Genomic DNA, 72,089 nt, shown 5'->3' on the forward strand with positions numbered 1-72,089 from the left:
TACTTTTGCACTGAATAGTTTGAAGTTGTGTCTAAAGACCCTGAATACATCAGTGAAGGTTTCGTGTCTCTGCGGTTTACGGTTTCAGAGGAGTAGCGATAACAAGGTTTTTCACACAAGGGGCAATAACTTTTAAAAGGGTTAAGCTTAGGGGACAAGATTGAAATCTTTGAAATAGTTTTAAAAGTACATATTAAAGATGTTAAGATATACTGTATATGTTGAAAGACAAAAGAGCTATAAAAAGAGCTTTATTTCTCATATTTGGAATGACCTTGACCTTTGACCTTGACATAAATTTCAAGGTCCAAGGTCAAAGATTCTAATGCAGTTAGTTTCATGTCTCTACGGCTTATCGTTTTGAAAATTTTTCATTTTTTGTAAACTTCAAAAACTTTCAGGGGCAATAACTCAGTAATGGGGTTGACGAATACTTTTTCAGTGAATAGATTGGAGAGAGTACTCAGTTAGTTGAAGACATTGGTGAAGGTTTCCTACCTCTACGGTTTAAGGTTTCGGAGGAGTAGCGATAACAAGGTTTCTAGCGAAAGGGGCAATAACTGTGAAAGGGGTCATAGGTTATATGCGTTGGGTCAAATTTGTTCATAACTTTTTATGACTTTTACGACGAACAAAAAATCTTTTCGATAAACCTTGAAACAAAAAATCAGCGGAAGAAAAATAATAATAATAATAATAATAAACAGAACAATTTCAATAGGTCTTTCCACAGAAAGGTGGAAAGACCTAATAATAATAATAAACAGAAGAATATCAATAGGTCTTTCCACAGAAAGGTGGAAAGACCTAATAATAATAATAATAATAAACATAAGCATTTCAAGAGGTCTTTCCACAGAAAGGTGGAAAGACCTAATAAGAATAATAATAATAAACAGAAGAAAATCAATAGGTCTTTCCACAGAAAGGTGGAAAGACCTAACTAGGAGACTAATTGTTCTCGAACAATTAGAGGTCTTTCCACCTTCTTTAGATTTCATATATTCTTCATATTTAACTCTCTACTGTTTATTTTTTTACAAGAGAAACCAGAAATTGCTTGAAAAATGGAAAAAATGAAAATTTTAAAAATTTCAAAATGACCTTGACCTTTGACCTTAAACAAATATTAAAGGTCAAAGGTCAAGGGTCACATTGCACTTGACCCCATGCTTCTACAACTTTTGGTTTTAAAGTTATAAGGTTTAATAGTAAGCGCAAGACATTAAAGGGCAATAACTCATATAAGGGGTCATCGGACTCTTTCGCACTGATAGATTGAAGTTGTGTCTAAAGACCCTGAAGACATTAGTGAAGGTTTGATGTCTTTACGGTCTACGGTTTCGGAGGAGTAGCGATAACAAGGTTTTTAATGAAAAGGGCAATAACTTTTAAAGGGGTCAAACTTTGGGGACAAGTATGAAATATTTGAAATAGTTTTAAGAGGACATATTAAAGATGCAAAGATATATACAGGTAACTCTTGATGGCTCGAACTTCAATCTCTCGAAGTTCTTGATCGCTCGAAGTCAGTCTCCGGTCCCGAATTTTTCCACTATATAACTAAGCAAATTTACTCCTGATTTCTCGAACTCTTGATCTCTCAAAACCCTTGATCCCTCGAAGTCAAAATGCAGTCCCGCTATGCATATTCTATTAGAATTCACCCTCGATACCTCGAAGTGGCTATCTGTATACAAGATTTTATAATTAGCACATTTACCTGGACATTTAAATGGCCCCAGGTAGAAGAAGCGGGTCTCGGGGAACGAGATGTTTATTTAGGTGACACTTATGCTGCAAGGTGATAATTAATCATATTTTGCCTATATGCTATTAAAATAATTATCATCGACTGTCTTACGATAATTAATTTAGAGACGCAGTGTCATTGAAAAGTAGTAATTGATTAAAAGACAAAACACTAATTTAATTTTTATTTCGAGTGCAGTGTCAAAGTTAAACGAAATATGAAAAAAACAGAAACAGCCTCAATGTCAATATGAAGACTATTTTTGGACAAATACTTACAGAACTGCGTTCAATGATCATTTTTGGAATAGTATGTACGACGCTGTAAAATGTTGTTTTCATGTAACGAATGCATAGTATGATGTCCGTATTACGAAGAATAAATAAATATACATGAAATGACGATATACATTTTTTGCTTTACTCAGTTTGATGAAATATTCATCTGGATTACGAGAAAATATCGTTGTTTTATAAAAACCACGTGTAAAAGGTTAGCACTGCATGAAAATCATTACATCCGGTATGACTAATTTTAAAACCTGTCAACAAACCCGGAAAATTCCGGACTCTTGGAAACCCGAATTCTTGATCTCTCGAAGTTTCTCCTTGGTCCCGCAGACTTCGAGGTATCGAGAGTTACCTGTAGTATATGTTGAAAGACTAAAAAGATATAAAAAGAGCTTAATTTCTAATTTTTGGAATGACCTTGACCTTTGACCTTTGATATATTTTAAGGTCAAAGGTCAATGAATCTTATGCAGTTGGTCCCATGTCTCTACGACTTATCGTTTTGAAAATTTTTAATTATTTGTAAACATCAAAAACTTTCAGGGGCAATAACTCATAAAAGGGGTCCACGAACACTTTCGCAATGAAAAGATTGAAAAGTCCCCTCAATTAGTCGAAGACATTGGTGAAGGTTTCGTACCTCTACGGTTTACGGTTTCGAAGGAGTAGCGATAACAAGGTTTTTCGTACAAGGGGCAAGAACTCCGAAAGGGGTCAAAGGTCATACTCGTTGGGTAGTTTTTCGAAATAACTTTTGATGTCAAGTATCATGAACTATAAAGTTTTTCGATAAGTCTTTTGGTTCAAAAGGCCGTAGCGGAAAAATAATAATAATAATAATAATAAACAGAAGCATTTCAAGAGGTCTTTCCACAGAAAGGTGGAAAGACCTAATAATAAACAGAAGCATTTCAAGAGGTCTTTCCACAGAAAGGTGGAAAGACCTAATAATAATAATAATAATAATAATAAACAGAAGAAAATCAATAGGTCTTTCCACAGAAAGGTGGAAAGACCTAATAAACAGAAGAAAATCAATAGGTCTTTCCACAGAAAGGTGGAAAGACCTAATAAACAGAAGAAAATCAATAGGTCTTTCCACAGAAAGGTGGAAAGACCTAATAATAATAATAAACAGAAGAAAATCAATAGGTCTTTCCACAGAAAGGTGGAAAGACCTAATAAGCATTTCAATAGGTCTTTCCACAGAAAGGTGGAAAGACCTAACTAGGAGACTAATTGTTCAGAGAACAATTAGAGGCCTTTCCACCTTTTTAAGTGTTTCCGTGTCATTTGGGTTGAGGAAAAGTAGAAAAATACAAAAAATGGGGGGGGGGGGGGGAAAATTTGCTCCTCCAGCAGGGATCGAACCCAAAACCCTTGGATTGAAAGGCAGGTGCGCTAACCATTCGGCCACGCATTCTGATATCATTCGTAAGTTAAAAAAGAAGTTCCGTAAAAGGAAATAGTTCCTGAATTTGCAAGCAGTATATTAAATAATAAGGGACGGGCTGCGTAAGAAAACATTAACACTGTTCCCTAATGAAAATGTATTAATGGACTGTAGCCCGATTCATAGATATTGTGAGCATGCTGAATTTTTTGTAAATAGCTTTGTTGTAAGCTTAAAAGATCGGGTTCGGATTTTAACATTTCTGACTGAATATCCTGAAATAACTATGAAACATTTAAATAAACATTTCTTTGGGTTAAATTAAATATGTGTATCACAAATTAAACTCCCAACATGCATTTTTAGAAGGGAAAGACGACAATGAAAGCGAGAATTGTTTTTAATCTACCGAAAATCGCTATTTCTTGAAACTGATTAATTCTAAATAAAAATCAAATAAATTCCAAATGTAAAAGAAAGAGAGAATGCTTGGTATTAAAATGTCGTATCATATCAGGAGAATCGAATGCTGCTAACGACATCTGAAGAAATAGCTGATAAAAGGTTTAGATCATTTCTCCGTTCACCTGCACTTTAATTACAAACACAACAGAACTTGTAGTTTTTGCCGTGAAACTTCAAGACTTCTATAAACTTATAGGACTCACCGTAAAACTCTCCAGAAACTTTCTCTGAGGTCTATACTACTATTGTACCAAATATGGTGTCAATCCGAGGTCTGGTTTGAATTTGACAGAAATATTCTACGTTGCTGTTGATGTGATTTTTTTTTTTTTTAAGAAGGGGGGGAGGTTAATTATTTATTTTATGCCTCTTTTAAACTAATAATTGTAACTACTTCCACATCCTTAAGCCTGATTGTGACCTTGGGTCAAGGTCAAAGGTCAAGGTCATTACAAAAAAAAGAGAGAGAGAGAGAAATCTTTACTTTTCTATGTTTTTACCTGATACTGGAGCTGAATGCATGTCCTTACTTTTCCATTTGACCCAAGGTCAAGGTGAAGGGTCAAGGTCAAAGTTCAAGGTCATTTGGTAAATTGCCATATTTTACACATATATAAGGAATTTCTAATGTTTTTAAATGACCTTAACCTTTGACCTTGACCTATATTTCAAGGTCAAAGGTCGAACATGCTCATGCAGTTGATCCCATGTCTCTAGGATACACCGTTTTTAAAAAAAAGTTCATTAAATGTAAGCAGCGTAAACTTTCAGGGGCAGTAACTCATACAAGGGACCAAAGAATGCTTTCGCAATGATAGAATGAAGAGAGTACTAAATGAGTCGAAGACACTGGTGAAGGTTTGGAATCTCTACGGTTTACGGTTTCAGAGGAGTAGCGATAACAAGGTTTTGTTGCACAAGGGGTGACAACTTTTGAATGGGTCAAGCTCGGGGGACAAGAATGAAATCTTTGAAATAGTTTTAGAAGGACATATTATAGATGCAAAGATATTCAGTATATGTTGAAAGACAAAAGAGATATTAAAAAAGCTAATTTTCTCATATTTTGAATGACCTTGACCTTTGACCTTGACCTTAAGTTCAAGGTCTAAGGTCAAAGAATCTTATGCAGTTGGTCCCATGTCTTTACGACTTGTCGTTTAGAAAAGTTTTTCATTATTCGTAAACATGAAAAACGTCCAGGGGCAATAACTCATAAAAGGGGTCGACGAATTCTTTCGCAGTGAAACCTTGAAGCGAGTACTCAGTTAGTCGAAGACATCAGTTAATGTTTCGTACTTCTGCGCTTTATGATTTCGAAGGAGTAGCGATAACAAGGTTTTTCGTTTAAAGGGCAAGAACTCCGAAAGGGGTCATAGGTCCTACTCGTTGGGTAGTTTTTCGAAATAACTTTTGATGTCGAGTATCATGAACTATAAAGTTCTTCGAAAAGTCTTTCGGTTCAAAAGGCGGTAACGGAAAAATAATAATAATAAACATAAGCATTTCAATAGGTCTTTCCACAGAAAGGTGGAAAGACCTAATAAACAGAAGAAAATCAATAGGACTTTCCATAGAAAGGTGGAAAGCCCTAATTAATTCAATACATTCTCTCGATATTTTTTATATAATGGCACTAAACAAACGTTTCAGATTTGTATTAATGGTCTACCTAAGATTTGCAAATAATATTCTGTTTAATAATAAAATGCATTTTTCACTGTGAAAAAATTACATGATCTGCCTCTCACTGCACATAAAATGCGTCAATCTTTACCATGATGACGTCAAGTCGACAAGTGCATTGCGATCAGTGACTTGTTTATATCTTGCTGTGTGGGATTTATTTAGTGACAAAAATGAATGCAGTGGTAAGTTTTGATGTAGTTCATTACTCTTATGCAGTTTAGATTCGCAAATTATTTCATTTTCTGTTATTGTGAGGAATTGCTATATTTGTGTGATGTCACAGTAAACTTTTCCCGTATAAATTAGGCCCCGCCCCCTTTATGCAGCCTTAACAGAGCTGCGTTTTTGAAAGTGTCAATAAATTGCAATCAGGTCTAATAGGAGTTGCAAATGAAAGATTGCAGCCTACCCCCAAGTGTAACGAATGGATGGACATGTGGATAGACCAGGGTTCTCCATGGGCCGTTTAACGTGGCGCCCCCGCCACAGTTAAATTCCTTAGCGCCACAGTTCAAAAATCAGCGCCATAGTTCCGCCACAGTTAAAATATTAGCGCCACAGTAAGATCGTCGTCGTCAATAAGATAAATATATAAATTTATAAACCAAATGAACCTCCAAATTAAGTACACTTTTACAGTTTCTTATGCTAAACCGTTAATTTACTCTACGGTAATTAGGGCCCATTGTTTGGCTTGCACAAGCAATTATCTTCTAGACCTCGCTGGACACTTAAATGAAAAGAAACAAGCCATTTTTTCCACACTTCACGATAATTGCAAATGAAATTTTTTAAAATATCAATTAATTCATGCTTTAATAGTTCTACAGATAACCATGTCTCTAAAATTGCATTGGCACTGCGAGTCAAACGTCGTAAGCGTGTACTGTTGTAATCATGTATTTTTGTAATGTTGAAAATTAACGATAGATCCACCAAAATATTATTTTATGACTCTAAACTGCTTATATATTTTTTTAATTCACGTTTTAAGCTATTTCAGTCTTCAGACCGATAATTGCAAATATATATACAGTGGCGCCTCATTAATCCAGACACCTTCGTTCCCAGCAAAATCGTCCGGATAAATGAAGCGTCCGGATAAGTGAATCGACTATAAAATTACCTTCCAAAATGTACACATTAAGCTATCAAATAGAAAAACAAATAGCTGTGATACCTTCTATGCCTTTATTTTAATGTTCTAAAACAGAAATCAGTATACATGCATAAAAAGATGGACAAAAAGATGTACATATGAAGTTTACATGATAAAACAAAATAAAATGTAGCACAGTACACAAACATGTACTTAACAACTGCACTAAATATTTTATGAATACATGTATACATATTCACAACGAGAAAGCACTAAATTTTCACTAGCACACATCACTAAGCACAGTTAGAAATCCACATTTATCACATACTTATCACAAATCACATAGTACTTTCAAGAAATCTGTCATCTTCATCTGACGTGAGTCCCGGCCGAGTCTTTCACAAATTATTTTCTTCATTATCCAGAGTTGCTCAAGGGATCTAGTGTTGAGTTCTGCATCCTATGTTGTTGTTGTTTTCTGCTCAAAGTAGCTGATCAGTGTCTGGATGCACTGCTTGGCTTCAGCAATGGTGATGTCCCTGGCCTCTTCTTCCTCTTTATCTTCGTCACTGTTGCAGTCCGGAACTTCCTCTTCCCTGGACACTAACATTAGGATGTCGTCATCTGTTAGGTGATGCCCTGTTTCTTCTTCCGCATCAATGTTCACATATTTCTCAGCTGTCATATCTGTGGCTGATGGAAGTTGGCGCATCTGTTGCATAAGCTGAAGTAGGGGAACATCATCGTCATCCTCTTCATCTTCATTCTGGCGGCGTAGGTGGGAAAGTGGCAGGTCATCTTCGTCGAATTGAGCATCCTCTGCTTCTGGTAGAATTTGCACATGTCTGTAACAGTTAGTGATGGTTTTTGTCGAAACACAATCCCAGGCCATCTTCACCATATGTAGGGCTTGTCGTAGGTCCACAGTTTGTTCCTTGTTCTTCTCAGCACAGTCGATGTAATGGGCCACAAGCTGTCGTCTGTAGTGGGCTTTGAACGCTTTGATGATTCCTGCATCCATGGGTTGTATGTGCGCTGTCGTATTCGGGGGAAGGAAGTGCAGCTTCACATTCCTCAATATGAGGTCACCTTGATTATGGCTGGCGGCATTGTCCACTAAAAGAATCACCTTCCTGTTGCTGAGTCTCATTTGTCTGTCAAAGTCTTTAATCCAGTCTTGGAACAGCTCCGATGTCATCCAGGCTTTGGCGTTGTGTCGATATCGCACCTAGGTCTCTGGGTTGTAGGTCTTGCCGAAACACCTGGGACGATTCACTTTGGTAATCACAAATGGTTTTAGCTTCGTTGTTCCAGTGGCGTTGGCTGCTAAGGCGACTGTTATCCTGTTTTTGGACTTCTTGGTTCCGCTCACTTTTTGCGTTGCCAGTGTGTAATTTGGTCCCAGTCTGTAAAACAATCCCGTCTCATCTAAGTTGAAGATGTCATCTGGTTCGTAGTCCTTGAGTACACGTTGTAGATCTCCTCGTCCCGTCTGAACCGCATTCATGTCAGCACTGTCCGCTTCTCCCTCGTATAATTTTCTTTTGATGCCACGTCGAGTCTTGAAGCGATGAAGATACCCTCTTGAGTAGTTGAAATCAGTAATGTTGAGTTGTTCCCCAAGTTGTTTGGCTTTAGTCAGTAGCATGTCGTCGTTAATGGCAGCGTGACGGGCAGACATGTCTGTAAACCAAAGGTAGAGAGCGTCGTCCAGGCTTTGGTGTTTTGGATGTTTTGCACGAGTCTGATCTCCAGAGTCTGTAGGGACGTCTAACCACTTGTCCTTGTTTTTCAAGATGTCGCCGATCGTTGATTTACCTAAAATATGAAAGAAATAAATGAATACAAATGTATATTTATTTATTTATCAGTTGGTGAAATTAAGATTTCTTATAAATTTACCATTCTGAATTTTTTTTTTTATATTAAAAGTAAGATATTAAATTTAACCTTAATTTATATAATCATAATTTAAAGAACCCACTAAAGTAAAAAGCTTTGTCAGAGGAGGGGGGTGACACAACAAAATACTTCTGTGGTCTTACCTATTGTAAGTGATGTTTCATCTATGATGAACTGCCGTATGTCTTGGAGAGATGCATTTGGATGATCAATCTTACGCTGACATATTTTTTTCTTTACACTGACAGGAACCTCGACTCCCCTCCTCTTTGCTTGAGGTGTAGACATCTTGGTAGATGACAGAATGCATTGACCAAAGATCAATCTGACACTCTTTTTATGCCATATTTTTAATTATCCAAGCTTTATTGACAATACATTCAGTCTCATCATTAAATTTTTTCAGTTTATTATCTGTCCTTGCGTTTTCATTACCTAAATGCGCTAATAGCTGAACACTAATCCAAGCGAACTCAGACACGCGTAATCAGTGCAAAAGTCATCCACATTCAGATCAAACACAAGCCATCTCCATAATTATCAATAAAACGTTTAACTAATTAAAGCTGGATTTTTTTATTTCATTATTTGTCATTTCCTACAAAATAAAACGTAATGTGCCTTGATATCCATTTCCCGTAGTGTAAAATAAAAAAAAAAAAGCAAAGAACGCTCATAGTTCATAACACAATTAATATGACATATTTTCTTCAATTTCATATTATTTAAACGGCACTCAGATATTAAACCTTTTTGTAAATATTTACGTTAAATAACTTGAAATTATACCATGTTGAACAGAATCTTGTTAAAGATAATAGACACACTTTTCAACACTACGAAACCAATCGCAAGTCAACAGGCATGTTAAATTGTTCATTTAATTTCCAGATCACCATAATTTATTAATATCAGAAATGTTTCTGAATGAATTCAAATTAAACATTTTACAAATTGTATTAGCTAAAATTCTTCAACATTCCAAATACGCGTGTCAATTACATGCAAATCATTCCCAAGGTAAACACACGCTAATTATAGATACCATTGTTTGGAGGTCACAGGTAACCGCCTTCATACGGTCTGCATGGCTAATGTTTTTACAACAATTAAAACCATGTAAAAAAGGTGTGAAATTGTCTCTCATCGAAAAATACCGTCCGGATTAATGAGTCATTTTACAATGAAATATTACGGTTTGTAGTAGAAATTGACCGTCCGGATACGGAACGCGAATTTCCGGATTAATGAGACAAAATAACGTGTAAAAAATCCGTTCCCAATAAATATCGTCTGGAAGGTGAAGCGTCCGAATTATTGGCGTCCGGATTACCGCGGCGCCACTGCAGATGTAAGCTTGATCGTGTGACTTACCAGAATTTCCTCTGTCCTTTAATGTACAACAGTTACTGTATAATTGACCTTTTGTTAACTTTTTTTTTAAAATAGGGATTAATGCTTAAAACTTGTTGTTACTCGTACTTTTATTTTCAGATTCTATAGGCTAATATTTGTTTATTTAAAAGTACGTATGTGTTGGGGGGTCTTTAAATTTTCACAGTATGCATATATTTTGGAAACATCCTAATTTGTGTTTACACTATATGTAACCGATATCTATTAATTGCTTTAATTATTAGATTTATTAATCAATTGACCAAATCATAAATGTCATTTGTATAATTAAACTATTCATTCATTGGGGTTGTGTGTTTTTCATTTTTTTAGTGGTTCCTTCGCGAATTCAGTCGCCATATGACTGCGAATATTAGCGCTTCGCGTAAGTCTTGCGCCACAGTTAAATTTGAAATGATGGAGAACCCTGTAGACATCACACCATTATAGACCCCCTGCTTTCCAAGTGAGCTAGGGTATAAAAAAAATGAAACCACACAACATAGGAATGTTTTGTTTATTAACATGATTTAGTTTGGCCTGGCCACTCTTGAAAAGATTTCTTCCTACATACTCATTTGTAAAACTCTGATCTCCTGTTATAGCCTGAACATTGTTCCAGGGACCCTGATCTGGAAAAATTTTAATCTAAACTGAGGATGCCAGCATATCAATTATGAGTAATAATTGTTTTTTTTTTCTTGCTTATTAGAGGAAGATTTTTCTTGTACATATTCCCCATGTAAAACTTCAATCTTCTATCATGGCCCTACACTATACCTTCAGGAGTCATGCTTCAAATAAACTTCTACACTGCCTAAAGATGCCTTCAAATTAATATGTAGCTTTGCCATTCTTGAGAAAAAAGATTTTTAAAGATTATTTTTCTGTATATTATCATGCACAACTTTGATCATCAATTGTGGCCAAATCCTTCAACTTAAATCTACATTATCTAAGGATGACTCTGTAAATAATATAATTATCGGTAGGCTTTGAGAAGAATTTTCACAATTTTTTACCCCCATATATTCCTATGTTAAGTTTGATTGGTGAATGTGACCTCACCCTCATGTTGGGGGATCATGATTTAAAAATCTTGAATGAATACTACCTAAGGAGATACTTTTATTTTAAAATGACTAATCATGGCTTTGCTGTTCTTGAGAAGATGATTTTTTCCTATATTCCTCTGTGAAACTTTGATCCCCTTTTGTAGTCCCAATGTGCCCTACCTCCTAAGGTCATGATCTGACCAAACTTGAATCTACACTTAGTAATGAAGCTTTAACTTGAGTGTTTCTTGGTAAGAAAAAGATTTCTAAAAGATGAAATTAATTCTAATGTGACTGTTTTGTAAAATGTATTTTGATTGGATAATTCACTGTTGTTTGATGCAGTTAAATGAGCATCAATGAGTGTGAAAGCTTTTGATTGTGACATCGTAATAGAATGATGCAAAAACACAATTACCCTTCATGAGGTATATCATATAAAAAAATCAACAAAATAAGACATAAAAATCAAATAAAGTGCATTAATTGCATTAGAATGGAAATAACCATCTTCTCATTTGTTATTTGCGACCATTAATGCTGACTTAACAGTCGCAAACATCAGTTTTATTGGCTCTGCTTACTTGTTGCCAGTAAAACTTAGTTGCCCCCATTAAATCAGCATTAACAGTTGCAAATAACAAGTGAGAAGACAGTTATTCCCTAATTTTCACTAAATTTTAATTATCTCCCCTTGGAAGAGAGCATGGCCTTTCCTTTGAACAAACTTCAGTCATCTCCTAGTCAGGGGCAAATATAATACTAAGTTTGATCTCTATCAGACCTCAATATCATAAGGGGTAATTTACCTCTTAGAGAGACTACCAGTGATGTCAGGCACAGGGTTCTCAAGATACTGAGTGGTCAATATATTCCTATGTCCAGTGTGACTCTTGATCTCGTGATCTAAAAATCAATGGGGGCCATCCACTCATTAAGGGAATAAATATTATTATCTCCTTATTGCATATACCAAGCCGTACGAAACATGATCCCCCAACATGAGGGTTAGACATGGCATGGATTCTGCTTCAGAAACCTGTGCTTATAGCATTCCTGCTCCTTTGTAAAATATGTATGGAAAGCCATGCCAAAAAGTGGTCGAGGCACAGACAAGGCAGAAGATATTGGCCAAATTATTTAAACTAGATCACACGGTTTTACAAAATCCATGCCAAAAAGCTGTGCTAGTTTCCTTATATGGACTCATGGATTCTGTAAACCTGTGTCAGAAACCCATGTCATTTTCCAGATATGGAGACACAGATTTTTGGAAACTTGTGTCAGAAAAACAGTGTGACATACCAAATATGGAGTCACAGGATCTGTGCATTTGTCTAGATCTAGGTCAGGACCTTTAGAGATCGAACCTCCTCATGTAACTGTGAATGCCAAAATGGTGATTGAAACCAAACTTCATAATGCTTTACATTATTATTATGCTTTATTATGTTTTAGAATTTTGAAAAGTTAAGAACCATACATACATACATGCCAACTTTCCCAATTTAGGCGGGATCCTCCCGATTTTACCCTTTTGATCCCGCTTTCCCGATCAGGAAAGCAAAACTGCCCTAAAATCACGATTTGGAAAAAATTCTAAAATTTATGATTTTCAGAGTTTCCCTATTGCAATATTTTGTCAATTGGGATTAGAATATCAGACATGTTTATTCAATTCACACAGATTCTTTAGGCAGGATCCTCCCGATTTTACCCTTTGATCCCGCTTTCCCCATCAGGAAAGCAAAATTGCCCTAAAATCCCGATTTGAAAAAAATTCTATAATTTCCAATTTTCAGAGTTTCCCTATCGCAATATTTTGTCAATCGAGATTAGAATATCAGACTTGTTTATTCTCATGCAGAGGTGTTAATTAGCCACTTGAAATCACTTTGCTTGAATGCACACAGCTGTCCAGGTACAGGTAACATGTAGCCTGGAGCAGTTTTCAGTTAGAAGGCCGGGGTATTGCAAAGTGAAACACATAAATTTAGGGGTTAATGAAAGAAGATGTGAGCAAGCTCACATACCCCATGCTCCCCCAAAACTCAACAATGCAACACGTTTTAAACACACAGTATAATAATTCAAAAAGGGGCATTACTTGCAAAAAATCATCACATCAAAACTTCTTGCATATAAGGACATTCAAATCTTTGTATGTTACAAATTTTATTGGGCTGAAGTGTCTAGATAAATAATGGAATCAAAATTTCTTGGTAATATACAAATCTATACATTATGTCTGAAATACCTACAAAGTTTCAGGAAATTCAGTGCAGGAGTTATGCTGACATACTGTTATTTAAATTCCTCAGTGATTTTGATTTGTTATGAGTGTAACCAAACTTCACAATGCTTTACATTATTATTATGCTACGTACATTATGTTTTAGAATTTTGAAAAGTTAAGAACCAGTCCATATGTGAATGTGCCCATTCTCTGTTTGTTAAAGATCTACTTTATCATTAGATTACAATTCATACTTAGTTTTTAATTAAGAATTAAATGAAAATGTACAATTCAATTGTAATTTTACCTTTGTTTGCAGAATCTGAGAAAGAATTTAATTTAGATATAGCAGACTATTTCATTGTCAACACTGCAATACAGAAATGATCATGAAGATTGAAAATGACTTATTAATTCTATATTGGATCAACTTATTGCATTTAGTTCAAAAGTGATGAAATCATCTTAAACTGACAAAAATACAATTCAAACTGACATCTATGAATTTAATATCCTTTAACTGGAGTAAAAGAAACATTCTTAACTGATGATCATGAATCTCTTCAATTTGATATTCAAACAAAGGAAGTTATGATTGAAGATGCTCAGTAAAAAGCCATGAGATATAAATAAATAGTTTGAATTGAAACCCGCTTGTGTTAAAAACCGTCCCCCTGGGAGACAGATTCCGTGCCTCCTCACAGGTTTCTGTGAGCGAGGATTCCTCATTTTCAGACTCAGATTCCATGTCCGTGTCTTGGGCATGCAGAACATCTTTTTAAAAACCTGTGCAGGTTCCATGTCTTAGCCATGCCCTATCCGTGCCTATTCCACCTCAAAATTTTGTACGGGAAGTTTCATGTCAAGCAAAGGGTTCTCAAGATATGGAATGGACAATATCTTCCTATGTCTAAAATAGGTTTTTGATCTTTGACCTTTTGACCTCAAAATCTAATGGTCATCTAGTCCCCTGGGGAATCCAGCTAGTGTATCAAGTTTGATGTCCATCAAGCCCAGGGTTCTCAAGATACAGAGTGGTAAATATCTGGCTATGTCCAGTTTGATCATTGACCTAAGAATGGCAATGAACTGAATGGCAATGACTCAAGAATTGACTGTATAACCAAAGACAAATTTCTGAAAACTACATAAACTATAAGGTCATGAGGTAAAGAATCATAGTATATTCTGAAAGATATTCTGCACCCCTATTTTCTCTCAGTCAAAAGTTACTACCAATTAAGGTTATAGTCAGAAAGACATACATAAATATAGACAAATGAATTTAAATGTCCCCATATGGGGGTCAATTATGATCACTAACATTTTCTGGTATGGAGCCTGTGTAGTGTGGAGGGTCAAACCTTGGGTTTTTGTCATCGACATCTGTCACGTTGATTGTGACCTGCATTGTCTGATGGGAGTCTGGATGGCCTTCAACCTTTAAAATAAAATCAATTTTCAAATTAATGGCTTAAAGAAACTGAAATTGAAAGCTTATAAGATTAAAATCATATGTTAAAAAAATTCCTATGTGACTATATGACTAAAATTATTTAAACAGATAATGACAACTATTATAATTGCACATCCTTCATAAACTATTCTGGACTTTCGAAACCTTCACATTGGGGAATCACAAAATTCATGATCACTCAATGTGCTTTGGTAATATATCATTTTTATTTTGTTTTTCAAGAATGGTTTTATTATTATGCCCCCTTAATCGAAGATTTGGGGGTATATAGATTTTGCCCTGTCTGTCTGTATGTCTGTCTGTTTGTCCACAAAAACTTTAACCTTCCCCATAACTTTTCATTGATTAGAGCTACTGCTTTCATATTTCACATGCCTATTCCTTGTGACAAGACCTTCATTTGGGAACTAACAAATCTGACTCTTGACATTGGGGTTTGACCCATTATATCAAAAATTTACCAAATTTTAACCTTGGCTATAACTTTGAACAGTTGGTGCTAGGGCATTCATATTTCACATGTGTATTCATCATGAGAAGACCTTTCCATTGATTAAATATTTTTGACCTTTTGACCTTGACCTTAGTTTGACCCACTTTTTAAAAAACTTTAACCTTGGTCATAACTTTTGAACAGTTAGTACTAGGGCTTTCAAATTTCACAGGTATATTTCTTGTGAAAAGACCTTCCTTTGAATGTTGACAATTTTTACCTTTGACTTTGACCTTGGAATTTGACCTTCTTTTGAAAAACTTTAACCTTTGCCATTACTTTTGAACAGCTGATGGTAGGGCTTTTACTGCATGTTTATTTCTTATGACAAGGTTTTTCCCTGCATACATTAATTGTGACCCTTTGACTTTGTAGAACCTTGACCATAACTTTTGAATGGTTGGTGCTCGGGCTTTCATACTTACCAGGTATATCCATTGCCACAAGTCCTTTCTTTGGGTAACAACATTTTTTGACTTTCATTTGAGAACTTTAACCTTTGCCATAAGCTGCCATGCTGGGGCATCAGTGTTTCACAAACACATCTCGTTTATTATTAAACATTTTATTTATTTAATATTTATTTTTAGCTATTATAAGGGGTTTCTGCATGGCAGGTGACTCTTTTATTCATTAGAGTGACAGTGGCATACTTGACATGTAACATCTTTATTGCTTTTTATTGTTTTTTTTTCCTTTCTCTTCTTTTTCCTGTGTTAAACTAGAGAGGAAAAAAGTTGTACCGATTATTATACCTTAAGGACATATGCAACTTACCTTACCTACTGATAATTTTTTAAGATATTCTTATTTAAGATTATAGTGTCATCAGATGTTCACAGATAAAAAATCAGCATGCATTACCAGGGGTTTTGAAAAAAATATCAGTTGATGAAAATTCTTGTATAATTCAAAGAAAAATATACAAAAATTACAAAACATATATATTCTAGATGTTTTGTTTATCCAAACTTGTTTTAGAAGATGTGTACAATAGCATATATAAACATTACAAGAGGCCCAAGGGCCTTGAATCACTCTTCTGATAAATTGTACAACCTTAATCACTTCTATTTGAAGCCTCTAAGTATCCTGTAGATTTAGATAAAGCCTTGAAATTCCAAAGGTAGGTCATCATGAGCTACATTTTAGATAAAACACTCTGAGAACCCAAGATCATTCCAAACCAATTAGTACCTGAGAGCACATCGTGGTGACTTACTTATCACTTGTCTTCTCTGAGGATCCAAGATGCATCAACTAACTAAATTTGATGATTCTAAGCTAAATAATACCTGAAATATTTATATAAAGCCGTAAAATTTCAAAGGTAGGTCATCTGACCTACTTTTCAGTTGAGGTACTCCGAGGACCCAAGATGCAACGACTGACAAAGTTTGATGATTCTAAGCCAATTAATACCTAAAATATTTAATTATAACCATAAAATTTCAAAAGTGGGTCACAGTGACCTACTTTTCAGTTGACATACTTTGAGGACCCAAGATGCATCAACTGACAAAGTTTGATGATTCTAAGCCAATTAGTACCTGAAAAAATATCCAATCAGGTCACATGACCTACTATTCAGATGACATACTTTGAGGACCCAAGATGCATCATCCAGCAAAGTTTGATGACTCTAAGCAAATTAGTACCTGTAAATATTTAAATATAGCCATGAAATTCCAAAAGTAGGTCAGACTGACCCACATTAAAGGTGACATACTCCGAGGACCAAAGGTGCATCAACTGACAAAGTTTGATGATTCTAAGCCAACTAGTACCTGATATATTTAAATAAAGTCATAAAATTTCAAAAACATTTCACAGTGACCTACTTTTCAGTCGACTAACTCTACAGACCTAAAATGCATCAACTGACAAAGATTGGTGATTCTAAGCCAATTAGTACCTAAAAATATTTAAATAAAGCAATAAAATTTCAAAAGTAGGTCACGGTGACTTACTTTTATGTCAACTTACTCAGAGGACCAAGATGCATCAACTGACAAAGGTTGATGATTCCAAGCCAAATAGTACCCGAAAATATTTAAATACAGCCATAAAATTTCAAAAGTAAGTCAAGGTGACCTACTTTTCAGTTGTAGTACTCCAAAGACCCAAGATGCATCAAATGACAAAGGATGATTCTGAGCCAATTAGTACCTGAAATATTTCAAGATGCATCAACTAACAAAATTTGATGATCGTAGGCCTTAAATTGTTCAGAATATGCCTCTAAATCATTTTGAAAAAGAATGGCCACAAAATTTAAAAAGTAGATCACTGTGACCTACTTTTGAGTCTACATGATATGAGGTCCTTAGATGCATCAACTGACAAGATTTGACGATCCTAGTCCTTATAGTAAGCAAAATATCAACATTTTAATAAAATGTAATTTTTGGTCAAATTTGAAGTGACCTTGAAACCAGGCCCTTTGCCCCAGGCCAATCCCCCATGCAAATTTTAATCTACAACATATCCTCATCCTTTTGTGTAAGTTTGGTGATATGATCTGCCCAGTGGTTCTTGAGAAAAAATATTTAGCAACCAGTACTTTTAGTTTTATTCATCTAATTATCTCCCCTTGTTTAAGGGTCACAACCCTAGTTTTAGTATAAATGGGAGCCCTTTGGCCAAGGATACCCCGAGACAAATTTGACAATAATTGGCCAAGGGGTTCTTGAGTTATGGCCCATATTCTAACATGAGGCCCAAGGGCCTTAACGGTCACCTGAGTACAATACAACAATTTAGAGGATCCATATATAAACCAATAAATGAAGCTTTGTTGCCCAAAACCAAGAAAAAAAGTATCATTAGCATCAACAAAATAATTGGTCTAGTATCTATCTGTCCCCTATTTATCACTATTACCATGCAGACTATTAACAAAATGTCTATTTTTTTACCCCATATTATTACTTCTCACATTGGCCTCTCTTGACCTTTGAAGAACATTTAAAAAGATAAGTTATTTTTATCTCATTTTTATTCATCTATTATTTCCAAATCTATCTGATTATTAAAACTATGAAAGTACTTTTTGTATTATACAATATATAATTGCATAATTCTTGTATTCTATTAACCTTTCAAATACCATAAAGTCACTTGTATTGGCCCCACTTTTTCCCCTCAGAAAATTGTTTAAAATTAGGGATGCGCTTAATACATCGGAACAAAATACAGCCCCTTTTTTCCAGGTCACGACGACCATTTTCCCGATCCGTTTTAATTGATTACGCCTACTCTTTGTAACCAATTATGTCAAAGTTTATTACATGTAATATTACTCTAATTTCAGAGTCATCTATGTCAGCCCTACCTGTTGTAGTCATTTACATCTACCCTACCTGTTGAAAAAAAGATAATCGTTTCATAAATAAAATCATAATGAAAAACGATCTTTGTTTTTGTTTTATTTCCATTGCGTATTCCGCCATTTTGAACTACTGTCGCTTATATTATATACAAGAACTGCATGTTGCTTAAGACATAGATATATTAATACCTATAAATGAGTCAACAACTATATCTTTGTGATATATTCTGAATTATCCACAATTCAATATCTTATTTTTATTGTTTTTATATTTCAGATATGCAGTTAGAGGTACAAATCATTATGGATTCTATTGTTACGTCATTGCTAAATATAATTCAGTCTATGTTTCACGTAGGACATGACCATTGTTTATTTAACAATTATCACCTCAACACCTGCAATGAAAGCGACGCATTTTTTAAAAGAACTTTATTAAAACATATTTCAGTTGGAAGCACATATAAAAACGTATTTTGTAACATTCAAGAAAACATTCATAAGACATAAATATTAAAATGTTCATTTAGCACGTCATCATGGTCACAGCACTGATTGTTCATTGCACTAGCTAACTAAAATAATTATCGATGGATACCAAGAACTGTTTAACTACCCAAAGCCAAACCTTTGACACTAATATCGCTTGGGTATGATTTTTGTTTACATAAATACGGACACATGCTTGTTATTCATTGTACCGGTAAGCATAACTTCATAACACACTTGGAATTAATTTGAAAAGAAAATAATCAGGTATTTCTTTTATCATCTCTAGTCAGATAATTATTAAAAAGGTTAAATTTAAATGTTCACACATGCATACTTATAATACGTAGAGTAAAAAAGCTGACTTGCTACTTTCGTTTGAGATTCGTAAATTTTCCTACTTTCATCTTAAGTTACTGTACTAGAAAAATTAAAGTCACATCCAATTTATGTGCTTTTTGGATGCGCATTTTACATAGGACCTGCGGTTTTTTTTCAGGATTTTCACCCCAACTTTGGAGGTGTGTCTTTTACACCATTGCGACCAATACACGCGACTTTAGGGTACATTGTTTACAGTGATTAATTATCAAAGGTCAATGGTAAAGGGGAATAACTTTGCTCAGCAGAATACAAGTTAATAGAGCCCTGGCCAGGACCAGAACACTTGACTAAATGGTCCAGGTGTTCAAAATTCTGGTAAAAATACCTTTGCATATTAAAACTTTTACTCTGTTTGCCTCGAATATGCCCAGAAGCATAGAAGATTTCCAAAGAAATGCATTTTCACTATATTATTAAATAAATAAAGCCCCACCCTTACACCAGAACATCTGACCCCGGGGCTATGAACTCACAATTCTGGAAGAGGCAACCTTGCTCATCATATCTTTGCTTTTTAACCAGTAGTAGAAAAAAATATTTTGAAAGAAATTATGCATTTTCACTAAATAATCAATAGAGCCCCCCCTCCCTTTACAGAACCCCTGACCCAGGGGCTATGAATTTCACAATTTTAGAAGAGGCATTCTTCCTTATCATAGCCATGAACTTCCTTTGTTTAAATAATACCACGGAGCAGTGAAGAAAATTTTGAAAGAATTTATGCATTTTCCCTATATAATCAATAGAGTCCCGCCCTAAGACCAGAACCCTTGACCCAAGGGCCATGAAATTCGCAATTTCTGAGGAGACAGCCATGCTCATCACAACTATGTACTTAATTTTTTTAATTTAATATCCAGGAGAGAGAAGAAGATTTTCAAAGAATGAATGCATTTATATATATATATATATATATATATATATATATATATATATATATATATATATATATATATATATATATATAAATAGAGCCCCACCCTAACACCAGAGCCCCTGACCCTGGGGCCATGAAATTCACAATTTTGGAAGAGGCAACAATGCTCGTCATAACTATGCACTTAGTTTATTTAAGGAGGAACAGGAGCTTGAGCTGAAAAAAATCTAGTCCATGAATTTTTTTCATATTTTGTATATTTTTTATTTAACATGTCATACAAATCTTAAAGCAATTCTGTCATCACTTTTCTTGACTTGTTTAAGAGCTCAGATATTGCCATACAAATATCGCTCCATACAGTGTATGTATTAAGTTTTGGTTCTTCGTGTTTACGGGTCCATTATCGAGTCTATAATGGGAATTTTTAAACACAAATAAAAAATATGTATTATTAGTTACATAGTTTTTTAGTGACAGGGTACGGGATGATACCTGGTTAGTAAATTTCATACCTGGCGAGGCGAAGCCGAGCCAGGTATGGAATTTACTAACCAGGTATCATCCCGTACCCTGTCACTACAAAACTATGTAACGAATTTACCCCACCGATAAAATATTTATGCATTGTTTGTGGTTTGTAAAATTGTTTTTCTCACTATATATATGTTTCATCACTCATACAATGCCTATTATGACGTCACGTTGTGTGACGTAATGTTGTTTTGCAAGTGTTTCGTGCTGTAATAACGTACTGACAGTTTTGAAGACTTTCAGTAAAAGGAGAAAAAGATTCCATCTTCGTTACTTACATTAGTTAACTGTAACATTGTCAACAGACACTCGGCAAATCGCGTGAACTCGAGTTGTTCGAACGTTACAAAAGAACGATAACTCCGTATCGACCATGTATTGATTCTCAAGCGACTAGGTATAAGTAATACACCCCCTTCACGTGACAGACTTCAACCAATCGTAAGCCAGGATTTCATCGAAAAATCAACAGAGGTGGGGTAAAAGGATGTCCAGCTCTTCAAATATTCAGAATATAAATAGTGTTTAGAATTCTTACAGCATTTTTTCATATTTCACAATGTATAAGAACTGGATAAATTACACACTTTTCAAGATGGCTTCAATGACAAAAAACACACTTGGGAAAAAATTCTGTCAATAAATATTTTAAAATTTACGATTGAACTGAGGTTCTTTTTCATAGTAATTAATTGTAGCAATATCTTAAGGTGAAGCTTACCTCATTATCACACAGGACATAGCTGAACAAGACATAAGCGTGGTAAAAACACTTCATGTTTAAATTTTCCGAGTACCGAAAAACAACTGTGACGTCACACGAAAAGTTACACAAGCAAAATGGAATATTAATTCACATATCTCTGCTTAACCAAACATGTAAAAATTATTCTTGTAATTCCTGCTTCAAAAAATTTATCACGATGCATTGACTGTAATCTGTTTTAAAACTGACTAGGTAATCAACGTGTACTTGATCTCACTGCACTGAGATATCATATATGACATCATGGACATGTTAGACTGCAGCGTAAAGAATCAGAGGGGTGGATCAATCAATTTCACAATTTTTTAATATTTACACGATCGTTTAAAATTCTTAAATATTTTATATAAAATGTTTAAGCTCAACAAGTTCACTCACTCACTCACTCATTCAGAAGAAAAATTATACAAATACAGGTGATTATAACAACGTTTAACACCAACATTAACAGTGACTATAATGCAATTTTACTATGTAATCAATACATCCCCGCCATAACACCTGAACCCCTGACCCAGGAGCCATTTCTGAAAAGGCAACCATGCTCACCATAACTATGTTTTTAGTTAGTTTATTTTATACCCAAGAGCAGAGAAGATTTTCAAAGAATTAAAGCATTTTCACTATATAATCAATAGAGCCCTGTCCTAACACCAGAACCCCTGACCCTGGGGCCATGAAATTCACAATTTTGGTAGAGGCACTCTTGCTCATCATAACTATGTACTTAGTTACTTTGTTTAATACCCAGGAACAGAGAAGAAGATTTTCAAAGAATTAATGCATTTTCACTATATAATCAATACAGCCCTGCCCTAACACCAGAACCCCTGACCCTGGGGCCATGAAATTCACAATTTTGGTAGAGGCACTCTTGCTCATCATAACTATGTACTTAGTTACTTTATTTAATACCCAGGAGCAGAGTAGAAGATTTTCAAAGATTTAATGCATTTGCACTATATAATCCATAAAGCCCCACCCTAACACCAGAAACCCTGACCCTGGGGCCATGAAATTCACAATTTCAGTAGAGGCAGTCTCTTGCTCATCATAACTATGTACTTAGTTTGTTTATTTCATGCCCAGGAGCAGAGAAGACGATTTTCAAAGATTTAATGCATTTTCACTATACGAGGGTTGTCCAAAAACTTCGTGGACAAATGCTTAATTTTCTTAATAAAGTCCGCAATGGCAAATGTGTACGATAATATCTTAATATAGACCATGATTTAATAAATATATGAAACATAGGTAATCAAAGATTACGAAGCTCACCTCGACGAATGTTATCTACATGTAAGGCAAATTTCACATATTTTTTTTCTAGTTAGGGTACATCCCAAGATCAATGGCCATGCAAGTTTGATTTAATTATAGACCTGCTCAAAAAACTTTTGACCTGTTTAGTAATCAAGAAAATTTTGGTCACTTCCAACATCCAAAGCAAGTCTGGAAGTTTTCATCCTTAGATGCACCATCTATGCAAGTTTAATCATAACAGGCCATAATATTATATAGCTACTCCAAAAAAATTACCCTGGTCACTCATCTGGAAAATGTACGTCAGATTCAGAATCCAAGGCAAGTCTGGAAGTGTCCATCCCTAGATATATCATCCATGCTAATTTGGTTAAAATATGGCTAAAATTCACTCATGTGGAAAATCTAGGTCAGATCCAGCATTCGAAGCAGGTTGGTTAGTGTACACCCCTAGATGCATCATCCATGAAAGTTTGGTCCAGGTAGGGCTTATAGTTACTTGGGAATGAGACTACTCCTAAATCTAAACCTGGTCTCACATGTGGAAAATCTGGGTCAGATCCAGCATCCGAAGCAAGTGTGGTAGTGTCCATCCCTGGATGCATCATCCATGCAAGTTTGGTCCAGGTAGGGCTTATAGTTACTTGGGAATGGACCTGCTCCTCAAACTTTAACCTGGTCACTCATCTGGAAAATCTAGGTCAGATCCAGCATCTGAAGCAAGCGTGGTAGTGTCCATCCCTAGATGCATCATCCATGCAAGTTTGATCCAGGTAGGGCTTATAGTTACTTGGGAATGGACCTGCTCCTCAAACTTAAACCTGGTCACTCATCCGGAAAATCTAGGTCAGATCCAGCATCTGAAGCAAGTGTGGTAGTGTCCATCCTTAGATGCATCATCCATGCAAGTTTGGTCAAGATAGGGCTTATAGTTTCTTGGGAATGGATCTGCTCCTAAAACTTTAACCTGGCCACTCATCTGGAAAATCTAGGTCAGATCCAGCATCCGAAGCAAGTGTGGTAGTGTCCATCCTTAGATGCATCATCCACGCAAGTTTGATCCAGGTAGGGCTTATAGTTACTTAGGAATGGACCTGCTCCTCAAACTTTAACCTGGTCACTCATCTGGAAAATCTAGGTCAGATCCAGCATCCGAAGCAAGTTTGGTTGTGTCCATCCCTAGATGCATCATCCATGCAAGTTTGGTCCAGGTAGGGCTTATAGTTACTTGGGAATGGGACTTGCTCCTAAAACTTTAACCTGGGACGCCGACGCCGACGCCGGGGGTATAGCATAAGCTCATCTCGACTTCGTCGAGGTGAGCTAAAAATTAAAACAATGAACACTATTTTACGAATGTTATATAGGTGTAAATACTTTGTATATGCAAGCCGCACGGCCCAGTCTGACGTAACGTTAATTTCATGAAAACGTCAAAAATATGGATTTTGAATTTTTATCACATGTTCATGGACACACGCTAATTTTCTTAATTATGTCACACTGCCAAGTGTACGAAATAATATTTATGTATAGCCCAAAATTGATTTCATTTTTAAAATTCAAAACAATACGTCATAATTTACGAGCGTCATAAATATTAACACTTCGTATACGCAGCCCAGTCCAACGACAACGTCATGAATAAGGATATCCTATTTTCATCAAATAACAGTGGTTTTCCACTTCTTCTAGTGTCTCCGAAATTTTACACACCATTGAAAAAGCTTATACATCAATTACAAATCAATGAACTAAATATATTCCAATAATTTTAAGTTGTTTGAATAAATATTTTGTGTCTGACGTCGTTTCAACCATATTAAAGCATGACTGTATGATTGGACACTGTTTCGTTCGGATGGCCGACGTCGCTTTTTCTGTCAATTTTTGAAACATACTTTTTGCGGTTTTCGCTTAATATTCTCACTGTCTATTTAGTAAGTGATACTAAAGATATCAGAAAATAACGACAACCGCTTTATTTCTGACACATTTAATTTTTATAAAGCTTTGAATCATTTTATAAAGAAAATAATCATTTTAATCAGAAAACTTTATTTAAAAGTTTATGGCATTTTAACCCTGGTCCATGCGCACTATCGGCAACCTCTAATGACCGCTATTTTTACAAAAATATTTAAATTTAAACAATAAAAACCCAACTATTCTGACTTCGATTTTCATAACTAATATTTTGGTATACAGTAAGTATATTTTGAACTATTCATTTTGACACAAATGCCATTGTCCACGAACTTTTTGGACAACCCTCGTATAATCAATAGAGCACCGCCCTAACACCAGAACCCCTGACCCAGGGGCCATGAAATTCATAATTTTGGAAGAGGCAGCCTTGCTCAACATAACTATGTACTTAGCTAGTTTATTTAATACCCAGGAGCAGAGATGAAGACTTTCAAAGAAATAATGCACTTTCACTCTGTGATGTATATAGCCCCACCCTAGCACCACAACCCCTGACCCTGGGGCCATGAATTTCACAATTTTAGTAAAGGGCTCAATCCTTATTTCAATCATGCTAACAGTTTGACTGCTTGATGTCCAGGAGTAAAGAAGGTTTTTAAAGATTGCATTGATTTTGGTGATTTTAGCCCCACCCCTGGGGGGGGGGGGGGGGGGGGGGGGGGAGAGGGGGCATGAAATTCAAAAAAATTGTTCCCCTTCATCCATAGATGCTATATGCCAAAATTGGTTGAATGGTTTCAGAGAAGAAGCTGAAAATGTTTAAATGGACGACGGACAACGGCAGACAAAAACGGATAGCAATAGGTCACCTGAGTGACTCAGGTGGCCTATGATATTTTATGCACTGTCATATTAACAAACTCTACATTTTTATGCATTGCTATAGAGTATATATCAATATATGATATTTTATCCTGCAAGTCATACTGAGTTATTTTTAAAACCAAATATAATTTGATTTATGTAAATTTTTATTCTTTTACCTGACATAAGTGTGACATGTGATCTGTGTAACATATTTATGAAATCATTATATGGGGTTTATTTTTTGCTAAATTGAAAAAAAAAAATTTCCAGATTCGTAACTTTTTTTTTTAAGGAAAACTAAGAACAATTTGTAGAAATGTGGTACAGTGGAATATAGACATGACTAAATGTGATCCTGCTATAATTGAGAGGATTTTTCCTATTATTCTGTTGATTGGAAGATTCACAAGATGGTTTTATTTGCACTGTGTATATAATTTACAATTTTCTGCAAAATGAAACCCATAGTGAATACAGTAAAACTTGTTTAATACAAACACCGATATATCGAATTTATGGATATAGAGCAGTTTTTTGCAATCCCCAAAATACTTAAGAATTCCTTGTAAAATTTTATAGATATAATGAACTCGGATATAGCGAATTTACGACTACAGCAAATTGAATTTGTCCCCTAGAAGTTAAATATAACAAAATTTACATCATTTATAGCGAATTTTCAAAGATCTTAACTTAAATATTGAACTGATAATAATTTTGTAAGTTTTAATATTTGAAACTCAATTCAGTCTCAAACTTTTGAACTCCAAGATAAACTTTATATTTTAAACTTCCCTAAATACATTTGTTAGTTATACTTGAAGGAAAAAATGATATAATGAATTGGCTTTGCATACTTTAACAAATTCATTATATGGATATAACGAATTACGGATACAGCAAAGTAATTTTGCCAGTCCCCAGAACTTTGCTATTAACTGCGATTTACTGTATAAAGCTTTCAGATTACCTTATGAAGTATCGGTCAAAAAGCACAAATCTACAGCATGAAATTAAAACCTTAATGAGATTGAAACTCTTATGACAAATCCAGAAATTTTAGCACTTTTTAAATAAAACAACTAACAATTTTCTGAAACAAGACTGATTTTGGTTATGTTCATATGCATATATTATGGAGATTTTTTTTAATAGCCCTCTTTTTCACTGATAACTTATTTCATGAAAACTTAAATAATCATTAAATAATGATTATTACTTAGAATTAAAAAAGTCTTTTACATTGTGGTTTTTCATTCAGACAAATGCTAATTGGCAAGTTTGATTAAAAATAGCTGATTGGTTCAATGAAAACATAAAAAGTTTATATGAAAACTTTACAGATGACACTCATCAGACAGACAGACAAATGTCAGGCCACTTTTTTTATTATCTGAAAGTTTATATTTAGCTCAGGTGAGTTTGAAACAGACATGCAGTAATAGATCATCTGAAACAAGTAACCTTAATACATGTATGACTTTGTAAATGATAAACAATTTTCAGTGAAGTTTTAAAATCAAACACTTTGTTTTTAAATAAATTATTGATAATTACCTCTGTTCTAACAGTGATCTGGAATAAATGGTTGCCTTTTTCATATTCAAGCCTTTTCTTTAAGTTCAAGAAAATCTGGCTTGCACCTATTGATCCGGCTACAAATTTCACTTCCACTATACTCTCATTCTGAAAAAGATTAAATTGGTCCAACAAATAATATATCAGAGTAATTTTTCCCCACATTTGGTAGATTTTTGTTTTAAAATAAGGGATCTATTTAAAACTATGTTCAACTTAGTATGATTACTATAATATGAATTAAAACCAAACTGAGGCCCATCATACTAAGCTCAGAGACCATATGATATCAACAATTTAAAAAAAAAAAATGGACAAAAAGAATGGCAATCATACATGTGATATGTACCAGCTGTACACAAAATGTCAAGTATTTTTGACCCCATTCATGGGCTCGAAAATTCAAGGGAAATGAAAAATTATGCTGTATTTTTTAATTGTTTACCGGAAACCGCCATTTTTTCTTAATTCTCGCTCTCACAACACCAGAAATCTCGTTTGATGCATGACTTACTGCGCTTGGTTAATGTAAACAAAACATCATGATCAAAGGTGTGAAATATTCCCGCGATAATTACATTGTTATTAAAATGTATCAAAGCTTTTTTGTTAGATAGAATACCCTTATTATTATAAGGGGTTTTTCATCTGTACGAGGGTTGTCCCAAAAAGTCGTAGACGATGTTAATAACTTTTTAAACATTCAACCAATACTAACCAATTTTTGCATAGTTCTAATATATTCAATGTTCCATAAAATAGTGCATTTTTAAATATATATTTTTAAAAGTAATAATATTATGACGATTTATAGGTAGGCCTATATGGTCTGTCGGCGCACGAACAAAATCCAAAATAATTTACGCATGTAACAATTCCAATTGCATTTGTTTCTCTGGTAATATGCAAAATATCAAACTCAAATTTATATCAGTGAGATTAGAAACAAAACTTTAGTATTATGTCAAATTTTCAAGCCAATAGCATCAGAGATAAGAGATTGTTGTCGTTATTTTCAAAATGACGGCTTCAAACGCCTTAGTGGCGCATGGGGATGTAATAGAATTGCTTCAAATGTGGTTTGTCCACTTCAGAGACGGAAAAATGATACAGAAGTGACATAACACACAAGAACGCTAGTAGAGAAGTTTTTTTAATGGTACAAGAGATTCTACGACAGTTTTTACCTCCGTAGCTAAAATAGTTATGCCTATAAGAAGTAGAGTACTGTTTGTTAAATTCAGATGGTGAGAAACATTATGGGTCGACTACATGCTCTACGTCAAATTTGTGTATTCTCTGCTACCTACAGGTACATAATCTAAGGCGACCTTTCAAGGACTGAAATTTGAATCTGATAAAAAACAAGAAGCCCAGATGGCACATCGCTAACCTGAGCACTGTGGATAGAAAAAAAGCAAAAATCAGTTTAGTATTGAAAATCTTAAATGCATAAGTGGTCCCGACCTACACCTAAAAGGGAGTGTGTGTGTGGGGGGGGGTATGAATTGAACAAAATTGAATCTACACTAACTAAGAATGCTTACATTTTTTTTTTGACTATCTGTGACTTTTTTCCCTACAAGTTTGAACTTTCATTGTGGCCCCACCTACCCCTGGGGGTTATTGATTTGAACAAACTTGAATCTACACTATCTGAGGATGCTTCCATATAAATATGACCAACCATGGCTTTGCTGTTCTTGAGAAGAAGATTTTTTAAAGATTTTTCCTATATATTCCTATGTAAAACTTTGATCGTCCGTTGTGGCCCCACACTACCCCTGGGGGTCATGATTTGAACAAACTTGAATCTACAAATATATATAACCAATCATAGCTTTGCTGTTCTTGAGAAGAAGATTTTGAGAGACTTTTCCTATATATTCCTATGTAAAACTTTGATCGTCCATTGTGGCCCCACCCTAACCCTGGGGGTCATGATTTGAACAAACTTGAATCTACACCACCTGAGGATACTTTAACATAAATATAACCAATCATAGATTTGCTGTTCTTAAGAAGAAAATTTTTAAAGATTTTTCCTACATATTCCTATGTAAAACTTTGACCGTCCATTGTGGCCCCACCCTACCCCCAGGGTCATGATTTGAACGAATTTGAATCTACACCACCTGAGGATGCTTCCATATAAATATGACCAATCATAGCTTTGCTATTCTTGAGAAGAAGATTTTTGAAGATTTGTCCTATATATTCCTAAGTAAAAATTTGATCCTCCATTGTGGCCCCACCCTACTCCCAGGGGTCATGATTTGAAAAAAATTGAATTTACACTATCTGACAATAATTCCACATGAGTTTCATCTTTCCTGGCCCATTGGTTCTTGAGAAGAAGATTTTTCAATAATGCCATTTATTTTTTGCTATTTCGTAATTATCTCCCCTTGGAGGGAGGCAAGGCCCTTCATTTGAACAAATTTGAATCCCCTTTACCCAAGAATACTCTGTGCCAAGTTTGAATGAAATTGGCCTAGTAGTTCTGGAGAAGAAGATGAAAATGTGAAAAGTTTACGTCAACGATGACAATGACAACAACAATGCCAACGACGACAGACAACGGACAAGTTTCGATCAGAAAAGCTCACTTGAGCCTTCGGCTCAGGTGAGCTAAAAAACAAATATAGACATTGGTGAGATTTACCGAGTCACTCAGTCAATAGTGGTTTTCCTCTTGAAAAAATAAGGAGAAGCTTAAGAGACACATGTTAAACAAATGGGACGGTATACTCAGGGGTTGAAATTTTCCTGGAAAAACCACTAGCCTAGGGGCTTTTGATCAGCAAAAAATTAATAGCCCGAACCTCAAACTACCTAGCCCAACATTTTTTTTAATGCAAAATGAAAACATAACAGATGTTTCAAATGCATTGGTGACAGAAACATTAAACTAGTTCTCAGTCAAGGAAACCCAGTCAACATAGAAAAGCGAAAGTAAACTGACAATCAAGACATTTTTTTCTATTCTGCTAGTCCGATGGACTATCATTACATTTAAATTAGCTAGCCCTAGTCTTAAAATGACTAGCCCCAGGCGTCGGGCTACGGTATATTTCAACCCCTGTATACTTAAAATGATCATGACGTTATAAGAGACATAAATTAAGTTTGCTTTCGTGTGCTGATGTACACTAATATGTTTTCTACATTTTTGTATTATTTTCTTATTTAATGTGTTATTATCATGAAACTTGAAATTCATTATCAAAAAATGTTGCTTTTTACTATGAAAAAAATTTAATTTAGCAAAGAAAAACAAAATTATTTTCCCTGTCTATGACTTTTTGGGACAACCCTCGTACATGTAATTAGTTAAAATTTTGTCAGTAGAAATTAAAGACGTTTCAAAGAGAAACAACAATGTGTGACAGCAACACGAAATTTAATTAATCCATGACTTTTTTTGCTCTGCTTGGGCATAAGTATTGTCCATTCTAACACAGAGTAAGAAAAATGCTTTTAGTATCATTAAAAAAAATGCAGATGACTGGAGACGACCAAACTCTGGCATTAAACACTGTACTATGGAAGTCTTTTTACCAAATTCAGCATTGACCATGGTATTGTTAAAATTCTAAAAGCTGCAAAGTTTCTTGAAATGAGATTACATATAACACTGTACACAGTGGTACACTTGTTTACTGATTTGAAATTTATTAATCAAAAATGAACCTCTTACATAGATTTTTGGTCAATGTATTGTACAGTTTTTTGTACCGTTTTTTGATGAACAATGTACAGTATTTTCACCCAAATTCCAGTATTTTGAAGACTCCTGTACAGTATTTGGGCCTAAAAATTATCACATGTATGGGCAATTCAAATTTATTAAGGTCTTCCGTCTTCACGGAAGACCTTATAGTGATTCTACTGTTTCTTATTATTATTATGTCGCCCTGAACGAAGTCAGGCGACATATTGCTATTGTACGCCTAAAAACCTTGTCCGGGAATTTTCTTGCAGACAGCTGGGACAATCTTCCTGAAACTTTCCACAAAAGATGATCACTAGTTGTACTTGTGCAGTGCAGACTTTCAGTTTCAAAATGGCTACTGTTGCCATGGAAACGTGTGAAAAGTGACAAATTTTGTCCGGGAGTGTTCTCTCTGGTCCCTTGAACATTCATCATAAACTTTATAGAAATGATGATCAGTAATTGAAGTTGTGCGATTCGCATTTAAAATTTTCAAATTGTCAATTGTTGCCATGGAAACAGAGGAAAAGTGGAAATTCTTTAACTTTGATTTTCTCAGTAACTGCTCAAGCAATCATTTTGCAACTTTAATGGATGATTCCTTGCACTGTGTCAAATTGATTTCTATTTTTAAAAAAACCTGGAATTGGCCGCACACAGTTACCATAGAAACAAAACAGAAAAAAGGTATTATGCTCACATATGTTCTCAGAGGTGGCTTGGACAATCTTCATGAAACTTTACAGAAAATATAATTTGAAACTCTAGGTGTGCAGTCAACGTTCAATTTTTTCTAAATTCCTACCGTTGCCATGGAAACAGACGAAAAGTGAAAATTCTTTAATTTCTATTTTTCTCAGTAAATACACAAGCAATATTTTGGAAACTTTGAAGGTTTATTCCTTCTACTTATTTTGACAAGAAATGAACAGGTACTTGTTTTTTTAGTTTGAAGTAGTTCTGATTATTGTAATAAACCTGAAAATCATCATTGATGAAAATATTTTTCCCCTTCATTCAGTTTAACATTGCGTCATTTGCCCCATTATGACGTTGATGTTGACGTAATCTACAGGTTATGTCTGAAGAAAACATACCACATGTAAAGAACTTGTCCGAAGTATCTGATGTTTTCCAGGGTTTTTAAACTGACTAATGAAGGAAAATACATGTATTCTTTTTTTTCATTTCGGCATAAAAAGATTTTTAAAAAGAACCTGCACTAGACAAGAAAGGTAAAATAGCTACGTCGCAAAAGTTAAACTTTTTCCGTTGACCAGCAGTTGACGAAACAATATTATTGAAAACATTTGAAATATCGCCTTTTTATTTTCACAAATTACTGTAAGTGAAATATTTACAGCCCATTGATTACTATGTGTATATTTTAAATGCGTGACTGGGTACACTGTAAATCAAATTCACCAGACGCTCAAATTAATCAAATTTTTAATAAAAGTAACTTTTGGTAGGTAAGTAAAGAATGTTACCTTCCTAAAAAATGATAATAATAAAATAAATAAAAATTAGACTTAAAAACTTCCCTGATGATAAGTAAACTAATCATTAATATTTTTAAAGAATTCAATGTTGAATCTTTGTTTGTTTGTTTGTTTGTTTATTTTTGTTTGTTTTTTTTTTGGGGGGGGGGGGTGTGCAAGTTTAATTTATTCACTCAAACCAAAGTATTGGTACATGAGTTACAAAATTAATAACATACAAACATATATACAGTAGTTAGAGGTACATGTACAATGCTACATCACGTCGAGGTGAAAGGAAATTAGGGAGATAATTCAAGGAGAAAAGACAGCAATGTAATTTCTCCTAATTAACATAAATAGTTTTTTCAGTCTTTTTTTTTTCGTTAGTAATTCCGTATATAAGGAGAGTAGGGGCGTTTACAGAGGCTCTTACTTGTAGGAGTAAAAATTAAAAACCTGACCTAGTTAACCACTTCATTTAGTACTTTTATGTGAGTTCTAGAAAATTAAAATCTACCATTTTAAATAATTCTACACGTTTACATATATATACATGAAATGAGTTGAATCTCTTGACGAACGCTTATAATTACAATCCGTGCAAATCCTTAAAAGAAACTACTTGTTCATATTATTGATAGGATTGGGGTGTTTACGCGGCATCAAGTCAAAAGTATCTCGCCGTGAACCCCTAGCATACTGAAGTGCTGATATGGTGTGTACCGCGATCTTAATTTACAGCAACATAAGCACTTGAAAGATCTAATTTTAATTAGATTTATATACATCCGTGCTGGTTTTAAAAGTATTATATATAAAACTTCTTTTTTTAAAGATAAATGCGATGATTTGAATCAAGCTAAATCTATGATATGGAAAAAAAAAAAACAAGAGGCCCATGGGCCACATCGCTCACCTGAGTAACTTTGGCCATGCTGTTCTTTACCAGATTTCCCCCCTTGTAATACCTATTGTGGCCCCGCACTGCCCCCGGGGGTCATGTTTTGAACAATTTAGAATCTACACTACCCCAGAATGCTTCCATATAAGTTTCAGTTTTTCTGGCCCAGTGGTTCTTGAGAAGAAGATTTTTTAAGATTTTTCCTATATATTTCAATGTAAAACTTGGATTCCCTATTGTGGCTCCTCCCTACTCCGGGGGGTCATGATTTGAACAATTTAGAATCTACACTACCCCAGGATGCTTCCATATAAGTTTCAGCTTTTCTGGCCCAGTGGTTCTTGAGAAGAAGATTTTTAAAGATTTTTCTTATATATTTCAATGAAATTTTGGATTCCCTATTGTGGCCCCACCCTACCCCTTGGGGTCATGATTTGAACAATTTAGAATCTACACTACCCCAGGATGCTTCCATATAAATATGACCCATCATGGCTTTGCTGTTCTTGAGAAGAAGATTTTTAAAGGTTTTTCCTATATATTTCTATGTAAAACTTTGATCCTCCACTGTGGCCCCACCCTACCCCCGGGGGTCATGATTTGAACAAACTTGAATCTACACTACCTGAGGATGCTTCCACATGAGTTTCATCTTCCCTGGCTTTGTGGTTCTTGAGAAGAAGATTTTTAAAAGATGCTGTTAATTTTTCACTAATTCTTTATTATCTCCCCTTGAAAGAGGGCGTGGCCATTTATTTGAACAAACTTGAATCCCCTTCACCCAAGGATACTTTGTGGCAAGTTTGGTTGAAATTGGCCCAGTGGTTCTTGAGAAGAAGTCGAAATTGTGAAAAGTTTACAGACGGACGGACGGACAGACAGACAGACAGACGGACAGACGGACTACAGACAAAATGTGATCAGAAAAGCTCACTTGAGCCTTCGGCTCAGGTGAGCTAAAAAGGAAATTTGATTCTAAATTGAAACTAAAATCATTTTTAAATTTTCTTTACTGATTAGAACAAATTGACTTTGACTCGTCTCTGAGGATTCCTGACTCTGTATAAATTAAAGACCAAGTATTCTGTATAAAACACAGGTAATTCCTTTATTTTTTTCTGGCCTCCAGTTGCAGCATCACCACAATTCCCATATTATTTAAAAGTATCCTGTTCCCTGTAATATTTATTTCTATTTGGCATATCATTTATATACATGTATATGTAATTTCAGGGAGAGTGAAATGAAAAACAAGGCTTATTGTAAAAGAGCTAGAAAAAAAAACCACGTCATGATTTAAAGGATGGATTTCAATTTTGGATGAATTAGTGAGTGATCCAGCAGACACCCATAGAGAAAAATTCATTTTTGGAATGTCAAGAAGCAAAGTTGACAGGGATAACAAATGCACCACAGGCATCTGACTTACTCAAACGTGCCATAAGAAGAACACAAGCGTTGTTTAAGATTCTGAAACTGATCCAGGCTGTACATGTAATTGTTTAAGAGTGTGTTGGCTAAAAGCTGTATACATTTATAAATTCAATGAATTAATTTAATACATAGCATTTAGTTTAGAATATTGTAGTCATTATTTATATATTATCAAATTTTTAAATAGAATGTTTATGTACATGTATTTTGAGGGTACTCACAGTGGTTTTGCCAATTTTGCCTTCTGTCAAATTATGTAATTCAAGAATAATATTCTTAAAAAGTTCCTGAAATGTTCATGAAAGATCTAATGAAGCTAAAATTCACAGGACACTATGATTTCATGAATTCTATAAGGAAGTTCATGAATTTTCAAGAGTAGTAAGTAATTCATGAACAACCCACTATTCTTGAATATTCTTGAACTTGGTTTTCATGAATAAAATTCATGAAATCATGAGTGTCCAATTTTAACTTCATAGGATCTTCATGAATATTTCATGAGCAGATTCAAGAATATATTTCATGAACTTTTCTTAAAAGTTCAAGAATTATTCTTGATACTCTCGCAGGGGTAGCATCAACTACCTCGTTAGCCTCTTTTCTTCTTTTCCCTGTCTTTTTTAAGATCTTTATAAATTTATCACCAAACAGTTTACTCCCGCTAGTTTCTAAAGCTTCAGCATTTTCATCCAAAATGGCCTTAGCCTTCTTGTAATCTCCTGTAATTTTCACCGTCGCATTGACTCTGCGATGGTGATCAACTGCTACACTTGCTTGGCCAATCAAACAAACAGACTGTTCTAGCAAAGAACACATGTGGGTCACGTCAACGTTATCAACTTCATGAGACTCCCCAAAGGCAGCACGCAGATCTTCTAGAATGCCCCACAACTTAGAAAGAGGCCCCAAGGTTTTGTAAATTCTCGACTGAATATTTTGTGCCCCTTTGTCAGCTCCTTTATCAAACTGTTTGTTTTTCTTTTCCAGTAAAGGACTGATAAAAGAATCTAATTTTTTCACTTTGAAAAGATCACCTGCATCGGGTATTGGATACTTGTCCAAGATCTTAGTTTTCAGGGTTTCGTCACTGAAATATTTAGTAAAGAATGGCTGACAAAACTGTTTCAACTCATTGTCAAATTTTTCTCCCTTTACATCGTTATTAATGTCAAATCTTTCGTAAACTTCAATCGTTTCTGACGTTACACTTCTTTTTGGTTTTGAGGTGCTACTTTCTTTTTCTCTACTTCCGGTGTTGGAATTAAAGGATTCCGAACCCGACTTCTGTGACTTACGAGAAGAAGCTCTAGAATCACTGCTACTCCTAGAACCGTCAGAACTTGAAGAATCTGAACTGGAGCCAGAACTCGAACTAGAGTGTCTCCTTTTCTTCGCTCTACTCTTACTGTGAGTTTGAGCTTTGGTGTGCCCACTACTAGGGGTTTCACCTTTATCAAAATGGCGACCATGTCGAGAAACGTGTTCTCTTGAATTCGCCAACGAACTCAACCTAGAACGCCTAGTCTGCTCTCTCGACCAGTTTGAGAAGGACATGGAACTGTCTGGTATGCTCAATACATCCGAATGTTTCCTCATAAAACCAAGGTCGAGGGAAAAAACGTAAAAAAACAAAAGAACACGGACACCACGAAGTGTAGTGGACCGTAACAATTCCAGGTAAGTGTCACTCACGAGCCAAATCGAAGAATGAGTAAATTTCTATAGGGAGACTTTTTATATGGCTATTTATAGCGTCACCTAGCGGCGAGTCAAGCGGAGAGAACACTAAGTATCTTATCGAAGGTTATGAAATGAAATTGGCATTCTATAAACACATGAATCTTGGTCCTCGCAAACTACTGTAATAAAATAATAGTTTATGACTTGTATGCTTTATATAATTAGCCATTTGTACCCAATAATTGCCGTTTACTGGGTATCCTTATATTTTGTCAATTAATAATTCATACATTCATTATAGATGACAAAAATAACGACTATTCATTTCGCGTCGCGGGAAATGTCATTGTGACATCACGATTTTCACCAGAAAGTCGATTGAAAATCTGACGCCATCCGATTTCCAATCCACTTTCAGATTTTGCTTTCGACTTTCAACTTGGATGGTCACACAGACTAACTACCCCAGGATGCTTCCACATTAGTTTCAGCTTTTCTGGCCCTGTGGTTCTTGAGAAGAAGATTTTTAAAGATTTTTCCTATATATTTCTATGTAAAACATTGATTCCACATTGTGGCCCCGCCCTACCCCCGGGGGTCATGATTTGAACAATTTAGAATCTACACTACCCCAGGATGCTTCCATATAAGTTTCAGTTTTACTGGCTCTGTGGTTCTTGAGAAGAAGATTTTTTAATGACCCCACCCTATTTTTGTCTTCTCTTGATTATCTCCCCTTGTGAGGGGACTTGGCCCTTCATTTTAACAATTTAAATTCCCCTTCACCCAAGGATGCTTTGTACCAAGTTTGGTCAAAATTGGCCCAGTGGTTCTTGAGAAGAAGTCAAAAATGTGAAAAGTTTACAGACGGACGGACAGACAGACAGACGGACAGCTAGACAGACGGACGGACGGACGACGGACAAAATGTGATCAGAAAAGCTCACGTGAGCCTTCGACTCAGGTGAGCTAAAAAGCTCTTGGTGAAAATATGCATACACTCTCTCTTTATTAAAATATGAAATAAAATTAATCAATTACCGCAGATATTTTTACGAAATTAATTTTTTTTCTTTGCATCAAGGGCAGATAACTCTTCAAAACTTTTAAAGTGCAAAATGACCAGTTTCTTTTATGTTATCAGTCATGTGAATTTGGTTTATTTCACTTTCATTGTTATCTAGCAATGCATTTTTAACTAGTTTAAAATGATTCAAAATTGTTCAAAATCCCTAAGCTTCATTATACATTGAATACCTTAATAGAGACTCTTTACAGAATGATAAATATATAATTTGTTTTAAAAATGATAAATCCAAACTGTAGAGAATTTTTATTATTCTCTTTTTTTAAGACAAAATCTTTTGCACACGAATTCTCGAAAACTATTCAATGAATTTTTTGAAATTTTCAGGGATAGAAGATCTTTATATGATTTTTATATAAAATTCCGTTTTTTGTTAAATTCGGTTCCAGTGCTGAATTATGAGCATTCAATGTCTGATTTTAAAATAAAAATTTTGTTCGCGAGTGTTCTCAAGAATGGCTAAAGATATGAACTAGAGACTTGTTAGAGATGATAGAACATGATTTCTAGATTGGAGAGGGGACCTTTTCATACGCCGTCATTACTTCCGCCCTGCTTTTCTTTTTTCCCTAAGCAGGGGACACAAATTCTCTGAAAAAGCTTGTCTTAAATTAGTGTTTAGCTCAGTTTTAAAGAAAACATTCAAGATATTTTTATCAAACTTCATATGCTGATACATACTGATGAGAGCTATTCAACTGCATCAACATTTTTTGACCTTGACCTTTCCTCTGACCTTGACCTCACTTTTCTTAAATTAGTATTTAGCTGAGTTTTAAAGAAACCATTCAGGATAGTGTTATCAAACTTCATATGCTAATACATACTGATGAGAGCTATTCAACTACATCAACATTTTGACTTTGACCTTTCCTTTGACCTTGACCTCACTTTTCTTAAATTAGTGTTTAGCTCAGTTTTAAAGAAATCATTCAGGATAGTGTTATCAAACTTCAAATGCTGATACATACTGATGAGAGCTATTCAACTGCATCAACATTTTTTACCTTGACCTCACTTTTCTTAAATTACTGTCAAACTTCATATGCTGAAACATACTGATGTAAGCTATTCAACTGCATCAACATTTTTGACCTTGACCTTTCATTTGACCTTGGCCTTACTTTTCTCAATTTGTGTTTAACTCAGTTTTAAAGAAACCATTCATAATATTTTTATCAAACTTCATATGTTAATATATACTGATGTAAGCTTTTCACATGGATCAACATTTTTTTACCTTGACCTTTCCTTTGATCTTAACTTCATTTATTTTGAGCTAATGTTTAGCTCTGTTTTAAATAAACCATTCAAAACATTTTTATCAAACTTAATATGCTGATACGTATTTGTGAGAACTATTCAACGGCATCAAAAATGTTTGACCTTGAACTTTCCTGTGACCTTGACCTCACTTTTCTTAAATTTGCATTTTGCTAAGTTTTTTAAGAAATCATTCAAGATATATTTATGTAAGCTTATGCACTTATACATAATTTGGTGAGAATTTATCATCTATACCCAACTTTTTAGATTTCAACTTTAAAGAAACTATTCAAGATATTTTCATCAAATTTCATACACTAATACAAATTTTCATGTTGCATTACTAATATACAGTCCCTGAAACGTTCTACTTTCCCATTTTTCCGTTCGCTCACCGTTCGTTCACCGTTCGTTCAGCGTGTGTTCACCGTTCGTTCAGCGTGCGTTCACCGTTCGCTCTCCGTTCACAGTTTTGCGTTCACCGTTCACCGTGCGCTCGCGTTCACCGTTCACAAAGCGTTCAGCGTTCGCTCTTCGTTCCGTTCACTTTGCGTTCACCTTGCGTTCAGCGTTCACCTATCGTTCAGTGGTCATTGCCATTCGGAACTCCCAAGTGAAAGGACTTATCTTTTTGTAGGTAAGGAGTTACAGATTTTTTAATTTAATACTAACATATCGTGTTTGAAGAATCATTATTTCATGGGGGAAAAATCTAATATATATATTTTTATTATTCTAACTTAGCTATTAGGTTATTTATTAAATTACTCTGGAAAAAAAATGTTGTTATAAGCACATCCTGTACCTATGTAGAACGATGCTGAAATATTAAATTTAACTAAGGCCAATGTGCAAATACTTCAAGCACTGCAACATTTTGATGTTTTGTTAAAGACGACAAATCGTTAATGGAAATATAATTATCCAAGTCAAATAATTACGCAGCAAAATTACGAAAATATTTATTTCTAACGCGTTTTTTTTATTCAATTACTACAGAAAATATGATAGAACTAGTTCTGAGAGTTATACATAGTACTGCGGATATCCTGTTAATTTATTATCTTTGGAGCGAATTAAATTGATAGTGTGTTTAAAGGAAATATTTATTTAAAATGTAATGCACTACAGAATATTCGCTACTATAATACATGTATGTAAAGTCTATAGTTATAGAGAAAAAATCTTTCTTCACCGTAACTTTATATGTTTGCTATTCGATATAATTAATACCCCCCCCCCCCCTTTTCCGCTAAATCGGTTACTTAGTCAGTACTGTATTTCCAGAAAATTTTAATTAACCTGTTAAAAAAAAGTTAAGGTCTTTTTTAGAACAAAAATTTCAGTCTCAAAACAAACATGCATCTAAAAAAGTCACAAAACAATAGTAGTTCAAAATGTACACGTGTCGGCGGTGGTATTTGAAATTGACAGAGAGTATGTTTCAAATTCAAGTGTTAATGCCCAATATATTTTATTCACTAATTATTCAAATGTTGGTATCAAATCTAGAAATGATAAAAATAAATGTTATAACTTGTTGGAAATACTCGCACTTCGTCTTCGATGTGACGAAACTTTCACACCTGCACAGTGTCGAATGATTTTGATTGACAGGACAAGCACGTGGACTTCGTGTGAACTTGAAGCAGGAAAATAAAAACGAGTATGACTGTCAAACAGATGGAAATGATTTGTTGATAAAAAAAAAAAAGAGTTACTTTCACTGTCTAATATATTTAGAAAAAAATATCAGAGTTATTGTTTGATATAGGTGCAAACATTTAGTGAAGCCTGAAAGGAAGGAAGGGGGGGGCTGAAACGGAATCTCTCTCTCTCTCTCTCTCTCTCTCTCTCTCTCTCTCTCTCTCATTTGTCTGTTTGATAATACTACTTAAATATCAAGTTCTGAAAATTGAATTTATAACAAATAATATGAATATGTGTCTTTGTATTATCTTGTCTGAGTATAATCACGGCCATCTACAGATACATGTAGAAGTCTGCTCAATAAATCATCATGAAAAATAGAAATGACACATAATATATTATTGTATTAAACATTTAAAATACGAGGGTATAAATGCAAAACGTCCACTGACCTTTGTAATTATTTTTTTTTATTACTTTACATGAAATCGTCTTGACACGGAGATACATATATGAATGGATGTTACAATCGCTTTAATTCATTCTATAAGTCAGAAGTTTTCTCTGATTTGTTATCAAATAAGAATAAACATTTTTATTTTCCAACTAAAAAAATATCTTTTATACTTCAGCGTTCGGCAACAATTGCAATGTTTTAATGCGTTAAAAATCGTGTGATTAAAAACTTAATGTGCATGAATCGTCTTTCTTAGGACAATTTTGGAGAATTTATTTTATTTACTTATTTATTATTCATTTTTTGGTTTACTTATTTATTTATTTATTTATTTATTTTTTGGCACCTGACATTATAATACAATAAAATAGTTTCAATGCAAGGAAAAGATCAGAGGCATTCCGAATATATCGTTCATCTTGCGTTCACCGTTCGTTCACCGTTCACTTTGCGTTCGCGTTTGCGCTCCGTTCGCGTTCTGCGTTCGCTCACCGTTCACCGTTCACACATCGTTCACCAAGTTGCGTTCAGCGTTCACACATCGTTCACTCACCGTTCGCTCTGCGTTCGTTCAGCGTTCGCTCACCGTTCGTTCAGCGTTCGCTCACCGTTCAAGTGGGAAAGTAGAACGTTTCAGGGACTGTACCCTCGGCGGGGCATTCATGTCCTATGGACATATTTCTAATTTTTTTAATAAATCTGAGGAACACATAGGCAACCACATGTTGTCCATAATAATTTATATAAATGCATAAATAGGACGACTATCAGATGTTACTGAAGATGCATGGCCGTATAAAAGGTATAAGCCCATGATACTTTGCTAACATAATTATAATTGACAAAATGTTGGCATTTGTAAGTATTAATCTGTTATACAATTTTTTGAGAAGCTTTTTTGTTAGTTTATTAGTATGTTTCTTTGCACATTTTTAATGAAAACTGAACCCATACTATGGTCTCAGATTCCAGAACTTGCACAGCCCTGTTAATTGCTGTCTTACTAATTTGATATAGCAACAACACTTTTATTAATTACGTTTTAAATAAGCTTTCCTTCCACAATTTACATTTTATTTTCCCCCAGATTGAAATGCCACACATTCATTGGTTTAAGCTAAATCAGAGGTGACTGCCAGCTATATTTTTACATCATGAAAGTGAGAAGTAATATATGGCAACATGGCTGAGGCTTTGTGTTTATAGTTTGATATTAAAACATAGGTAATCAGAGATTACAGAGCTCACCTCAACAAATATTGTCTTTAAGTAAGGCAAAGTCCCACATTAAACTAATAATCTAGTACTATACATCCCAAGCTGCATAATTTATGGAATTTTGACCTAATAGGGCTTGCAGTTACTCAGAATGAATTAACTTATGCAAATCTTTAAACTAGTCTCTCATCAAGACAAGAGGCCCATGGGCCACATCACTCACCAGAGCACATTAGCTAGGAAAAAGCACATGTCTGAGTTCAGTATTGAAAAGTTTACATGGGGGAGGGGAGGGGGGACTTGAATTTTAAACTATCTGAGGATGCTTCCACATCAATTTAACAAATGGCTTTGCTGTTCTTGAGTAAAAAAAAATTTTAAAAGATTTTTTCCAATATATTCCTTTGTAAAAAATTGATCCCCCATTGTGGCCCCTCCCTACCCCCCAGGGAGGGTTTATCATTTGAACAAATTTGAATCTACACTACCTGAGGATGCTTCCATATCAATATAACTAATCATGAGATAATCACTAAGATTTTTCAAGTTTTTTCCCTATATATTCCTATGCAAAACTTTGATCCGCCACTGTGGCCCCACCCTACCCCCAGGGGTCATCATTTGAACAAACTTGAATCTACACTACCTGGGGATGTTTCCATATCAATATGACTTAACAAGCCTTTGCTGTTTTTGAGAAGAAGATTTTTAAAGACTTTTTCCTATACATTCATATGTAAAACTTTGATCCCCCATTGTGGCCTCACCCTACCCCCGATGGTCATCATTTGAACAAACTTGAATCTACACTACCTGAGAATTCTTCCATATCAATACAATAAATCATGGCTTTCCTGTTCTTGAGAAGATTTTTAAAGATTTTTTTTCCTATATATTCATATGTAAAACTTTGATCCCCCAATGTGACCCCTGCCAACCCCGGGGGTCATTATTTGAACAAACTTGAATCTACACTACCTGAGGATGCTTCTATATCAATATGACTAATCATGGCTTTGCTGTTCTTGAGAAGAAGAATTTTAAAGATTTTTTCTGATATATTCATATGTAAAACTTTGATCCCCCACTGTGACCCCACCCTACCCCCGGGGGTCATTATTTGAACAAACTTGAATCTACACTACTTGAGAATGCTTCCATATCAATATAACTAATCATTGCTTTGCTGTTCTTGAGAAGAAGATTTTTAAAGATTTTTCCCAATATATTCCTATGAAAAATTTTTATCCCCCATTGTGGCCCCACCCTACACCCAAGGGTCATCATTTTAAATAAACTTGATCTACATTATGTAGAGATGGTTTCCTAAAAGTTTCAACTTTTTTTGCCCAGTGGTTCTTGAGATGAAGATCTTTAAAACATGCCACCAAATTTTCACTATCTCTGAATTATCTCCCCTTGATAGTGGACGAGGCCCCTTATTTGGACAAACTTGAATCCCCTTCACCCAAGGATACTTTATGGCAAGTTTGGTTGAAATTGGCCCAGTGGTTCTGGAGAAGAAGTTGAAAATGTGAAAAGTTTACAGTCAGAGAGACAGACAGACTACGGACAAACTGTGATCAGAAAAGCTCTCTTGAGCTTTCAGCTCAGGTGAGCTAAAAATGTTATTCAAATCCAGCATCTGAAGCAAGTTTAAGAGTGTTCATACCTTGATGTCCAACATCCGAAGCAAGTCAAGTAGAGTGCATCCTTAGATGTATCATCCATGCAAGTTTGGACAAGGAATGGCAAATAGTTACTTAAGAACCTGCTCCAATAAATTTTAACCTGGTCCCTCATCTGGAAAATGTAGGTCAGATCCAGCATCCAAAGCAAGTTCCAGTAGTGTGGATCTTAAGATGTATCACCTATGCAAGTTTGGTCAACATAGGGCTTATAGTTACCTTAGAAATGAACCAGCTCCAAAAACTTTAACCTGGTCACTCATCTGGAAAATGAAGGTCATATCCAACATCCGAAACAAGTCTGGTAGTGTGCATCCTAAGATGTATCAACAATGCAACTTTGGTCAACAAAGGGCTTATAGTTACTTAGAAATGATCCAGCTCCAAAAACTTTAAACTGGTCACTCATCCAAAAAATATAGGTCATATCCAGCATCTGATGCAAGCCTGGTAGTGTGCATCCTTAGATGTATCATCCATGCAAGTTTGGTCAACATAGGGCTTATAGTAACCTTAGAAATGTCGAACCAGCCCAAAAACCTTTAACCTGGTCACTCATCAGGAAAATTTAGGTCAGATCCAGCATCCGAAGCAAGCCTGGTAATGTGCATCCTTAGATATATGAAAGTTTGGTCAACTTAGGGCTTATAGTTACTTGGAAATGAGACCTGCTCCAAAAACTTCAACTTGCTTCCGAAACCTTGATCTGCTCTAAAAACATTAACCTGGTCATTCTTAATTAGCTGATATTGTAGCATTTGAAACACTGACTGGTACAATGAAACACACTATAAGCATCTTCTATGCATCCCTGATTAATGTAGAGCTTAGAAGTACCTAATAAAAAAACTGCACCAAAAACTTTAACCTGGGACACTCATACCGATGGTATCACATAAGCTCCCACAATTTTGTTGAGGTGAGCTAAAAATCATTCACAATTTTTAAAGAGGCACCATTGCTCATCATAACTACCGTATACACTTAGCATGCTTACTTTGATTACTTAATACCCAGAGATAGAGCAGAGGAACAAAAAGAAAATGCATTTCCACTATATAATCAGTAGTGCCCCACCTGACAGGAACCCCTGACCCTGGGACCACACATTTCACAATTTTGGAAAAGGCACCCTTGCTCATCATAAGTATTTGATAAATACCAAAGAGCAGATTTCAAAGCATTAATTCATTTTCAGTATATAATCATTAGAGCCCCCCTCCCCCCAAGCAACCCTGACCCAAGGGCCTTGAAATTCACATTTCTGGAAGAAGCACCCTTGAACATCATAACTATATACTTAGATCATCAGCATAATACCCAGGAGCAGAGAAGAAGATTTTCAAAAAATTAATGAATTTTTACTATATAATCAAAAGAGCCCCTCCCTAACACCAGAACCCCTAATCCAGGGGCCATGAAATTCACAATTTTGGAAGAGGTACCCTTCTTCATCATAACTATGTACATAGTTCATTGGTTTAATATCCAGGAGCAGAGGAGCAGATTTTCAAAGAATGAATGCATTTTCACTATAAAATCAATGGAGCCCCACCCTTACACGAGAACCCCTGACCCTGGGGCCATGAATTTCACGATTTTGGTAGAGGTCTTAATGTCATTACAATCATGCCAACAGTTTTATTGCTTGATATCCAGGAGTAAAGAAGAAGATTTAAAGATTGCATAAATTTTAGTGGTTTTTGCTCCACCCCTCAGGCCCCTGGGGGGCAGTGACCATGAAATTCACAATTATTGTTCCTCTTTACCCATAAATGCAACATACCAAAATTGGTTGATAGCAATAGGTCACCTGAGTGACTCAGGTAACCTAAAAATGTTGATGCAGTTGAATAGCTTACTTCAGAATGTATTAGCATATGAAATTTGATAAAACTATCCTGAATGGTTTATTCAACACTGAGCTAAACACTAATTTAATTAAGAAAAGTGAGGTCAACATCAAAGGAAAAGTCAGGTCAAACAAGAAGTCTGTGAGTGAATACTCACTAGTAATACCCCTGCTCTGTTGTGAATATACACTCTGATGTATGGACACACACAGGGTAGAACAGGAAGTTGATTCATACAAAAATGATCCCCACCATTTTGCAGCCAAGAAAGAGTATGCTAATTGTTGCGTAGTTGCTGAGAAAACTGTGAAGAAAATTTGTTAGTTATGGTATGGACAGATAAACAGGAAGTTGACATCGAATTCTTACAAAAATGAATCCCACCATATGGCATGCCTCAACAAAAAGTGTGCTAAAATGTCAAGCACCTGCAATGAGTAGTTGCTGAGAAAACTGCAATGAAAATTTATGTATGGAACAGACAGATGCACAGATAAACAGGAAGTTGACATCGGATTCATACAAAAATGAATCCCCCCTTATGGCATGCCTCAACAAAGAGAGTGCTTAAAAAACAAGCATCTGTGATGAGTAGTTGCTGAGAAAACTGCAGAGAAAAATTTGTTACAGACAGCTAGACACACAGACAGACACACAAGGGTAAAACAGTATACCCCCCATTCCTTCGGAGTGGGAGTATAAAAATATTGATGCAGTTGATAGCAGTATGTATCAGCATATGAAGTTTGATAACACTATCATGAAAGGTTTATATATATGTAAAACAATTATTTAGGAAACGTAAGGTCAAGGTCAAAGGAAAGGTCAAGGTCAAAAAATGTTGATGCAGTTGATAGCAGTATGTATCAGCATATGAAGTTTGATAACACTATCATGAAAGGTTTATATATATGTAAAACAATTATTTAGGAAACGTAAGGTCAAGGTCAAAGGAAAGGTCAAGGTCAAAAAATGTTGATGCAGTTGATAGCTCTCATCATATGTATGAACGTATGAAGTTTGATAACACTATCATGAAAGGTTTATATATATGTAAAACAATTATTTAGGAAACGTAAGGTCAAGGTCAAAGGGAAGGTCAAGGTCAAAAAATGTTGATGCAGTTGATAGCTCTCATCATATGTATGAACGTATGAAGTTTGATTACACTATCTTGAATGGTTTCTTTAAAACCGAGCTAAACACTAATTTAAGAAAAGTGAGGTCAAGGTCAAAGAAAAGGTCAAGGTCAAAAAATGTTGATGCAGTTGAAAAGCTCTCATCAATATCTATCAGCATATGAAGTTTTATAAAAATATCTTGAATAATTTCTTTGAAACTGATTTTTGAACTGAGCTAAAGGCAAAGCGCGACGGAAGGATGGAAGACGGACATGACAAACTCTATATGCCCCAGCCATATTCATGGCAGGGCATAAAAAATCATTAAAAGTATATCAAGCTGCCTCTGTGTTTTATCAAGATTTCTTTACTTTAAAAGATAAGATTGAAAATTTTGAAGAGTTTGACCATGTCATGAAATTGGATGAAACACGAAAGACCATAGTCAAGATCACAAGTGTTGTTGGGACACTTCAATTTTGGATTAAAATGTGCTGTATTAAATCATCTTGATCATCACATCTTGCAAGCCTAGCAGTTCTACTATGAGGGTCAAGGGTGGGACAATGGTTCTCACTGTTTTTATACTGTATAAATAAAATTTTTAGCGAGACGCAAATTTAGTAGGGATGGCAATGAATATTTGAACATTCGAATATTCATTCGATGAGTTGATATCCGAATATGAATTTAAGATTCGAATATTTGATGTTTTTTCAGATTTCATAAAAAGAAGTACTGTGATTAATAAATTTTGGTTAGAACAGTGCTGGAATTATCCCTGTTTTTAATTTACAAGCGATCAATTTCGATTGCCTTATTTCTTTCCCTACTTTATCTTATAGATTTACTAAATTACATGTATTTTGTTTTGAGTACGGTGTTAAAGAATTGTACAATAATGTTTTATGTATAATACAAAACGTACTTTCATAGTTTTATTAGTTAAATACCATCGGATCTAGAATCGAGGACAACAAAATGAAATCCTTCTTAGAATCTCTAAAAGATGTGAAGCGTATACTTATCAAAACAAATTTAATTGATCATTCAAATGAATGTCCAATAGAATTAGACTGTAATTAATATTGTAAAGGGCTCAATTTCAGAATAAATGATTATATCTTGGGTTGTACATAATCCTGAATTTTATATTCATTATCGGGAAATTAGTTAATTACCTAGGAAAATTGTCATTGGAAATATTTATTTATATTTTAAAAACATTGTATCAAAGATTATAATCATATCTCTTATTAGGCAGATAATTGTAATTTATTACACATATTGAAATCTAAACAGTATACCGTTACGACTGTCTTGCCTTTGGTACGACAACTGCTTCCTCAGTTGGAGCTACTATAAATACACGTTTCATTTGTTAAAATTATACTTTTCTACATTTAAATCAATTATTTATTTCAAACATTGACAAATATCAAATATCTTAATGTACAACTACAAAAGTCTTCATACAATTTTACTTCCAATATCCTATACTAAACCTTTCATGAGAGTAGCTAGGATGATTCATATTTAAAATAAAAAGATTTTATTTTATCGAATATTTGAATACTTTCATTGAATATTCGAATATGAATTATTGACAAAATTGACATCCCTAAAATTTAGCCATTTTTAAAAAAAAAAAAAAAATCGGCATTCAATTTTAGCGAGCAGTAATTTTAGCGATTTTGAGATGCCTTGAAGGATAACAGTAACTTCAAATATGTGAATGAATTGTTAGCAATATTTTATTTTAGCAATCTCAACACCCTCGCTAAAAATGCTAAATTTGATTCCTCGCTAATATTAATAACAATAATAGATTTTGCTTCAAATGCCATAACCCCACCCCATTTTCATGAGTTTAGCAGTTATTGTTTTCATTTTCTTGCTTGCCTTTTATTAATGGCTCTTCCCCTTCCTTTTTGATAATTAATCTTGCTACGGGCCTGTCCTCTGTTCACTCTGATCCTCAAGAAAATAAATCACTGATTAGGTTTTCTACTGTCTGTAGAAATATATCATGCAAGTCAATGTCTTGACTTCTATGAGATGGATTAACCTAATATACTTCTGTAAAAAGTCAGTAACAAACCTAATGAGTAATAGTGAAAGCTTATACTGAAACAATAAAATCATGGACTCTTTAGTCTTAGGTCAGGTTAATATGGTTTTGATATTCACCAGAAAAATATTGCTTTTGATCTACAGGATATATGGTGTTCATTACAGGATGAATTTTTGTTCTGATTCAGTGTTGTGTTGCCCTTTGGTAACTCACTGTCAAATTGAAAGCAGGAAGAAAAAAAAATTCTATTATTTAACTTTTTGAAGAAGAAATCTTTCCACTACAAAGATGTAGTTCCTTTTTGTATGTTTGACTCTCATGAGTACTTCAATTATTCCCTTACTGCGCACTTGCATTACCACTAAATACATTGTTATGAATACATAAAAATCTGCACTTTACTTGAAATACTGGCACTCATTTCTAAATTTGAAAGCTCAAAGTTTAATGAACATCAAGTATTTACTTATCTCTGTATACTTTAAATATGGATATTGTTATGGACTATAATTTTGTGATTTTTTAATGGAACAAAGCAATTAACATGGGGGTTATTATCCCCAAAATTAAAGAATTTACAACAAAATATGTATGTTTGTTGTTTGAAACTGTTCACATGGTGCCATGTTTTTTATGAACTATACTAATTACAGAATTTGCAAAAATTTCCCCCAGGCAAACATTTCCAAGTCTGCAGTTTTTTCATGTCTATAATGTACGTATAATATACTTACACTTAATGTCCAGTTCAAATCTTTTTTTATTGGATTGCTGGTTTCTGACATAATATTTAGGATTGAGGTTGAGATGACTGTATCCTGAAACAAAGAAGTATTTTAACAAATAAAATCCAGAGTATCTACCAAGTCAAAGGTCTTGCTTTCACTTAAGGTTCATAAACCCTCTGCTCACTCATATAAAATGCTGCTTTAACTCTAATGATTTTCCAAAAAAAATGCATTTTACAAATAAAATAAAAACAATTATAGCATATATAGCTTGCGGGGCCAAATTGGACAAAAAAGACACTTCAAATTGGCAAATGAACAAAGTAATAATAGAAATTTATGTCATTAAGAGTTATCTGTCTTATAAGAGTATCGATGAACCTAATAATAGATCATTCATGCATGAATATAAATTTCCATCTGTGTATATCTATGTAAAATTTTGGACCCCTTTCTTAATTGCAAACCTATTTCTTATCAACCATAAGGGTGAATTTTAAAAAAAAATGATCCCCAAACTGATTTTTTTTTGGAAAAATTCAACTACTTATAACATATTTTTCACTTATATCATCATATTGCACATGCATTCTAGTTTAAAATCCCGAAGTGGCAATAGAATAGACAATTGAATTAAAAAGTTTCAGAATTTTTATTAGTAAAATTTCTTTTCAAAAAAGAAAATATCATTACACCTTAAAAGACTTTCTAAAATACATAATCACAAGAAATTATAGTTTTTTATGCTTCAAAATGGTAAAAGGGGTATAAATGATTAAATCTAGACCTTGACTGAGTATCTTCTCTTGTACGTGTGACAAAAAATTGGCTTTCTCATTGTTATTTTACATTATTTTTTCAAATCTGGTTTGAGAAGTTTTAATATGAAACAAGAGGCCCATGGGCCATATCACTCACCTGAGCACTGTGGCTAGGGAAAAAACAGAAATTAGTTCAGAATTAAAAAGTATAAATGCATAAGTGGCCCCGACCTACCCCTAAAAAAAGGGGGGTATGATTTGAACAAACTTGAATCTACACTAAGGATGCTTACACATTTCTTTGCCGAACTGTGGCTTTTTTCCTATAAGTTTGAACTTTCAGTGTGGTCCCACGTACCCTATCTCTGGGGGTCATGATTTGAACAAATCTGAATCTACACTACCTGAGGATGCTTTCTTATAATTAATCATCATGGCTTTGTTGTTCTTGAGAAGATTTAAAAAAAAAAATCCTATGTATTCCTATGTATAACTTTGCTCGTCCATTGTGGCCCCACCCTACCCCAGGGGGTCATGATTTAAACAAACTTAAATCTACATTACCTGAGGATGCTTCCATATCAATATGACTAATTGTGGCTTTGTTGTTCTTGAGAAGAAGATTTTTAAAGATTTTACCTGTATATTCCTAAAACTTTGATAACCATCTGGCCCCACCCTACCCCCGGGGGTCATGATTTGAACAAACTTAAATTTACACTACCTGAGGATGCTTTCATATAAATATGACCAATTACGGCTTTGTTGTTCTTGAGAAGAAGATTTTTAAAACATGCCACCAAATTTTCACTATTTCTGAATATCTCCCCTTGAATGAGGGTGTGGCCCTTATTTGAAAAAAATTGAATCCCCTTCACCCAAGGATGCTTTGTGTGGCTAGATTGGTTGAAATTGGCCAAGTGGTTCTGGAGAAGAAGCCGAAAAGTTTGCAGACAGCCAGCTAGACAGAGGGACTAGAGACAAAATGTGATCAGAAAAGCTCACTTGAGCTTTCAGCTCAGGTGAGCTAAAAACACATCATCACTTTGATGCTTTGTATAAGAAAGTATAGTGGTATGAAGTAAAACTTTTATAGGATTAAGATCAGGAATATTGGAGAAGTATGTGCTGTACATCTGACATATCTCCCCCACAGCTAGTAGATAAATATATAGACTCAATTACCTACCTCTGGAACACTGACGATAACAGGTGAATCGGTACTAGAAATGTCAAATTTGTCACTTGATGCACTTAATGTAATATTGACATGTTCATATACATCGGTAACAATTATTCTCACTGTATAAGTTGCTATTCCTTTCTGGAAAATAATGTAAATTGAATAAATAAAAGAATCTACTTCAATGCTTAATGTTTACAATTTGTACTAAGGAGTCTTAATTAAATAGCCAACCTGAGTCTCACACATCAACAACTTGTAATGACAGTGTAATATAATTGCTGATAATAAATGTCAGAAGTGTTAAATATAATATAATTGCTTAAAATGTCAGAATTGCATTAAAAAAATATCCATGAATTAATGTTGCTTTTAATGCAATGCCTCATAACATATGAAAAATATCTCCACTAATTTTCCAATTTTAATTTACACAATTTACTTATGAAAAAATCCTTTGTTTCTTAAGAGGATATCTACAGTTTAATTAAACTTTCTCCAAGAACATGTGCATATACTTACAGAGTCTTTGCAGTGAACTTCAAAACCTTCAGTTTGTTGCTAAATGACAAAGAAAATTGTTATTCATAGCATATTTACCACAAATACCAAAAGAGTAAGATAAAAGAATTGTTTATCGCAAATCTTGCTTGAAAGTACATGTATACGCTACGAACGAAATAGTGATGCGTCGAGTGACGACACACTGTTGAATCTGACTGAATACGATTGAATCTGACTGACATACTATTGCGAAATCCAATGAAGAATCTGATTGGTGCATTTTGTATAGGTCCGCCCACATTCTCAAATGTATTGCCGAAAATGTGGAATGTTTCCAAGAAAGATAGAAAAAGGGCGAAAGAGCTGAAGTATTTTCTTTTGGTGAATAAGTGGGATGATGCAATACCTTATTAAATGATTGTGAGTGTTGGTAAACTGTAGAATGGTCTTGCAAATAAAATCTGTGCCAGGTCTGGCAGGAGTTGACTTCATACATCTGTACATGTACCCTGGGGCATATTTCTGCGATTGAAAAACACAGCCGTCTTTCCCCGTTTTCTTCTTCAGTACATCAATAAAATTAAACGTACTTAGATTCGGTGAATATTTTTGAAAATTATTTATTTTTATTAACATGCAAGTACATGTATATATGATAATTATTTTTGAATTTTTCGAATTTTCTGGTCGCTTGTTTTTTGCCATGACGGCCGTTAAAATGGATATGCAGTAGCACACACACATTTGAAACATGGTATTTTTGACAGCTGTGGCAAGAAAACAGTAAACTTTTGAATAATTCCTATGTTTCACGTGTGTTTTTCCAGCTATGAATATATACTAGTATTTTTTTTCAATAACAAGTGCTCCAGTATCAGCTGGGTATGCTAAATACAATAATACATGTACCCGAGTTTTCAATTTGCTTGGGTTTGCCAACCTAGTGTAATAGTTTACATGTTTACTCACTAGGGACTAAAACGTAAAGAAAAAGATTTTTAGTGCGCCGAAAAGTCGCACATACTATTCAATTTAACGAACACCGAAAATGGAAAATGCCGTCAATTTACTGCAGAGCAAATCAGCAGATACATGTAGGATTAAACAGTTTTTGTCACTGAACAATATATATGTACCGTATGTGAAAGGAATATCACATGCGGAAATATGATTTTATGGTTTGTTTCTTTCTTTTTAGTTCAAAAAGTCAACATCACTTCTCTACCATCAAACACGGCTACTGGCTAAGCCGTTGGACGCTTTCCAACTATATGTAGGCAAAGGATACCACACCTGAGTGGGAGGGTCCTAATCAACCAATTAAAACGCATGTTTTATAAAATGTAACCCGTGATTCAAATTATTCAATTATCAAATCCAATAGTGTCATCACTCAACACAACGCTCTTTCGGTCGAAGTGTATACAGTAGTTTCAAGCGAGATTTGCGATAACAGTTAAAAAACGCTGTTTTCCGTGGGTGGATCCATGATTTCTAGTGTAGGGGATGCCATTTTCTAATTCACTGACAACAGAAACTCCTAATACTTGTAAACTCCTAAAACTTGTCTAATCCAGATTTTGTGTATTCCAAAATCTTGTGTAATATGATGAATACTTACAGCCTTCTCAGTAAATTCAAATAAAATGTCTAATCAGGATTAACAACATCCTTGATTATTTTATTATACCCCCACTTGAAAAGTTGGGGAGGGGGAGTGTATAGTGATGGGGTGTCGTCCGTCCGTTACGCTTTGGGGTACCCATCTCTTATCCGCATCACCTCTAATACCACTGAATAAAATTTAATGAGACTTACATAGAATCTTGCTTACATAGTGCCATTGTGCAACTCCTATGGTATTTTTTGATTGGACACCTATTTTAGTTCTCCCATAACAAAACATGGACTTTGCCATTATAAACATATGGGAGGCAGGGATATCATTTTGTGAGCTCAGTGCTCCCAGTACCTCTAGTTTGAATTTACTGAGTACTAAAAGTATTCATCATATGTAAGATTTTTTAATTTAAACAAGAGGCTCATGGGCCACATCGCTCTCCTGAGCACATTGGCTAGGAAAAAGCACAAATCACTTCAGTATTGAAAAGTTTAAGGGGGGGGGGGGGGGGGCTTGGATTTTGAACTACCTGAGGATGCTTCCATATCAATATAACAAATGGCTTTGCTGTTCTTGGGCAGAAGATTTTTTTTCCTATATATTCCCTTGTTAAAAATTTGATCCCCCATTGTGGACCCTCCCTACACCCCCCCCCCCCCCATCATTTGAACAAACTTGAATCTACACTACCTGAGGATGCTTCCATATCAATTTGACTAAACATGGCTTTTCTTGTTGAAAAGATTTTTCCTATATATTCCTATGTAAAGATTTGATCCCCCATTGTGGCCCCACCCTACCCCTGGGGGTTACGATTTGAACAAACTTGAATCTACACTACCTGAAGATGCTTCCATATCAATATGACAAAACATGGCTTCGCTGTTCCTGAGAAGAAGATTTTTCAAGTTTTTTTTCCTATATATTCCTATGTAAAACTATGATCCCCCATTGTGGCCCCACCCTACCCCCGGGGGTCATGATTTGAACAAACTTGAATCTACACTACCTGAAGATGCTTCCATATCAATATGATAGAAAATGGCTTCACTGTTCCTGAGAAGAAGATTTTTCAATTTTTTTCCCCCTATATATTCATATGTAAAACTAATGACCCCCCACTGTGGCCCCACCCTACCCCCGGGGGTCATGATTTGAACAAACTTGAATCTACACTACCTGAGGATGCTTCCATATCAATATGACAAAACATGACTTTGCTGTTCTTGAGAAGAAGATTTTCAAAGTTTTTTCCTATTTATTTCTATGTAAAACGTTGATCCCCCATTGTGGCCCCACCCTAACCCTGGGGGTCATGATTCGAACAAAGTTAAATCTACACTATCTGAGAATGCTTCCATATCAATACTTAAGGCTTTGCTGTTCTTGAGAAGAAGATTTTTCAAGTTTTTTTTTTCTGTATATTCCTACGTAAAACTTTGATTGCCCATTGTGGCCCTACCCTATCCCCAGGGGTCATGATTTGATAAAAACTTGAATCTGCACTAGTCTACCTGAGGATGAATTCACATCAATATGACTAATTGTGACTTTGTTGTTCTTGAGAAGAAGATTTTTCAAGATTTTTTTCTATATATTTCTTTGTAAAACTTTGATCCCCCATTGTGGCCTCACCCTACCCCTGGGGGTCATGATTTGTACAAACTTAAATCTACACTATCTGAGGATGATTCCATATCAATATGACTAATTGTAGCTTTGTTGTTCTTGAGAAAAACAATTTCAAGATTTTTCCTTCATATTCCTATGTAAAACTTTGATCCCCCATTGTGGCCCCTCCCTACCCCTGGGGGTCATGATTTGAACAAACTTGAATCTACACTACCTGAGGATGCTTCCATATCAATATGACTAATCGTGGCTTAGTTGTTCTTGAGGAGAAGATTTTTAAAGATTTATTCCTATTTATTCCTGTAAAACTTTGATCCCCCATTGTGGCCCCACCCTACCCCAGGGGGTCATGATTTGAACAAACTTGAATCTACACTATGTAATGAAGGTCTCATGTAAATTCAACTTTTACAGCCCAGTGGTTCTTGAGAAGAAGATTTTTGAAAGATACCACCAAATTTTCACTAATTCTTAATTATCTACCCTTGAAAGAGGGTGTGGCCCTTCATTTGAACAAATTTGAATCCCCTTTACCCAAGGATGCTTTGTGGCAAGTTTGGTTTAAATTGGCCCAGTGGTTCTGGAGAAGAAGTCGAAAATGTGAAAGTTTACAGACAGACGGACAGATGGATGACAGACAAAATGTGATCAGAAAAGCCTTCAGCTCAGGTGAGCTAAAAAAGAACAACAGTTTTCTGAAAGTACTAACACACCCATGCAGCAATTAAAGAATAGGCATATTTTAAAATACCTTAGACCCCTTGTGATGGTACATTATTGTCGTTTTGTACATAATGTTATTGGCGACAATATGTACATATATTGTGACTGTACATATTGTCGTCCATTGGTATATATTGTCGCCAACTGAAAAGTTTCACATGTATATATTGTCGCTGACCACAATATGTGCCTTACCCTCACTGAACATATTGTCACCCACAAATTATGTTACTTTAAGATTTTTTCGTTGTTGTTTTTTGGTAGTTCTGTGAATCTAATAATTGGTGTGTAAATCACATTGATGTGTCTCGTTTGCTATTTTATGCACTGATTATGACAGTACATATTGTCATTATATTATTAAATCATTTAATTATGAAATTTTACCTGTGGATTAAACTGAGATTATATACAAGTTAAACATACACAATCTACAAAAGCCAAAAAAAAAAATCAAACAGGGGCTGGTGCACCAATACTAGATCTGCCTTTGGTTTTGATCACCTATTATAGCCCACTATTCCCCCTACAGACATGATCTGAATAAAACTTAATCTACACTTTATAATGAAACTTTCTCATAAGTTTTAACTTGCTGACACAGTGGATCTTGAAAAGATTTTTAAAAGATACATCATGTCTCACTAAATCTAAACTTATACTTCCTCTTGAGAGAGAGCATAGCCATTCATTTGAACAAACTTGAATCCCCTTCATCCATTTAGGATGCTTTGTGACAATTTTTGTTGAAATTGCCCACTAGCTCTTCAGGAGAGGCTGAATGTGAAAAGTGTACAGATGGATGAGCTGACAGACAACATTAAATGAGAAAAAAGAATGGGCTGATTTATCAGTAATCTCAAGAATTACGGTATCTTGACTTATCATAGCGATGTACACCAATCCTGGAATTAATTTCTCACCTAAACCTTTTCTTCCTACAGTATTGTACGTTATGCTAATAAGTCCAACTTGTTAACTTTATAATCTGCCATACATTTTGTCTATCCTTCTGTCTGTCTGTCTCTGTGTCATGTAATGACAGTAATGGACTCCCACAAATAAGACTTTTTTTCTGCCAATGACATTGAAATTTACCGAGTGACCTTCATTTTCATTCTTTCATTTGTTAGATAATTGTTGCTGTGAACTTCAATTGTTTCTCCATACACAAGATGGCCCAGGTAAGAAACATAATTTTTTTTGCCAGTGACCTTGAACAAGTGACCTTGGTCAAAAGTAATCTCTGAGTGATGAATAAACTTCCATTGTTTCCCCATTGATGGATCAAACAAAAAATACTCTTTTTCTATTTATGACCTTGAACTTGTCCAAATGATGTAATTCAAGACACAACATAGCTTCAGATCATAGATATGAACTTCAAGTATTTCTCGGTTTAAATGGACTTGCACACCAGACACAAATTTTAAACATTCTAGTTTTTTAGATTGATCTTGACCTTGTCAGACTGACCTTGATTCAAAAAGTCACAACACATCTTCAGGCCATGAGCAATTTTTGCACCAAATGTAAGAGTCCAATGATTTCCCATTACCAAGTTATAGCCATGACATGAATGTATAGACGGACTAACAGATGAACACATTGATGTCTTATTTTAGCTTGCAGGGAATATAAATAACAGACAGATAGATTTGGGGTACTAGTTAACTCCTCCCTTCATTTACTGAGAGTAAAACTACCGTATATACTCGGGTATTAGTCGGCGAGCCTACAAGTCGGTTGTATTTTTTGCAGTTATTTTGGAGGGATTTGCCATCAACCCACTTATAAGTCGGTACAAATTTTTGCCAGAAATGGTTGTCAGTTTCAAATCAGTGTTCTGATGTTTTAACCTGGTTTCCATCAATATTTTTTAAAAATGACATCGATGTCTAATTTTAAATCATTAAACAAGAGGCCCATGGGCCACAACACTCACCTGAGTAATTTTGGCCTGCTGTTCTGATCCCCCCTTGTAATACCTATTGTGGCCCCTCCCTACCCCCAGGGGTCATGATTTGAATAATTTAGAATTTACACTACATCAAGATGCTTCCACATCTGTCCCAGTGGTTCTTGAGAAGAAGATTTAAAAAAAAATTTCCTATATACAGTGGCTTCCATTTTATCGGATAGCGGTTTAACGAATATTTCGGCTATTTCAATATAATTTCAGAGCATAAAACCATTTCTTATATATTTATTAATAATTTCACCTGATATTCTGATGAGAAAATATTGGAATTTCGTTTTATCTGATACAAAAATTTGGACTATCATAGTGTTTGTTGATAATCAGCACCTTGTTCACACCTCCAACTTCGTGTGTGAAGCCAAGTTGTTTACACAGTTTGACACCAATTACCTTGACTGGCTTGAGTATGACAATGAGGGGATTAGTTACGGCTGGACGCACACAGGCACCTTACCTGTGTCAATAGTGGGCATAGTAGATAGATACGTTTTCTTTACAGTTGTGGTGATCAGCTTGGGTTCAATGATGCACTTTTTAATTAAGACAATTATTTGCAATTTTTTCAGCTTGAAATTTTAATTATTGAACTGATTAACTTGTGAATGACAATTTGCTTGGATAATGAAATAAGCCTATTCAGAAGTTTAACTTGGTCATTTAGCTTAATTAATATTTGTTCACTTTTAAGTGCAAAATTTATGGTCAAAATCACAAACGGCCCAACTATAAATATAGGTCTCAAAATCCATACCATCTTTCTCCACATGGCAGACAAGTATGCATGAGACTGGTAAACTCATTGACCAGAGAATTGTCACAAACAGGATAAAATACGTAACCATGTTAAAAAAACAAATAAAAACAAAGAAGTTACATTTATAAAAAAAATATTTTATATTTTTGTTGGTTTTTAATTTACAATCTATTCAGGGAAAAATATTTTACGGTTATTAGTCAAGCATTTAGTCTACTTCCGTTTCCAAAATGGTGACCATCGAAGAAGGAATGTAAACATGTGTTGAATTAAGATGGCAATAACTATCAAAGAATATATTTTATACATCAATTTATTTGAAAAATGTTAGTAAACTAATCAAACGAAAAACGAAAGTGCAAGTTTGAAATTTGCTACGATGTATTATCAATACATTATTCTTTGGATTCGGTATGGAACAATCGGCTATTCTAAAAATCAGCTATTTGGATAAAATTAGACTGACAACTTGACTATTGGATAAAACAGGAGCCACTGTATTTCAATGTGAAAATTTGATTCCTTATTGTGGCCCCGCCCTACTCCCGGGGGTCATGATTTTAACAAATTAGAATCTACACTACCCCAAGATGCTTCCACAAAAGTTTCAGCTTTTCTGGCCCAGTGGTTCTTGAGAAGAAGATTTTTAAAGATTTTTTTCTACATAATTCAATGTAAAACTTGGATTCCCTATTAAGGCCCCACCCTTTCCCCGAGGATCATGATTTGAACAATGTAGAATCTACACTACCCCAGGATGCTTCCACATAAGTTTCAGCTTTTCTGGCCCAGTGGTTCTTGAGGAGATTTTTTTAATGACCCCACCCTTTTTTTGTCTTCTCTTGATTACCTCCCCTTGCAAGGTGGCTTGGCCCTTCATTTAAACTTCCCTTTACCAAAGGATGCTTTGTATTAACTTTGGTTAAAATTGGCCCAGTGTTTTCTTAGAAGAAGATGAAAATGTGAAAGTTTACAGACAGATGGACATGACAGACGAAGAACAACAGGTGAGCTACAAATAAGTAACGCACACTTAAGATAAAAACAAAACTATTAAAATTTATAAATACTTGTACTTAATGTATAATTTCAGAATGCATAAATGATATAAATAAATATATAAATACTTTCTTCAACCATAAACAGCAGGATTGGTTATTAAATACTACCTTTGTCATCCAGAAAAATTTCATCTTTCTATGACTCCCCTATAAGTCGGACACAGAGTTTTGGATCAAAATTTAAATCCCCCCCCAAAAAAACAACTTATAGGCGAGTATATATGGTATGTATAACTATATAAGTAGTTGACACAAACATATTATATATGTAACAGGGTTTTCTTATGGTAATAAAGAATAACTCCTGCGTCTATGGTTCGATCTTTTATTTTACACCGTCATGTTGAATGTTGAATAAATGTATACATAAATAAAACCCTGAAAATATCAATAACAAATTATAAGTATTTAGAAAACAAACATATTACGTTTGTAATATTATTCATGAATTTAGGCACAAATTACTTTATAATGATAGATCATAAAAGTATTACACGTTATACTGAGCATTGAAATAAATACATGGAAAAGTAAGTTATTTCCCTTACATCAATGTATTGAAAACGAGAATATAAATCAAACTATTCCAAACAGAACTATAACAATAAAATGAATAGTTCATAAATCTATTTACAATAACATATACACAACAAGAGGCCCAAGGGTCTTAATGGTCACCTGAGTATAATACAACAATTTAGAGGATCCATAGAGTATAAAATGAACTGAAAGGTGAAGCTTTGTTGCCCAAAAGCAAGAAAAATAGGGTGATCAGGATCAACAAAATAATTAGTGTGGCATTCATTAACAATTCATAAATTATGTTCTAATCTGTTCCCCATTTATCACCATTACCAGAGAGTATATTAATAAACTATCAGTGCTTCTGTACTATCTTAATTCCTTGTTGAAATCTCTTACATTGGCCTCTCTTGGTCTTTGTTAAACATTTAATAAGACAAGTTATTTTTGTCTCATTTTTATTTATCTATTACTTACAAGTCTACCTGATCATTAAAACTATGAAAGTACTTTTTGTATTATACAATAAAAATTCTTGCATAATTCTCTTATTCTATTTATTTGCAGCGATTAATTATCAAAAGTAAATGGCAAAGGGGAATAACTCCTCTCAGTAGAAGCCCTGGCCAGGACCAGAACACTTGACCAAATGGTCCAGATGTTCAACAAGAGGCCCATGGGCCACATCGCTCACCTGAGTAACTTTGGCCATGCTGTTCTTTACCAGATTTCCCCCTTTTAATATACCTATTGTGGCCCCACCCTACCCCCCGGGGGTCATGATTTGAACAATTTAGAATCTACACTACCTCAGGATATGTCCAAATAAGTTTCAGCTTTATTGGTCCAGTGGTTCTTGAAAAGAAGATTTTTAAAGATTTTTCTTACATATCTCAATGTAAAACTTGGATTCCCTATTGTGTCCCGCCCTACCCCCCGGGGGTCATGATTTGAACAATTTATAATCTACACTACCCCAGGATGCTTCCACAAAAGTTTCAGCTTTTCTGGCCCTGTGGTTCTTGAGAAGAAGATTTTTAAAGATTTTTCTTATGTATTTCAATGTAAAACTTGGATTCCCTATTATGGCGACGCCCTACCCGGGTCATGATTTGAACAATTTAGAATCTACACTACCCCAGGATGCTTCCACATAAGTTTCAGCTTTTCTGGCTCAGTGGTTCTTGAGAAGAAGATTTGTAAAGATTTTTCTTATATATTTCAATGTAAAACTTGGATTCCCTACTGTGGCCCCGCCCTACCCCCGGGGGTCATGATTTGAATAATTTATAATCTACACTACCCCAGGATGCTTCCATATAAGTTTCAGTATTTCTGGCCCAGTGGTTCTTGAGAAGAAGATTTTTAAAGATTTTTCCTATATATTTCAATGTAAAACGTTGATCCCCCATTGTGGCCCCACCCTAACCCTGGGGGTCATGATTTTAACAATTTAAAATCTACACTATCCCAGGATACTTCCACATAAGTTTCAGCTTTTCTGGCCCAATGGTTCTTGAGATTTTTTAATGACCCCACCCTATTTTTGTCTTTTCTTGATTATCTCCCCTTGTAAGAGGACTTGGCCCTTTATTTTAACAATTTATACTCCCCTTCACCCAAGGATACTTTGTACCAAGTTTGGTTAAATTGGCCTAGTGGTTCTTGAGAAGAAGTTGAAAATGTGAAAAGTTTACAGACGGATGGACGGACGGACGGACGATGGACAACGGGTGATCAGAAAAGCTCACTTGAGCTTTCAGCTCAAATGAGCTAAAAATCTGGAAAAAATACCCTTCCTTATTAAAACTCTTACTCTTTTGCCTCTGATATGCCTAGGTGTGCAGAGAAGATTTTTAAAGAAATAATGCATTTTTACTACAGATTCACTATATTATCAATAGAGCCCCCCCCCCTTCCCCATCAAGAAACACCAGAGCCTCTCATCCTGGGACAAGAAGTTTGCTCATCATAAGTAATCACTTTGTTTATCTGCTTAACACTAAGGAGCAGACAGGATTATTCAACAGAATCCATGCATTTTCACTATATTATCAAGAGCCCCACCCTTCACCAGCACATCTGACCCAAGGGTCATGCAATTCACTACTCTGGAAGAAGCACTCTTGCTCATCATAACTATACACTTAGCTTCTTTGCTTTTTAAGCAGAAGCAGAAAAGAATATTATCAAAGAAATTTTGCTTTTCACTATATAATCAATAGAGCCCCCCCCCCTTTTTCTCCAGAACCCTAAACCCTGGGGCCATGAAATTCACAATTTTGGAAGAGGCATCCTTGCATATCATAACACTGTACTTAGTTTTAAATAATATCCAGGGGCAGAGAAGAAGATTTTCAAAGAAATAATTCACTTTCGCAATAGGATCTATATGGCCCCAACCTAGCACCAGAACCCCCTATCCCTGGGGCCATGAATTTCACAATTTTGGGAGAGGCATCCTTGCTTATCATAACAATGTACTTCGTTTGTTTAAATAATACCCAGGAGCAGAGAAGAAGATTCATAAAGCATTAATGCATTTTCACTATATAAAAAATAGAGCCCCATCCTAACACCAGAACCCCCAAAATTCACAATTTTGGAAGAGGCATCCTTGCTTATCATAACTATGTATTTAATTTGTTTAAATAATACCCAGGAGTAGAGAAGAAGATTTTCAAAGAAATAATGCACTTTCACTATATGATCTATATAGCCCGGCCCTAGTAACAAAACCCCTTACCCTGGGGCTATCAATTTCACAATTTTGGTAGAGTCACCCTTGCTTATCATAACTATGTATTCAATTTGTTTCAATAATACCAAGGAGTAGAGAAGAAGATTTTCAAAGAAATAATGCACTTTCACTATATGATCTATATAGCCCCGCCCTAGCACCAGAATCCCTGACCCTGGGGCCATGAATTTCATAATTTCAGTAGAGGGCTCAATGCTTATAAATTACAATTATGCCAACAGTTTGACTGCTTGATGTCCAGGAGTAAAGAAGATTTTTAAAGATTGCATTAATTTTGGTGGTTTTAGCCCTATCCCTCAGGTCCTAGGGGGGCAGGGACCATGAAATTCAAAAATTTTGTTCCCCTTCACACATAGATGCCATATGCTAAAATTGGCTGAAATTGGTTCAGCGGCTTCTGAGAAGAAGTTAAAAATGTTCAAATGTTAACACATGACGCACGACGGATGACGACGAACGAAAACAGACAGCAATAGGTCACCTGAGTGACTCAGGTGACCTAATAAATAGAAAATAATAGCAGGTATACCTGATTGTGGATCAGGGCTCAAACAATGGGCCACCCGATAAAATAACGGGTCTTGAAATATAGACTCCTATTAAACAATAGTTATATTCTATATGTTCACTTCTACTTTATTTACATACTAAAAGAATTTATACTTTAAGCTTCATTTAACAGTGATAAAGTTGAACTCAGTATATCTTCATAAAATTACATTAAAAATCAAAGACGAATTATTGGTAAGTACAGAAATAAGAATTAGTATAGATAAAAGAAACAGAAGTCAACTTACAGTCTCTGTCCTGAGGTCTCGCCTCAAAATTAATAATGTACTATATAATGATGACCAAAAATATAGGTATCACTTTCTCAATGGTCATTACTTGTCTGATTGATACACAAAGAGATCGGCAGGAAAACATCCCTTGCCAATTGCAAACTCGGTTATTAAAACTGACCAATTACATTATATACCCTCAGGATAAGTAAGAACTTCTAGAACATAAATAAAGATTAAAACCAAATGATCTTGTAATATTTTATTAATGATGCGCGCAAAACTCCGCGAAAACGAAATGCTGCGCGATACTAAAAATAAAATATATATACATGAATATTAAGTCACTGAACTATATAATTTTCACTTAATAAAATAAATTAAAATATCACTTTATCACACATATGTATATGTACTTACTAGTTCAAAATCAAAACTATGTTTTGCTTTTATCAACCAAAATGCATGATTTCCTGCTTCTTCAATTTCAAAGCCATCATGATGCCCCACAAACTGGAGTTCTGATACTCCGGTGATGTTGAACAGAGGAACACCTAAAAAAAAAAATATTTAGGATAATTTGATTATTTCTCAATAAGGTTACAAATTTTAACTTAGCAATAGTGATGCATGTATAATATTATTTTACACCAATGGGCTGTAGAAGTCAACATACCGTGACATTATCCAATTTTAATATAGAATTTTAATAAGGTCAACCAATCTGCATTGTAACAAACAGAATGTCAAAATATGGAATGCATATGTCACAAGTTCAAGAATCTTAGTAACAACAATGCTATAAAGAAGAACCTTGAGCTGAGAAAAATTTAACCATTCCTTTTTCTTAAATTTTGTACATCAATAATTTAGTGTTTTCAAGATTTTAAAGCAGTTCTTTAATCAAGTTTCTACCCCTATAGGACCATATATTCCAAATTGCATTTCTGTGTATTATAGACATGATAAAGGTTGTAAGGACATGTACAATATATTTATAAGTAAAAAGAAAGGGCCAGTCGACTCAAAAAATGGAAAGAAAACAGTGTTTCCGTTTGTGAAGCAGACTGGAATAAAATATTTGAACTTTCTTTTAAAACGTACATCAAAAGAATTTAAATTTCAATGGCTACAATTTCAACTATTACATAGAATCATCCCAACTAATTATTATCTATTTAGACTTAAATTGATTGATTCTCCAGCATGTACTTTCTGCAGAAGTGACATAGAAACAATTGATCACTTATTTGTAGAATGTTTTTATGTAAAAGAACTCTGGTGTACCATTAAAGAATGGTTTTTCAGTAAGTTTAATATCCATTGTAGTTTTGATAGACATGCAATACTATTTGGTTAATTTGAAAATATGAATGTTAATAAATTTCAAAATCTTTTAATACTTATTGTAAAACAATTTATTTTTGCTAGTAAATATAAGAAGGTCCCAAAATAAATGTTGACACTGTACTAATGGGGATCACAAAGTTTTTATTGAAAAATTTTTCCTCTTTAAAAGTTGTAGATATGAGGAATATGAAAGGCATTGGCAAAATATTTGTGATGCACTAGAACACGGTAATGATGAATACCCCGGTTATCTCGAAGTAAAATTGTGTACCCATTCATTAAAATCACATGCATTATCTCGAAGTCAGGATAATTTTCCGCTCTGATGATCAAGTCCGTTAGGTAAACTGAACGGTCTATTGATAACAGCCACCTGTCTGTCATGTCCAGGATACCTGAGTTCCTGTGATCAACAGATAATAGTGCAATAATTATACAAGGTGTATGTATGGCTTACCTTGTTTTAATTATGCAAGCCAAAGGTTGTGTGTCTTATTAGTCTTATGCATACGCCTGAATGACACGTTTATTGTTTTGTGGCTTGGGTACATTTATCTTGATAATCGCTATTTAATGCTATGTGTAATATGTGCACTTGCATAATTTATGCATATGAAAGTGAAAATTATAAACATCAAAGTGAAACAAAATTCTCTAATTTATTGCACTTAGAATTTATTTTTCCTATATGAGCGTGCAAAATTTACAATCATTAGTACACCATCATTTGAGCGAATTTCGCAGTAAAAACTTGTATTATATAGTGCCCTGTGATTCATTGTTCTGAAGTTAGACAAAATTGCATGTTTCTCCTTTTGCATTTGATTTTATTATAGTTATAGAAATAATTTTCTTTTAACTGATTATACATGTATGAACATGTTTTTCCAATAAAAAAAAGGTATATTTCATTTTCGTTATTCTGACAGTGACCGGCTTTAAATTTACAAAGCATAGACGATATCCGGTTATGTATTTATGGGAAACAATGCTAGCGGTTGACTTGCCGGGTTGATAGAAGGGTCATACTTCTGTGCATATTATACAAAGTTTTTATTTTGTGAATTATAAAGAGATGTAAAAATCTTTTTATTGCTAAATACATGTACGTGCGTATTAAAGAAATCATATACAGAATTTCAAACAATAAGGAATTTGACATGTTTTTAATATTAAGCACATGTTCACTGCACTAAGTTTATTTGAAGTTCATTTAAATTATAACCCTCGATATGTCGAACCCCCAGATATCTCGAAGTTCATCAACGGTTCCGTCAACTTCGAGATAACGAAGTTTAACTGTATTTGATTCAGAAGAAAAAATTAGATTTATTATTTATCATTTTGTATTATTTGTATTATATAATAGTTGTTTTCTTCTGCTGATCCCCCCTTTTTTTGTTTCTGTTCTTTTTTTTTTCTCTCTCAAAACAACTTTCATAGTGTATAAAAGTAGATCTGTGTAAATATGATCAAGACAAGACAGAGTATGTGTAATCGGATGTTAACTTGTACCAAATGTTGAAATTTATCCTGTATACATATACCAACAATAAAAAAAAAGTTTCTACCCCTATTTAAAGGCAGTGATTTTTTACGGGGTGGTAAATTCCAGGTGAGGGAGGGGCATATTTTGTACAGATGTGAATACATCCCTAGGCCCTGTTGGATACAATAGGTTACCTAAGTGACATCTGTAATCTAACAAGAGGCCCACGGGCCTTATAGGTCACCTGAGTATCATGCAACAACTTCGCCACAATGGATTCATGTTTTAAACCAGAGGCCATGAAATTCGCAATTTCGAAAGAGGCACACTTGCTCATCATAATTTTACATTGAGTAAGCTTACTTAATACCCAGAAAGAGAGCAGAGGATTATCAATGAATTAATGCATTTTCACTATGTAATCATTAGAGCCCTGCCCTAACACCAGAACCATGATGCAGGGGCCATAAAATTCACAATTTTGGAAGAGGCATCCTTACATATCATAACAATATTCTTAGTTCATCAGCTTAATACCCAGGAGAAAAGAAGATTTTCAAAGAATTATTGCATTTTTACTATGTAATCATTAGAGCCCCACCCTAACACCAGAACCCCTGACCCAGGGGTCATGAAATTCATAATTTTGGAAGAGGCACCTTTACTCATCATAACTATGCATCAGTTTGTTTGTTAAATACCCAGGATCAAAGAAAAAGATTTTTAAAGAAATAATGCATTATCACTATATATTCAACAGAGCCCCACCCTAACCCCAGAACCCCTGACCTAGGGGCCATGAATTTCACAATATTGGAACAGGCACCCTTACATATCATAACTATACTCTTAGTTCATCGGCTTATTACCCAGGAGAAAAGGAGAAGATTGTCAAAGAATTATTGCATTTTTACTATGTAATCATTAGAGCCCCGCCCTAAAACCAGAACCCCTGACCAGGGGGCCATGAAATTCACAACATAGGAATAGGCACCCTTATTCATCATAACTATGCCTTCAGTTTGTTTGCCCTGGATCAGAGAAGATTTTTAAAAGAAATAATGCATTTTCACTATACATGTATATTCAACAGAACGCTGCCCTAACACCAGAACCCCTGACCCTGGGGCCATGAAATTCACAATTTTGGAAGAGGCACCTTTCATCATCATAACTATGTATTTATTTTGTTTTCATAATATCCAAGAGCACAGAAGAAGCTTTTTAAAGAAATAATGCATTATCACTATATATTCAACAAAGCCCCACCCTAACACCAGAACCCCTGACCCTTGGGCCACGAAATTCACAATTTTGGAAGAGGCACTCTTTCTCATCATAACTATGTACTTAGTTCATCGGCTTAGTACCCAGGAGCAGAGGAGAAGATTTTTGAATAATTAATGCATTTTCACTATATAATCATTAGATACCTGCCCTAACACCAGAACCCCTGACCCAGGGGCCATGAAATTCACAATTTTAGAAGAGACACCTTTCCTCATCATAACTATGCATATTGTTTGTTTCCTAAATACCGAATAGCAGAGGAGAAGATTTTTTAAGAATAATGCTTTTCACTACATATTCAACAGAGCCCCACCCTAGCACCAGAACCCCTGACCCTGGGGCCATAAATTTCACAATTTAGGTAGAGGGCTCAATGCTTATTACATTCATGCCAACAGTTTGCCTGCTTGATGCCCAGGAGTAAAGAAGAAGATTTTTAAAGATTGCATTAATTCTGATGGTTTTAGCCCCACCCCTCAGGCCCCAGGGGGGTAGGGGTCATGAATTTCACAATTTTTACTCCCCTTCACATATAGATGCTATGTGCCAAATTTGGTTGAAATTGGTTCAGTGGTTCCAGAGAAGAAGCTGAAAATGTTCAAATGTTAACGCACGACGGACGACGGACGACGCACGACGCACGCCGACGGACGAAAACAGATAGCAATAGGTCACCTGAGTAAACTCAGGTGACCTAAAAAGTCATACCTGGATAATTATTTTCTTTAATATAATAAGAGTCTTTCAGAGTTGAACAATTTGTTCCATTTCTAGTTATGGTTCCTGAAATACATAAAATCAAAAAAATTATAAAATTCATCTCCAATTGTTGAGAACACAGCAACAAATTCACAGACCTGAAAAAATCAAGACAAAACTCATTTGATTGATTTTCAATGTGTTGACCATATTAAGAGAGCCCATTTTAAGAGTAAAGCTATTTGGCATTAGAGTCCTTTAATATGAATAACCATTAAAAAAATAATATACAAAGCAATCACTATGCTCTCTTTATTGTCAATAGCTTCATTACTCCAGCACTGGATATAATACAAACAAGAGGTCCATGGGCCACATCACTCACCTGAGCACAATAGCTAGGAAAAAGCACAAATCAGTTCAGTATTGAAAAGTTTACATGGGGGAGCGAAGGCTTGAATTTCAATCTACCTGAGAATGCTTCCAACATATCAATATAAACAAGAGGCCCATGGGCCACATCGCTCACCTGAGTAACTTTAGCCATGCTGTTCTTAACCAGATTTTCCCTCTTGTAATACTTATTGTGGGCCCGCCCTACCCCCGGGGGTCATGATTTTTACAATTAAGAATCTCCACTACCCCAGGATGCTTCCATATAAGTTTCAGCTTTTCTGGCCCAGTTGTTCTTGAGGAGAAGATTTTTAAAGATTTTTCTTACATATTTCAATGTAAAATTGGATTCCCTATTGTGGCCCCGCCCTTCCCCCGGGGGTCATGATTTTAACAATTTAGAATCTCCACTACCCCAGGATGCTTCCAAATAAGTTTCAGCTTTTCTGGCCTAGTGATTCTTGAGAAGAAGATTTTCAAAGATTTTTCCTTTATATTTCAATGTAAAACTTGGATTCCCTATTGTGGCCCCGCCCTACCCCCGGGGGTCATGATTTTTATTATTTAGAATCTCCACTACCCCAGAATGCTTTGACATAAGTTTCAACTTTTCTGGCCTTGTGGTTCTTGAGAAGAAGATTTTTAAAGATTTTTCTTACATATTTCAATGTAAAACTTGGATTCCCTATTGTGGCCCCGCCCTACTCCCAGGGGTCATGATTTTTATCTTTTAGAATCTCCACTACCCCAGAATGCTTCCACGTAAGTTTCAGCTTTTCTGGCCTAGTGGTTCTTGAGAAGAAGAATTTTTAAAGATTTTTCCTTTATATTTCAAAGTAAAACTTGGATTCTCTATTGTGGCCCCACCCTTCCCTCGGGGGTCATGATTTTTACAATTTAAAATCTCCACTACCCCAGAATGCTTCAATAAAAGTTTCAGCTTTTCTGGCCTAATGGTTTGTGAGAAGAAGATTTTTAAAGATTTTTCTTATATATTTCAATGTAAAACTTGGATTCCCTATTGTGGCCCCGCCCTACCCCCGGGGTCATGATTTTAACAATTTAAAATCTCCACTACCCCAGGATGCTTCCACATAAGTTTCAGCTTTTCTGGCCTTGTGATTCTTGAGAAGAAGATTTTTAAAGATTTTTCTTACATATTTCAATGTAAAACTTGGATTCCATATTGTGGCCCTGCCCTACTCCCGGGGATCATGATTTTTACAATTTAGAATCTCCACTACTCCAGAATGCTTCCACATAAGTTTCAGCTTTTCTGGCCTAGTGATTCTTGAGAAGAAGATTTTTAAAGATTTTTCTTACATATTTCAATGTAAAACTTGGATTCCCTATTGTGGCCCCGCCCTACCCCCGGGGGTCATGATTTTTACAATTTAGAATCTCCACTACCCCAGGATGCTTCCATATAAGTTTCAGCTTTTCTGGCCTTGTGATTCTTGAGAAGAAGAATTTTTAAAGATTTTTCTTACATATTTCAATGTAAAACTTGGATTCCCTATTGTGGCCCCGCCCTTCCCCCGGGGGTCATGATTTTAACAATTTAGGATCTCCACTACCCCAGGTTGCTTTCACATAAGTTTCAGCTTTTTTGGCCCAGTGGTTCTTGAGAAGAAGATTTTTTAATGACCCCACTCTATTTTTGTCTTTTCTTGATTATCTCCCCTTGTAAGGGGACTTGGCCCTTTATTTTAACAATTTAAACTCCCCTTCACCTAAGGATACTTTGTACCAAGTTTGGTTAAAATTGGCCCAGTGGTTCTTGAGAAGAAGTTGAAAATGTGAAAAGTTTACAGACGGACGGACGGACGACGGACAACGGGTGATCAGAAAAGCTCACTTGAGCTTTCAGCTCAGGTGAGCTTAAAATGGTTTTGTTGTTCTTGAGCAGAAAATTTTTCTCTACATATTTCTTTGTAAAAAAAAAAAACTTGATCCCCAAAAGTGGCCCCTCCCTACCCCCGGTGTAGCATAATATTTTGATACCGCGATATATTGAACCCGGGTTCAATATAACGCATAATATTTTGAACCCGGGTTCATATTTTCGCTGTGATATAATGAACCCCCTTATAAAATATTGAACCCGGTGGGTTCATGATATTATGACCATAAAATATTGAGTCCCCCTACCCTTTCAATTTAAGAGGGAGGGGGTTCAAGATATTATGACTATAAAATATTGAGTCCCTTACCCTTGTAATTTAAGAGGGAGGGGGGTTCAAGATATAATGGCCATAAAATATCGAGTCCCCTACCCTTTTAATTTAAGAGGGAGGGGGGTTCAAGATATTATAGCCATAAAATGTTGAGTCCCCCTACCCTTATAATTTAAGAGGGAGGGGGGTTCAAGATATTATGACCATGAAATATTGAGTCCCTTACCCTTTTAATTTAAGATGGGGGGTTCAAGATATTATGACCATAAAATATTGAGTTCCCTACCCTTTTAATTTAAGATGGGGGGTTCAAGATATTATGGCCAAAAAATATTGAGTCCCCCTACCCTTTTAATTTAAGAGGGAGGGGGTTCAAGATATTATGGCCATAAAATATTGAGTCCCCCTACCCTTTTAATTTAAGAGGGAGGGGGGGTTCAAGATATAATGGCCATAAAATATCGAGTCCCCTACCCTTTTAATTTAAGAGGGAGGGGGTTCAAGATATTATGACCATAAAATATTGAGTCCCCCTACACTTTTAATCAAAGAGAGAGGGGGGTTCAAGATATTATGACCATAAAATATTGAGTCCCCCTACCCTTTCAATTTAAGAGGGAGGGGGTTCAAGATATGACTATAAAATATTGAGTCCTCCTACACTTTAAATCAAAGAGAGAGGGGGGTTCAAGATATTATGGTCATAAAATATTGAGTCCCCTACCCTTTTAATTTAAGAGGGAGGGGGGTTCAAGATATTATGGCCATAAAATATTGAG

The 72,089-nt window shown here is 34.9% G+C and overlaps 3 protein-coding genes across 3 annotated transcripts; all 3 read right to left on the minus strand.

Annotated features, from left to right (window-relative positions):
* Window positions 1-7,152: 7,152 nt before the first annotated feature.
* On the minus strand, window positions 7,153-7,890 carry LOC133199668 (tigger transposable element-derived protein 6-like). The gene has a single exon (XM_061335542.1). It carries the CDS (start codon window positions 7,888-7,890, stop codon window positions 7,153-7,155), a length of 738 nt encoding a protein of 245 aa, XP_061191526.1.
* A 30-nt stretch (window positions 7,891-7,920) lies between these two features.
* On the minus strand, window positions 7,921-8,882 carry LOC133199669 (jerky protein homolog). The gene is made up of 2 exons (XM_061335543.1): window positions 8,738-8,882; window positions 7,921-8,510 (listed from the first exon to the last, which is right to left on the minus strand). Exons 1-2 carry the CDS (start codon window positions 8,880-8,882, stop codon window positions 7,921-7,923), a joined length of 735 nt encoding a protein of 244 aa, XP_061191527.1.
* A 5,349-nt stretch (window positions 8,883-14,231) lies between these two features.
* Window positions 14,232-36,423, minus strand: LOC133199670 (uncharacterized). The gene is made up of 4 exons (XM_061335544.1): window positions 35,367-36,423; window positions 27,248-27,376; window positions 14,605-14,721; window positions 14,232-14,369 (listed from the first exon to the last, which is right to left on the minus strand). The coding sequence occupies exons 1-4, from the start codon at window positions 36,399-36,401 to the stop codon at window positions 14,232-14,234; spliced, it is 1,419 nt and encodes a 472-aa protein (XP_061191528.1). The 5' UTR covers window positions 36,402-36,423.
* Between the last annotated feature and the right edge of the window lie 35,666 nt (window positions 36,424-72,089).

This window comes from Saccostrea echinata, unplaced genomic scaffold (assembly GCF_033153115.1).
Source record: "Saccostrea echinata isolate AGI-Se365-2 ecotype Australia unplaced genomic scaffold, CSIRO_AGI_Sech_v1 ptg000034l, whole genome shotgun sequence".
Taxonomy (NCBI): domain Eukaryota; kingdom Metazoa; phylum Mollusca; class Bivalvia; order Ostreida; family Ostreidae; genus Saccostrea; species Saccostrea echinata.

Bases quoted from the DNA above. Each gene is read 5' to 3' on its own strand.
- LOC133199668 (XM_061335542.1), bottom strand. From the start codon at position 7,890: ATGACATCGGAGCTGTTCCAAGACTGGATTAAAGACTTTGACAGACAA.
- LOC133199669 (XM_061335543.1), bottom strand. From the start codon at position 8,882: ATGTCTACACCTCAAGCAAAGAGGAGGGGAGTCGAGGTTCCTGTCAGT. The intron at 8,511-8,737 runs GTAAGACCACAG...TTCATATTTTAG, and splicing joins TGAAACATCACTTACAATAG to GTAAATCAACGATCGGCGAC.
- LOC133199670 (XM_061335544.1), bottom strand. From the start codon at position 36,401: ATGAGGAAACATTCGGATGTATTGAGCATACCAGACAGTTCCATGTCC. The intron at 14,722-27,247 runs GTAATTATCAAT...TTTATTTTAAAG, and splicing joins AGATCACTGTTAGAACAGAG to GTTGAAGGCCATCCAGACTC. The intron at 14,370-14,604 runs GTTAGTGATCAT...ATTGCCATTCAG, and splicing joins CAGGCTCCATACCAGAAAAT to TTCATTGCCATTCTTAGGTC.